This window comes from Phocoena phocoena, chromosome X (genome assembly GCF_963924675.1).
Source record: "Phocoena phocoena chromosome X, mPhoPho1.1, whole genome shotgun sequence".
In the NCBI taxonomy this organism is placed as follows: Eukaryota; Metazoa; Chordata; class Mammalia; order Artiodactyla; family Phocoenidae; genus Phocoena; species Phocoena phocoena.
This window is the reverse complement of record NC_089240.1, coordinates 95,211,402-95,283,490: the sequence shown is the minus strand read 5'-3', so window position 1 is coordinate 95,283,490 and position 72,089 is coordinate 95,211,402. Positions and strand designations below refer to the sequence as shown.

The 72,089-nt window shown below is 41.9% G+C and overlaps 1 protein-coding gene across 1 annotated transcript; it reads left to right on the top strand.

Moving 5' to 3' along the window:
- Positions 1–16,520: 16,520 nt before the first annotated feature.
- On the top strand, positions 16,521–60,221 carry LHFPL1 (LHFPL tetraspan subfamily member 1). Its single transcript, XM_065901233.1, has 3 exons — positions 16,521–16,971; positions 28,130–28,228; positions 60,040–60,221. Exons 1-3 carry the CDS (start codon positions 16,521–16,523, stop codon positions 60,219–60,221), a joined length of 732 nt encoding a protein of 243 aa, XP_065757305.1.
- The last annotated feature ends 11,868 nt before the right edge of the window (positions 60,222–72,089 follow it).

The following is a 72,089-nucleotide window of genomic DNA, read 5'->3' as shown; positions in this document are numbered from 1 at the left end:
TTTTACATTCACACCAGCTTATTGACCATTTACATATTTTCTTTGGAGAAATATTTACTCAAGTCCTTTGCCCATTTTAAAATTAGGTTGTTTGTCTTTTTGTTGTTGAGTTGTAAGTGTTCTTTATATATTCTGGATACTAGGCCCTTACCAGATATATGATTTGTAAACATTTCCCTCCATTTCATGGGTTGTCTTCTCACTTTCTTTTTCTTTCTTTCTTCTTTTTTTTTTTTTTGGCAGCACGGCATGGCTTGTGGAATCTTAGTTCCCTGACCAGATATCAAACCCAGGCCCCCTGCAGTGGAAGCACAGTGTCCTAACTACTGGACAGCCAGGGAATTCCCTCTTCTCACTAACTTGATAGTGTCCTTTGATGCACAAAAGTTTTTAATTCTGATGAAGTCCAGTTTATTTTTTCCTTTGTTGCTTGTGTTTTTGGCGTCATATCTAAGACACAGTGCATAATCCAAGGTCAAGAAGGTTTATGTTTAAGTATTCTTCTATGAATTTTATGTTCTTTGCCCTTATATTTAGATATTTAATCCATTTGGGGTTCATTTTTGTTTATGGTATGACGTGAAGTAGGGGTTCAACTTCTGTCTTTTGCATATGGACATCCAGTTGTCCTTAACCTGCTTTCAATTCCTTAAACACTCCGAGCATTTTTATGACTTAAAGCCTCATAATTTTCTGTGTCCTCTGCCTCTACTTTCCCTCTGGGGAAGATTTTTACCTTGGCTCTTTGCATGCCTGGCTCCTTCTGATCTTTCATGTCTTGACAAATACCAGCTCGGAGCCTCTCCCAACTACTTCATCTAAACTAAAGTTGCCCTTATTCCCACCCCAACACCCTTTCTTATGATCAAATTTTATTTTTGCTTTAGACCTTATCATTCTACTTCATTAATTGTTCACTTTTTAAAAAATATCTTCCTCACTAGAATGTGAGCTTGGTGAGAGCAAGGGCCTTCTCTGTCTGATACAATTTATCACTGTATTTCCAGTGCCTTATACATAACAAATGGTCAACAATTCATTGTGGAATGAACAGAATGGTTCCATCAGTAGTATAATACTGACAACAATGTCCTCCAAGTAATTTTGGAACTTAATAAATGATCTGTTTCCACTGTGGATGAGGCTGGTTTTTAATTTTCTAAAATCTTTCCCTAGATAGGAAAATTAAGTTCTGGGAAGGATGTAAGTGACTCCCCAAGATCAAACAGAGAGTCTTTTATTTGTGGAGTGATTCCCACAGCATTAATTTAGCTTGTGGAATCCCACAAGAGTAAAGGAAAAAGGCACAGGAGACTGTTCAAGGTCAAATCCAAGGTGCTTGAACCTGCTTTCAGCCTCCCTGCCATTCCTCGAAATTTCTCTAAACTCAAAAAAGAAAACCAGGTGGTACCAGAGTTGATGGCTCTTTGCCAAGCACAGCAAGCATCAGCTACTGAGTGGCCCCTTAAAACTCATTAAAAATGAAAGAGACTTGTTAAACAAGCTGGAAATACTGTCGCATTTGAGTGAGATTGGCTTCTCACAGCTCATCCCTGGTTACCTCCAGACAATGGTTGGTCGATAAAGCACTTAACACTGAAGGATTTTTAACCACTGTCTGCCTCAACCTCCATATCCCCACATCCTTCCTGAGCCAGTTCTTCCTGAGCCAGCTCTTGTTCTTGAGAGGTTGTGGTGTGTGGGAAACAGGATGGTAAGGGAAGGACTGAGCAATTTGTGTCTCCTTCAAAGGTCCTTGTCTCTTTACCCATCCTTTAAATGTGGGGATAACCTTTATCAGGGTTATTCACGTCCTTGGCCATAATGTTTGACAAACATCTTGGTCTTGTAATCCACTCTTAGGGCTTGTGTCTTCCACACTTGAACTCTGAGTCCAGAACTTCCCTCTGAGCACCAGACTCATATAACTATTTACTATGTACTAGGATGTTCCAGAGATGCTTCTAACCTAATAGCCAAGCTGAACTCAATTATTCCCTGCTCTTCACTGTCCATCACCAAAGAGAAGGGGTGTAGGGAGGTCACACTGCAATTTGCCTTTATTCTTATTTTAATAAAGGCTATCTGCATGTACCTGGTTTCTCAAAGTAGAAATGTAGGGTTCATGCCATATTTCTTCCTTTCCCTCATACCCGTTTTGGCCCCTCCCCTCTTTTCCCATGCAACCTGTCTCCTGTCTCCAAGTGTTTTCCTGAATATGTCATCTTAGAGTTCTGTGGCTTTGGGAAAATCGTTTAACATTTCTAAGCCCCAGTTTTCTGCCCTGAAAATGGAGATAATGTCTACTTCATAAGGCTGTTGTGAGGATCAACTTTACTATTCAAATTTAAGGGTCAGTTACTAAGTAAAAGGCAAGTCCTGCTTGCAAAGATACGGCAATGTTTGCTCCAAATGCCCAGCAAATATCCATGACGACAGCCTTGTGGGCAGTTCTAGATAGGAGTCATTTTAGAATCACAGATGTGCCTATGATGTCCCCAGAAAGCAGAATTACATCCCAGGAAGAGAATGAACAAAGTTTTTTTGGCTGCCAATTGTATTTACCCACAGCTGCCAAGAAAACATGGTATATACTGCAGGTCACTAGGCAAATGCTCAGATATGCCCTGGGGTGATTTTACCCCAGTACCCAAATACTTACCCAGAGAACAAAGCCAAGGTTCATAGAGAAGGGCCTTTCTTATTGTGTGGTCCTTCCTTCCTGCAGCTGTTGCTTCATGGGATTTTGTGGGCAAGTAGTCTGGCCCGTAGCACTGTCTCCACTGGCCAGCCACTAGCCCTATCAGATTACCCCTGTGGAAAAGGCTGTTGTGTATTTCCTGAGCTCTACATCTCATTTCCTGAGCATTTTTTGGTTATCCTATAACCCTCAGTTTTCCTTCAGCCTCTAAGCCAGCACTGAACTGGCAGGAGGTACACTTATCCTTTCAGCTCTTTTAATGTCCTTCTGTAGTGTGATTGCTCAGGTGTTTTGGGGCAGCCTGGCTGGCTACACCATTCAGCAGAGCCAGGAAAGGGTAGTAATGCTGTGATAACCAATTGAATGCCCAGAAACAAATCTTTGTGAGTGAGGTCCCCAAACTGACAAAACTCTGTGACTTGCTTCAGGAATCAGAGGCAAGGATAACAAGGATTACTTGGTTCTGGAATGCTGCTTCTTGTTTCACTGAAACTCATAACCCCGTTAGATTATCCTTTGGGAAATGAATCAGGGTGGTTTAGAAAATCAGTTATGCTACCAGAGACCACTCTCCCACATGGTTTAGCCAACTGTGAAGATAGGGGTCTTAGTGCTAGGAAGGTTTCAAAGGACACTGATGGCTTTGTGGTAAGAGAGGTGAGGTGGAGAAGGACAGAGGAAATACTGTTGAGAGACTTGGGAGGAGACTGTTCTTTCAGCTGTGTGGACCATCATTTAGGACACTGCCCTAGGAATAGAATTCTAGTCAAACTTTGATTAATTGGAGCGTGAGAAAGTGGACCTTCTGTTCCTAGGCAAATCAATCTCATAATTAGTCAGCAGTGGGGTACCTTGAATGCAGGGGCCAAAAGGGAAATGAAAAGTGAAGTTTGGCTGTTGTAAATGCAAGATGATCTCCGAGAGAAGATGAAAGCTTTTGAGGAAGACCTAGGGCCTGGAAATGGTAATATTACAAATTTTTATACTTTAAAAGAAGACAGTTTCCAAATATAAATCAGATAATCCTTTAAACCACACAGTGTCTTCCCATTGCTCTGAGCTGGGCAGATCAGAAAGGCGGTCAAGGGTCAAAGACTGGTGAGGATAATGACTTAGACTAGGTCAAGGCAGCTTAAGTGATAAAGTAGTAAATCTCAGGCCTAAGTAATAAACCTCAGTTTACTACTAACAAATCTGTGAACAATAGTACATCAGAAACCCTGAGATAAAAATAGGAGATGATGGTCACTGTTTCCTTGTAGCTGCTCCTGTTTTCATAGAAGTATGTATGAAGTTGTGTGGTCTTAGCCATGGTACTTAAAAAGAAATCCTATAAATCCCTGCATGATCTGCCCTCTGCTTACCTCTCCAGCCTTACCTGGTACCACTCCTGCTTGGTTCACCATGTTCCAGCCCTATTGGCCTTTCTGTTCCTTAACATGCCAAGATCCTCCCCTCCTCAGAGCCTTTGAATTTACAGTTTTCACCCAACTTCTTCCAGCTCTTCTCTTGCTTCTCATCCTTCAGCTTTTAAGCTCCAAGCCTCACCAGAGAAGCTTTCCCTAATTCCTCTATTTAAGGTAGGTCTCCCTCAACTTCATTACTCTATCAATATCACTATTTTTTAAATTACTCAATATTCATCACTGTCCATTATTATCATGTTTGTTTGTTCGTTTAATCTTTTGCATCTCTTTGAGTAGAATGTAAAAATCATAAGGGATCCTGTCTATCTTCTTAACTCTTGTGTTTCCAGCACCTAACACAGAGCCTGGCACATGTTAGCAATTAATAAGTAATTGTTGGCAGGTTGCCCTTCTCCAAGAGGGAAACAATCAGCATGGGAGATGGATCCTCCCCACCTAATATATAGGACTTTTGAAAATAAAAGTAAGACTCAAAAGAATTTCATTTAATATGTTGACAAATTTTCTCCTTTTTTTTTTTTTTTTTTTTTGCGGTACGCGGGTCTCTCACTGTTGCGGCCTCTCCCGTTGCGGAGCACAGGCTCCGGACGCGCAGGCTCAGCGGCCATGGCTCACGGGCCCAGCCGCTCCGCGGCACGTGGGATCCTCCCGGACCGGGGCACGAACCCGCGTCCCCTGCATCGGCAGGCAGACTCTCGACCACTGTGCCACCAGGGAAGCCCCATATTTTTTCTTTTTGAAAGCTGCTCATAGTGGCTAATAGAGTGTAATTTAGTTTAATTTACACTGTACAATTTGGACTAAAAATATGTTACATTTTAAAGTTTTTCTTTAAAAAGGGATTGTGATCTGTTTTTTTAATCTATTATAAATATAATAAGGGTACTATCTCAAAAGTTGTTAAAGCAGGCAACAAGACCTATGAACAATTTATCTTTGCTTTACTTCTTAATAATACACACATTGCACTCTAAAAGCTTTAAGTTGGGGGAGCAAAATATTTTTGAAATGTTTCAGTGCCAGCTAACATAGTGTATAGAGAGTGGGGAGAAGTCTGTGTGCAACACATAAACAACTATAATAGCTATAGTATTTTGGTTAGTACTGTTTATAGCTTATAAATCTACACAAACCAAGACTGAAGTAATTCCTTGAATCTGAGTTCCAGTAGTGTGCTGGAATTGGATTGTACCAGCTCACGAGAGTAGACTGTGTGTATGTCTTCCCAACTCCATTTTCATTGACTTCAAGTTGGTAGCTTGAAATTGGCCATGGTGGGAGTATTTACAACACAGCGATCAGCAAATGCCACCAATCAGGGCTCTCTTGCTCCCCTGCCATGTGAAGCCAGTTATTAAATATTTACCTGCATACCACATCACACTAATAAGGTCATCCTCTGAGCTGAATAAGGACATTCACCAAAAGAGTTGTCAGTTCTAAGTTTTATACAAAAAAGAAATATATAAGTTTCATCTCTAGGTTTTCAGTCTAGAACTGAAACTATAGTATAAGCAAGGTGTACATTCCATATTCAACCTGCATGGGTGACAGGTCATAGAGTCTATGTGGTTTTAAATTTGTAAGCACATAGTGCAAATTCTCCAAAGTTCAAGGGCAATGGGACTCTGGAAATAAATGGTCCCTTCCTGTAAGACTAGAACAAAACATAGAGCCATATTAATAAGAAAGTTTAAAAAAAAACAAAAACAAGTAGCCCCCAAAGAAGAAGCAGCTCTGACAAAAGAGGAATAAATAAGTTAAGTTATATGCTAATAAGTATGAGGTTTGTTTTTGGGGTGATGAGAATGTTCTGGAATTAGATAGTGGTGCTGGAGTGTACAACTTTGTGAATATACTAAGAAAACCATATTCTATACTTTAAAAGGGTGAACCTCATGGTATGTGACTTATATCTCAATAAAATGGTCAGTTAAAAAAACTTAAGGCATATTGGAGAAACACATAAACACAGGTTCAAAGGATAGTCAGTTAACAGAGAAATACATTTTCACAAGCTTACCGAATATTTGGCTTATACTGATCTCTAGTGCATTGTTAACTTCACAGATTCTAAAGGACTGGCAAGGGTTGACTGGCACCTTAACAAAGCTGAAAGCAAACAGCACTTTTCTTTATTTCACTTTCCCTTCCTCCTTTTTCAATGCCTTTCTCATAACAATTAACTTAATGTCTCTACTATAATCTATCGGTGTGGGTCTAAACCAGTGGTCAGCATTTTGTGTGTGTGTGTAAATAGCTAAAGAGTAAATATTTTAGGCTTTGTGGAGCATAAGATCTTTGTCACAACTATTCAACTTTGCAGTTGTAGCATGAAAACAGCCATAGATGATACATAAGTGAATAAGTTGTGACTCTATGCCAATAAAACTATAAAAACAGGCAGCCTATTGGATTTGGTGCATAGCACAGGCTCTGGCTTGCTGACCCCTTGTCTAGACTGCAAAATGTCGTGGGAGTGTTGATTTTGCTCGGGAAATTCTACTGTATAGAGCAGTGTTTTGCGAACTAGGAGTGGGGGGTAGTGATATGTATCAGAATCACCTATCACCATATCTTGTCTTTGCAGGATCTCTTATTCCATACTGATCAAAGGCAGAATGTAGGTATTCCCTGGGTCCTTGACCAATGCCTATTTTAGCATTATTAAAATATTATATATCATCCTATCCCCTAAATAAATAACAAGAAGTGTTCCCTTCTCAATCCTTCCCATATGATCTTCTGGAAGCAGGGCTGAAAAGCATTTTTAGATGAAGATATATCAAGAGCCACAAGATACCAGCAATTTTTTTTCTGAGACCACTATCAACTGTTAAATTAACAGAAAGCAAAACATTATCCAATAAATTTGATCATTATTTAGCATACATTTAAGTTTCCATAGTATTTACTTAAGGAAACTGGAGGCACAGGGAAAAGAGGATAAAAAGAGGTAAGTAAAAATGAGCTCTTAGAGTTGCAAATAGGGGTCAGTTACCCAAATGTCAGGTGTAGCCACTAAGCAAAAGGCAATATTTATCAGTGCATAGAGTGGAATCACTATCTTTCTGATGACAAAATTTTCATCCATGTTTCACACACAGTTATTATGTGTCTGTTAATACTGACTTATTTTTAATGAGAGAGGGTCTAGCATTTCTACTTTTTTTTTTTTTTCTTTTGCGGTACACGGGCCTCTCACTGTTGTGGTCTCTCCCGCTGCGGAACTCAGGTTCCGGACGCGCAGGCTCGGCGGCCATGGTTCACGGGCCCAGCCGCTCCGCGGCATGTGGGATTTTCGCGGACCGGGGCATGAACCCGTGTCCCCTGCATCGGCAGGCAGACTCTCAACCACTGCGCCACCAGGGAAGCCCGTAGCGTTTCTTTTTATATAGCCCTATATCTGAAGCCGTCGTTCTTAAGGGGACACGATCAGAGAGATTATAAAACTTATCTCGGGAGCTTATATTGCTGAAAGTCTGACATTCCACCTATGGGGTCATCTCTTCCTCCCCCAGAAACGGACATAGTAAGCCATTATTACAGATGGGAATGTGGTTTATCAGTGTGTTGGAGCAGAAAAACATGGTTAGAAACTACTGATGGAAAGTAGGCATAGAAGAATATAAGGCTTTATCACTGATAAAAGAGAGGATGCCCGCAGGAAAAAACTTCAGCAACTGTATTAAATTATCAGGGTACAATGAATGTGCTAAACTGCTGGTTCATTTACTCTCATATTTTGAATTGTTACCACTAAATGCTAGATAACAAACCTGATAACCTTCATTGCATTCTGAGAAGGCAAGTGGACCATTATGGAAGCGAAGATGTTTTGGATCAGTCTAGTATGCTCTATTAAGTTGTTAACTACCATTCCTTCTTCTAACTCATTTTGTTCAGCAAAGTTCCCTGTTCACAAGGCAACTCAGAGGCAAAATGAGACATATATGCAAAAAATTAATACAAGGTAGAAGGTAATAAGTTTACCAAAACAAATATGGAGTGCCAGGGACATTATAGGTGGGAGAGATGACATCAGGTTGGAGCAGAGTGTTAGGCAAAGCTCCACTAATCTCCAGTCTTCTCAGTTCTTTTCTCAAACACAAAAACAGTTATTGGTGCTTTGGGATAAGTTAGACACTGACTTTTGGTAGTACTGCTATTTTTTAAAAGGTATTGTTAAGCTTTTCCAATGTGTGATTTTAAGTTTCTGAAATGTAAACTTGTCATATCTTTGAGCCATAGGTTGCTCTGTGGGAGCACCTTTCCTATCACATAGTGGAAATCAGTTTGGGAAAAAGAGGTTATTCTGTCTTACTCCCTTCAGGCATGTGTGTCCTGAGTTGTTTCCAGCCACATTAGGTGCTACCTAATATACATGGTGAGATTATTTAGGGCTTTGAAAGTTAGGGAGACCCTAATATACATGGTGAGATTATTTAGGGCTTTGAAAGTTAGGGAGACCCTAATATACCTAATATACATGGTGAGATTATTTAGGGCTTTGGAAGTTAGGGAGAACCTCTATTCCTCAGCAGGCATTTGGGTAACAGGTGAGGAAGTGAGATAGATATGCAGTTCAAGTGTGGGCAGGCACACACACACACACTCACACACTCACACACAGCTAACTTGGCAGCTGTGAGGATGGAGGTGGAGGGCTCAGTGCCCGCTAAGCTACTTCAAGTACCTGCATGTCTGAGGCTGACTTTGAAGCCTCCAGCGTGTTTGGAGTTAATTCCCATTAGGTTGGACTCCGCCCCTCTCTCCCAAAGGTAAAGCAAGATTTTCAGGCATCACTGTAAAGAGCAGCTGGGATTCCCATCCCCTTCTGACAAGCTGTAAGGAGAAGTTGTTTCTCAGATTTGAGTCCGAAGAGAGGAAACAAGTCAATCAGCCTTCGTGGTCAGAAGGTAAATTTGCAACTTGGGCCAAATGCAATTGAAACAGCTGGATAAGAAACTGTTTGCTCTCCCCTTGCTCAACCCCCCCTTCTCCCCTTCCTTTCTCAGGCTTCCTGTCCTTTCATCTCACAGCTCAGAGAATCTGTTTTCTTCCCAAAGGCAGCCTGGTGCATTTTTACTTCCTCAAGTCTGTTGTTTGCACAGAGACTAAGAGGAATCAGGGCTGAATTCCTATTTCATGCTGACATGGTGTGAAGACCTAAGGGTTAAATGCTAGTTGGTTTCCCCAGGAGAGTTGGTAATTTGAGGAGAGGAAGTCCATGTCTCTGGGAGTGGAGGGAAGGATTTTGTTCTGACCTATCTATTGAAATAAAAGTGGATTGGGTTTGCTGATATGCTGGGTTGATCTCTTAGACTTGCCTAAATTGGGGTTATGGTACTAAAATGGGGTGCTGGGGTTAAACTGAAATGCAGATGTTAAACTGAGTTGGGCTGGAAATAAAAGATTGCATTAGCTCAGTAAATATTTGAGTTCCTACTGTGTGCCAAAGCATAATGATTTCCAGAAAAACCTGAAATAGTTTAACTGTAAATCCATTCTTGAAAGGAACACTGGGCCAAATAATTCTGTTTTGTGGTGGGAAACAGAAAACAGAAAGAAGTTTAGGGGTGAGGAGAAATCACTGAAAGACTGGTTAGCAGAGAAAGGGGAGAGGTATGATATTCTACTTCTTGGGTGACTTTGAGTCTTCTCTATCACTTATGGGAGAATGGAGTCTTCTCTGATAGGTGGGGGAATGAACACCTATCCTGGTGTTAGGTATACGTAGCACAGATGTTACTTCACTTGAACTTTATGTTCCATCATCTCCATTTTATAGATGAAACTAAAACTCAGAGGTTTTAATTGATCCTTTCAAGTTCATATAACCTGCAAGGGGCAGACCTTAGGACCCTATCCCAGATCTGGATTCTAAAATCTGGACTCTTGTCCATTAAAAGAGTATTTCTCAATCATTAATTTCCATCAGAATCAATTGAGGATTTTTGAAAAATGCAAATCCCATAAAATTTAATTCAGTGAATCCTAAAAGGATGTCACAGTCTGCATTTTGGACAAGCATCGAAGGTGATTCTGATGCAGAGGCGTTAGGGACCCCATTTTGAAAAACACCCTTCATATGCCAGGCTGCCTCTCATGTCTGCTGAAGTGAGAGGAGAAGCCTTCAGCCCACCTTCTTCCTACACTGGCCAGATTCACTGAATGGGGGAGGTTGGCTATCGTGGCATTTTATTCACTATTGAGGCCATGGGTAGAGGGACTCCTGGGCAACAATAGCAGGCCTGGGGCTATGAACCTAAGGGTGTGAGGAAATGCTTTACCAGTTAGTCCATTGTTGATAGGACTTAACAGTGTCTTGCCAGAGCAGGCTGGTTGGAGTAGTGAGATAGGACTCCTAGCCAATCAATTGCTCACTAAAGGTGGTGGCATCGTTCCAGACAGAATAAGAACTGGGGTGAAGATCTCTAATTGATATGCCACTTTCCAAAGCAGAAGACAAGACAGAGAGCTCAGTGAGCAGTATTTTTTTTTTAATTTACAAAGAAGGGAGAAGCTCATATGAAATTTAGGGAAATCATTCCAATTCCCACCTTTCTAACCTCAGACCCAGGAGAAGGGGAATAGCCCAGGACTTGACATGGAGGTTCTTTTTATGGGCTCTGTCTCTGCCTGGCCAACTTGATTATTTAGAATTGGCCTTCTAGGTTGTCGATGACTTGGTTGGTCCTGTCTCTGCACTCACTCCCTGGCTTCCTGCCTCCTCGTGCCTTACCTGCTTGTGGACATCTTCACCTCAGGATGGAGCAATGCAAATAAATAAATAAACCAACCCAACACAGCTAGTTTTGCTAGTCTTTCTACCCCAGACTAAAAGAGGATGGAAGGAGGGAGAAGGCTTAGAAAGACAATCAGCAAGCAAGACAGCTGAGGATTTGACAGACAAGACTTAGACTGAAAGCAAGGTCTTCTTAAGCATAGAGTAGAATGGTGGGTGCCAGGGGCTGGAGGGAGGGGGAACGAGGAGTTGTTTCTCAATAGGTTTACATTTCAATTATGCTACATGAATAACTTCTAGAGATCTTCTGTACAACTTTGCACCTATAGTTAACAATATGCACTTCAAAATTCATTATGAGGATAGATCTCATGTTAAGTGTTCTTAGCACACACACAAACCCACTAAACAATACGAGGAACTTTTTGACGTTTACGAATATATTTAGTACCTTGACTGTGATGATGGTGTTACAGATGTAGGCATATGTCCAAACTCAGAGAGATGTATACATTGAATATGTACAAGTTTTCATATATCAATTATACCTCAATAAAGCTTACAAAAAGTGAGGTCTTCTTCAAGTCACCGGGATGCAAATGGGAAACAAAGTTCTGGGAGTAGATAAATCATGAGATGATTTCAGGCACAGGAGAACCTGGAGACACTCCCATTGTGGAGATGTACAGAGGAGGAGAAACTTCTGGGGAACTCAGGTGGCAGAAAATAAAGAGAGAAATGTTTGGGAAGTGGTTGTAGATTCTTTTTGAGGCTGCGTCTGAATCAGAAAGATCTAGAATGGTCAGGTTGCTTATATATCCAATTTGATACAATGGCGAGACATTTCTCTGGAGTAGGACTCTATTTACCCACTGGAACCATATGCCTGTGCATATTGCTTATTTCCTAAAGTCTCAACACTGAGCATGATGTATCTGTAAAAGAGTTGGCAGGTAGGCTATGCGCACAGCCTAGGGGCGTGAGGAGAAAGTCCGTTCATATTCCTTTGCCAACAAAGCTGCTCTTCACAAAGCAGTCCAAAACCGGTAGTGTTGCAGTCACATTCTCTTCAGCAGGTGCAAGTCAGAGACTCCCTTTCTGACCACTTCATATGCTGGTCATTAACTCGTTGGCTTCTTTACCTGGACCCTGTTAGCCAAGATAGCACTGTCCTTAACCCAGAAATTGTATGACAAGCTTGAGAGGGAACAAAAGGATTTGAGTCTTTTTCTGTGGGGACTGGGGAGGAGGTAAGGTATTGGAATAATTTGGTTTGTTTTTCTCCACCAAGAAAAATATAAGAGCAATGTTTCCAGTTTCACTGATACTAACTAAGTAAGTGCCCACATATGAGTAGGTACGCATGGGAGTGAAAAGGTGAGAACAAATGATTACAGTCTTGGCAACGAGACACCACAGGGAGAGGTGGAGTGCTCATTTGGGGAGAAAAAGTCTAAAGGTAAGCTACCAGCAATCTGAATTAATCTGTGTTGATGAAGGGCTCTCGTCTGGAGGACAGTGGCCAAGCTGTTCTCTATTCCCTCTGAGGCCCCGACCAAAGGAATTGGCCTTAAGTTGCACCAGAAAATGGTTTAAAATGAGATGTAACAAATGATTTATTGACAGTGAGAATTATCAAGCTACTGAGAAAAATTGTAGAGTTCTCTTCTCTAGAGTTCTTTGAAAGCAATATAGATAACTGTTTGACGTGTATGGCTTAGGTGGGTTTCCTGCACCTTACAGGTTGAAATGACCTCTATCCATGAGTCTGTGTTAGAATGACCACTGTATCTTTACCACTAGTCTTTAGTAAAAACAACAAATTTAGAACAGACCTCATACTTCTACCCTGGTCATTATAACTTTCTAGCCACACTCACTGCATCTCATACAACTGCTCTCAGAAACAGGCATGTGACCCATTTAGGAGATAGAGCAACTAAGGGTGAGGGACCATGTAACCAAAGGGAGGGGGTCAATAGCAATCCTATCAATACCTGGTTACTGGACCACTTAGCAGGAACACCAGGGTGAGTTCTTGGTTTCTGAAATCCAGTGTGGCTCTGTGGCTAGGCATTCCAAGACAGGGAAACAAAGCGATTGCTACATGAAATACACAAGAGGAATAGATAGAGTGAAGTATAGCATTGTGTGTGACTTTTATTAATGTGAATGTAAAGAGACTTGGATAGCCCCTGGGAATGAACTTGGATTGCTTTGGAGGGCTGTCATGAAGGGAGGTTACTCCATTGCAGGTGGCGCAGTAACTCAAAGCATTTGCGTGAATGCACTTCCCTGTCTGTACATGTGAACATGTAGCAATGTACATGCAGACTCCACATGGCCCATTGCCTCCTTATCTGGCCACAGGCGAAGCTGGGCTGGGGCTTATTTTGTGAGCAGAAAATATTGAGCAACTGGATTCCTGACCTCTCTTGTCTACATGAAGTCAAGCCTATGATTCAGAAAGGTTTACCTTCAAAATATAGATTTCATCTCTCCATTATTTAATTCCATGGTCACTTTTAACCTTATATTGTTTAGGTCCTGGAGAGATAACATGAGAAAATTATCTGTGGCAGTGATTCTCAACCTGCTGTCCATGGATAGTGCTGACTCTCCACACTTCTAGTCCTAAAGAGAATGACTAACCCATCCAAGTTTGGGACTTTCCTAGTTTCATCCTTGACAGTCCCACATCCTTCAGTCCCAAGTGAACTAGCATGGTTGGACACCCTCATTCTAAATGAAATAAGGACAATGAGTTTTTCCTGAAGTTGAAAGTATTTAAATTCTGAAGGCCAATGAGTTTTTCTAAAGCTAAACCTATTTTATTTAAAAGGAATTTTGTAATCCTGCCTTCCTACCTCTTGGCTTCAAAATGCCATTTTTTAAAAATGAAATTATGGTAACAGTGGTTGGCAGTCTTGTAGTTTTTTAAACATCCTGCTTTGTCACAGATGGTGATAACCTTACGTCAGAAGCCCTCCTCCTATTTTAGTATAGTTGTAGGTACCACTCACTGATATGGTCCCTTTCTCTGCCTTAAGCTCTCTGCCCTTCTACTGGCTGTCATACTGGTACTTCTGATCTCAGGGTGATGACATTTGTGGGGGACATATGGGGTTCGTTCTGACTACAAACTTGAAACAGTGAATACCCGGGTCCTAACGGTTACATGCTGCTTAGAGAAAGTGGCCTTCCTCCTACCTTCCCTGTCCTTCCCCTTTAATTCTTTTGCCATCCTTAAACAGTTTTGGCATCATGGGTGGGAAACCACGGAGGCTTTTCAGTGAAACAGTTTTGGGGTGATGAGGAAGAATATGGGGGAAAATTGCAGATGAAGGAGAAGTGGGAAATTATGGCTCTGCCATCGAATCACTGTGTAACCTTGGGCAAGTCACTTAGCTTTCTGACCCTCAATTTGCTCATTTGTAAACTGGGGGTACTATTCATACCTTTCTTACCAACCTAAGAAGATTGTTGGGCAGGGCACATGAAATAATGGACTTGGAAGGGAATATGATGCTACAGCCAGCAGCTGTTTATCAGCTTGTTTCCTCTCATCCTCTGGCCTGGGCTTCTTCACGAAGAAGTAAGTTCATAAAAGAGGGCTGCTTGCATTTTCCATAATCTTACATGCTCTAATATAGCAAGCAGAGGCATTGCCTCATTGCGTCCAAGCGTACCTGCTTTCTAACAGCAATTACTCAAAACTAGTTCCACTTCTCCTCCTGTTGGCTTTCAATCCCTCATCACATCTTTCTCTCATTCCCTCCACTCCCAGGCATAAAACCTCATTCCCTGGGGCCCAGCTCAGGGCACTCTCTTCCCAAAGCCCTAACATTCCAAAGTAAGCACCTACAATTTACGACCTCTGCTCCCTTCCTGCACGAAACACATAGCACACAATACGTATGTATCAGGAGGGGAATTGTGGTGGAGTGAAAAAAGAGCATTATACGAAGAATCAAATAACTGGGCTCTAGTCCGGCCAGTGTACTTCACTAGTTCTTTACCCTTGAGTAAATCATTTCCTCTCCGTATTTCCATCTGTAAAGTGATAGGGCAGGGGGGGTGATTAGCACTGTGTAGTACAAAAGTACTGACCTAGGAATCTGCAGATTGGGTCTCTTATTCCAGTGTGGCTGCTTGCTAACTTACTCTGCGACTTGGGGAAAATTATTTCCCGCTTTACAAGGGTGTATTCCCCCGTGTGTAAAACAAGAAGGTTGAATTAGGTGATTCATTAAGATCCCTGCCAGCCTGGAAATTGGATGCTTCTATAAAATGGGTTTCATTAAACAAATATGGATTGCAGTGCCCGCTCTGTGCCAGGTACTGTTTGATGATGGTTATGACAGAGCTCATGGCTGGACAAGGTCCTTGAGACCCTGAGTACAACTGCTGCTTGCGCCTGACAATGTCCCAAACTGGCAATATAGCCAGTTCCTGTAATTCCCATGCATTCAGTCCCCCACCGCTGAACCCCTCTCCCACCACCTGTAACTTTACGCAGTGGTGATGAATCATGGAGAAGTGTCTGAAACAAACTCCACCGTCTGCTTGCTGGAGATGTTCACAGTGCTGTCAGCAAGCTTCAGTGTGGTCTCTGGCTGCCCTCGTTGAGAAACAGGCCAGAAAGCAATGGCAGATTAATGGAGTTGGGAGGGAAGTGGTGGATTTTTGACAGAGGGGTCTGTGAAAACCATCTGTGAGCTGGGCTGAGGAGATTAGATCTAAAAAGGCTCTCACTGTCTTGAATCTGAGATGACTTGTTCCAAAAGGCACCTTGAAATGCCCTTATAGCTATAGATCTCTGTTCCTGATGCCAGGCAGGGGGTACCTGATCCATTTCAGAGAGATGAGATGCTTTCTTAACTTTATTCGGCAAAGGACCAGGCAGGTTTTCTTAGTAGATAGCCTAGTGTTAGACAACCCTCACTGGTTGGAAAGGTGCCTCTCATTTTGATTTTGGGAAAAAGTGACTGGACAGTGCTCACTCAGTGATAAGCAAAGGGTATGAGGCTAGGCACCCCTTATTTTATTTACCCATTTTAACCTAGCTGATGTAGTACTGTGAAAGCCCACATTAATGCTCTCCTGGACATCCTACCAAGGTCAAATGGGCACATCCTCTAACTCCATAGTGAGCTCTCCTTCCCTCTTCTCCCTTGGAGTAGAGGCAGGCCCTGTGAGTTATCTTCCTTCTTTCTTAACTCTCTGAAAACAACTTGGTTCCTGGCCTTCTTGAGATATTGCCCCTTCCAGGCCTTCAGGTCAACAAGGCCATTCCACCAGAAGTTGGGGGCTCTCCAGAGAGCCTTGGTTTGATTCAGACTTCCCTCCTGTCACTTGTTCCATGCTGGATGTCAAGAGCTAAAAGCTGTCTGCTCGGGCTGCATTGGAGTGGGCAGAACAGTCACTAATTCAGTTCTACACTTATTCCATGGCAGCCTAGAGACCATAGAACTCTGAATCAGGCGGAAGGAAGGGAAGATGGGAAAAGTGCTGGAGAGCAGAATCCCATAGGGACCCAAATGGTCCTTGAGACAATAATCTTATCCAGAAGTAGGGGCCAAGAAGCACATGACTGAGCCCCAGGACTGGCCAGGCAGATGAAAACCAAGCCAATGGAGCCTACATGATAACTTTCTACATTTGGTGCTGTGACCCAACTCATCTCCCTATCCCTGCAGAGAAACCTGGGACCATGCGGAGCAGCCTGACCCTGGCGGGGACCCTCTGGGCCTTCCTGTCCCTTGTTACCGCTGTGGCCAGTTCTACCAGTTACTTCCTGCCTTACTGGCTCTTTGGATCCCAGCTGGGGAAGCCAGTGTCATTCAGCACATTCCGGAGGTGCAACTACCCTGTGAGGGGAGAGGGGCAGAGTCTGATCATGGTGGAAGAGTGTGGGCGCTATGCCAGCTTCAATGCCATCCCAAGCCTGGCCTGGCAGATGTGCACAGTAGTGACAGGTGCCGGCTGTGCTCTGCTGCTCCTGGTGGCACTGGCTGCTGTCCTAGGCTGCTGCATGGAGGAACTCATCTCCAGAATGATGGGACGTTACATGGGAGCCGCACAGTTCGTGGGAGGTAAGACGGTGTTCCTGGGATTGGGTAGGTTGGGGAGCTTTGCAGGGTTGTGGGTAGTGGGGATGTTGTTTCATGGGGAAATCCACTCTCAGCTTCTCCCCTTTGTCCATCTCTAGGGCTATGAATGGGGACTCGTTTGAAACACCTAGCCTGGGACTCCCCAAAGTGCAATCTACATCAGGGTTTTATTCTCAGCAAGATTGGCTAGTAGGCAGAGTTGATATCTGGTTTTTTTAGCCCTGATTTTCATCACCTTCTTCTCCTTGCAGAGTGCCCATTGAAGAATATTATCCAGGTCTGCTTTCCAGGGGCAGCAACTTATACTCTAGTATTACTGCTCCAAAATAAACTTGACCTCTAAGATCCCTGATCTCTGGTAGTTATCTCAGAGGACAGTGATCTGATAGACACATACACCCAGGTGTTAATTACTCATAAGAATTTAATGTACAGTCCTCACCAAAAAATACATCTCTAATAGTGAAATGCTAGGTACCAGGCAGACTTCAGGTGACTGCTTATTTGACAGCATCTAAGGCTAGCCCTGTCTAGTAGCCATTAACAGACTATCCAGGTTTCCTATGGCCCTGACGCACCCTACTTAGCTTTTCCCTCATTCAGCCTCCCCCTAAACTTAATGCAGGAGACCTGGATGCTGGCAGTGTGTGGATGGGCTAGGAAAGAGCAAAATGCAAAAATGGCAGACTGTAGGAAAGCAAGGGGAGCAGTTTAATCTGAACGGAGAAGAAAAAGCAAGTTTAAGACAGACAGGCAAATGTGTGTGTGAATATGTGAGCTATTTTTTACACCTAGTTGCGGCAGTGGAAAAAAGCGCTGGTAGAACCTATTGCTGAAGTTTATTGCTGTTGTTCCTAAAGTTGTAGAATCATTATTCATTATCACTGTCATCTCCTTAGCAGCACAGTGTGGGTGCCTGGAGCCAGGAAACTTGGATCCCACTTCTGGCTCTTTCACTAAGTTGCCCTGTGGCTGTAAGCAAATGACAGTGGCCTCTCTCTTGTTCACTTCCTTTCTTTCCTTAAATTTGTTCATTGGCAAGATAACCCAGATCCTAATTTTCTTTCTTCTCTCCAATGACTGCATTTATGTGGCCTTGGGGTGAGATATTAGTGATGAGCTAAGACAGGGCTTCTCAACAGGGGCTGATTTCTTACATACCTCATCCCCCACCAGGGGACATTTGGTAAGGTCTTTGACTTGTTTTTGGTTATCAAAAATTGGGGAGGGTGCTACTGACAATCAGTGGATAAAGGTGAGGAATGCTGTTAAATATCCCACAATGTACAAGAACAAGACAGCTGACCACTCCCCAAAACAAAGAAGTATCTGGTCCCAAATGTCAGTGGTGCCAAGGTTGAGAAACACTGAGCTAAGCTATCATGATTTCCTGGCCTTCTTAGGAAAAGCACCAGATTCTCTTTGCTGTGCCAGTTAAGGTGATGTTTTCTGTTTCCCTCTTTCCTTAGACTCATTGTGCAAAGTTTGTTTTGTTTTGTTTTTTACATCTTTATTGGAGTAAAATTGCTTTACAATGGTGTGTTAGTTGCTGCTTTATAACAAAGTGACTCAGTTATACATATACAGATGTTCCCATATCTCTTCCCTCTTGCATCTCCCTCCCTCCCACCCTCCCTATCCCACCCCTCTAGGTGGTCACAAAGCACTGAGCTAATCTCCCTGTACTATGCGGCTGCTTCCCACTAGCTATCTATTTTACGTTTGGTAGTGTATATATGTCCATGCCACTCTCTCGCTTTGTCATGGCTTACCCTTCCCCCTCCCCATATCCTCAAGTCCATTCTCTAGTAGGTCTGTGTCTTTATTCCCATCTTACCCCTAGGTTATTCATGACAATTTTTTTTCTTAGATTCCATATATATGTGTTAGCATATGGTATTTGTCTTTCTTTTTCTGACTTACTTCACTCTGTATGACAGACTCTAGGTCCATCCACCTCACTACAAATAACTCAATTTCGTTTCTTTTTATGGCTGAATAATACTCCATTGTATATATGTGCCACATGTTCTTTATCCATTCATCCGATGATGGACACTTAGGTTGCTTCCAGCTCCTGGCTATTGTAAATAGAGCTGCAATGAACATTTTGGTAGATGACTTTTCTTTGAATTATGGTTTTCTCAGGATATATGCCCAGTAGTGGGATTGCTGGCTCGTATGGTAGTTCTATTTTTAGTTTTTTAAGGAACCTCCATAGTGGCTGTACCAATTCACATTCCCACCAGCAGTACAAGAGTGTTCCCTTTTCTCCACACCCTCTCCAGCATTTATTTTGTCTATATTTTTTGATGATGGCCATTCTGACCGGTGTGAGATGATATCTCACTGTAGCTTTGATTTGCATTTCTCTAATGATTAATGACGTTGACCATTTTTTCATGTGTTTGTTGGCAATCTGCATATCTTCTTTGGAGAAGTGTCTATTTAGGTCTTCTGCCCATTTTTGGATTGGGTTGTTTGTTTTTTTGTTATTGAGCCACATGAGCTGCTTGTAAATTTTGGAGATTAATCCTTTGTCAGTTGTTTCATTTGCAAATATTTTCTCCCATTCTGAGGGTTGTCTTTTGGTCTTGTGTATGGTTTCCTTTGCAGTGCAAAAGCTTTTAAGTTTCATTAGGTCCCATTTGTTTATTTTTGGTTTTATTTCCATTTCTCTAGGAGGTGGGTCAAAATGGATCTTGCTGTGATTTATGTCATAGAGTCTTCTGCTTCTGTTTTCCTATAAGAGTTTGATAGTTTCTGGCCTTACATTTAGGTCTTTAATCCATTTTGAGCTTATTTTTGTGTATGGTGTTAGGGAGTGATCTAATCTCATACTTTTACATGTACCTGTCCAGTTTTCCCAGCACCACTTATGGAAGAGTCTGTCCTTTCTCCACTGTACATTCCTGCCTCCTTTATCAAAGATAAGGTGACCGTATGTGCATGGGTTTATCTCTGGGCTTTCTATCCTGTTCCATTGATCTATCTTTCTGTTTTTGTGCCAGTACCATACTGTCTTGATTACTGTAGCTTTGTAGTATAGTCCGAAGTCAGGGAGCCTGATTCCTCCAGCTCCATTTTTTGTTCTCAAGATTGCTTTGGCTATTCGGGGTCTTTTGTGTTTCCATACAAATTGTGAAATTTTTTGTTCTAGTTCTGTGGAAAATGCCAGTAGTAGTTTGATAGGATTGCATTGAATCTGTAGATTGCTTTGGGTAGTAGAGTCATTTTTACAATGTTGATTCTTCCAATCCAAGAACATGGTATATCTCTCCATCTATTTGTATCATCTTTAATTTTTTTCATCAGTGTCTTATAATTTTCTGCATACAGGTCTTTTGTCTCCCTAGGTAGGTATATTCCTAGATAGTTTATTCTTTTTGTTGCAGTGGTAAATGGGAGTGTTTTCTTAATTTCACTTTCAGATTTTTCATCATTAGTGTATAGGAATGCCAGAGATTTCTGTGCATTAATTTTGTATCGTGCTATTTTACCAAATTCATTGATGAGCTCTAGTAGTTTTCTGGTAACATTGTTAGGATTCTCTATGTATAGTATCATGTCATCTCCAAACAGTGACAGCTTTACTTCTTCTTTTCTGATTGGGATTCCTTTTATTTCCTTTTCTTCTCTGATTGCTGTGGCTAAAACTTCCAAAACTATGTTGAATAACAGTGGTGAGAGTGGGCAACCTTGTCTTGTTCCTGATCTTAGTGGAAATGCTTTCAGTTTTTCACCATTGAGGACGATGTTGGCTGTGGGTTTGTCATATATGGCCTTTATTATGTTGAGGAAAGCTCCCTCTATGCCTACTTTCTGCAGGGTTTTTTATCATAAATGGGTGTTGAATTTTGTCAAAAGCTTTCTCTGCATCTATTGAGATGATCATATGGTTTTTCTCCTATTTGAATTCACATTCTAACCTCCCTTATCTCTGAATTTTCCCACTCTTTAGCTACTAATGATTTTCTGGCCACATTGGAAAGTCATTGGATTAATTTCTCTCTTCCGCTTCAAAACCATGGTACAGAACCAGTTATTAAGGCTGGTTTAAGCCTATGACTTTATCTCCCTTTGGGGGCTCCACAGGTATTACAAATGAACCTTAAGTCGGCTCACCTTTCACCTGCATTCTTGGGCTTACTATGGCTAGCTCGGTACTTCTATGGGCACATTATTTCAGGAAGTGACACTTAGCTGGCAGGTGAAAGGGGTGCTCCTTACAACTCATATTTATAGCCCCAGAGCCCAGTTCAGTGCCTGGCACAGAGCAGGTATTCAGTAATGGTAGAAAGAATGAACGTGTGGTTAAGGCAATGTTAGTGTATTTTGGGATAAGTTGGGCATGCGAAAGCTGGGTTCATTCACATCCTTTGCTTTTTTTCCAGGCTTCCATTCAAAGGTATTAGCACCCTGAGTTCTCTTCTCTTCTGACTTGAGAGTGATAACTTAGCTTCACTTGCTTTTCTAAGAATTTCCAGCAGAGGGTGAACAGGGACTAACTGTTAGGAATCAGAACGTCAGTAGCAATAGCCTCCATCTGACTCCAAGCATTAACCCTGGCTCCTACACCCACCTTGCCTCCTATCTTAGGCTTGAGTGAGACTTTCACAAAATGTTTATGGTTCTCCATATAATACATTTTGGTTGATCTCACTTTCTAGGTCCAGAAACTCAAAGGAAATTGTTGAAGGGAGATGTGGGTAGGTAATGGAGATTTAGACACTCATGGACTGAGTGGGGGAGAGCTTTAATTGAGCAGCAGATATAATACAGGGGCAATAGAAACATCAGTATCATGTTAATCTCATATGATTCTGCTATTTTATATTCCCCATCAACCATTGCTCATAGGAACATAGTCACAGTGTTTACACTTAGATGGGGGTCATTAAAGTTCAAGAATAAAATGCCATTTGACAGTACTCATGGAAAGAATCAAGATCCAAGGTGTGCTACAAGGGTTATCCCTGGGGATATTGGACAGATTGCTAAATTTATACAGCTTCCCTCCCTGTAATACCAGCCAACTAAGTGTCATTCTCATTTCCTTTTTAGAAACTGGTGCCTGTCAAAGTTGCATCAGATGTGAAGGAATGGTGAAGGCTGCTTGAATGTATCATATTTTCTAGGCACCCCTTGGCATACAATCATTATCCAAGGTTCTTCAGAGATCTTGGTGTCTCACTCCTCAGAGATGGGCTTTGCTTGTGGCAGAAAGCCAAGCCTGAACAGCATTTTGAGCTCCATGGATAAAAGACATAAGAGAAAGAGCTGTGAGGGTTAAGTTTAAGCTTGTTGTTCAGCAGAGGGAAATTGATTTTGTTGCTCCAGGCCTGGCTGCTTCTCGGCAGCTAGTGCATTAACCAAAATACATCGGGGGAGGAGCCATTTTTTTTCAGGTCTGGTTTATCTCTGCCAGACCCCAAACCACTGAAGAGATGGAGGATCCATTAAGAACTACTCCCTCCCCCTGCCTGACTTTTGTTCCCCTGTTTGGCGGCTGCCCACAGAGATGAGTGGTGGGAAGTGGGAGAGACAGGAAGAAATAAAGAGCTGCTGGCCTGAGTCATACTCAGCAAGGTGACCTGATGGGACCCTTGGGTCCCATTTGCTCCACCTGCAGCTGATCCAGCTGGACAAGTGTAGGGTCCAGAGAGCCTTCCACTGGGACCTTCATGCCCTCCTCTAACCGGTGAAGGAAACATCTGGCCAGGAGATTATTTCAACCCTGGGGATGCTGAGGTTTCTAACCAGCTGGCCCCCAGTCCCTGAGAACAAGGTCATTATTTACATTCCCCTGTGTATACATATGCAAGAGGCTTGTGAATTATCCTCTACCTTCAGTGAGAGCTAACCAAAGAAGAAATAAGTGAGAAGTAAATATAAGGAACTCTTGGCAAGAAAAAGTGTAAGATCTTGGATCAGGTTCCTCGAGGGAGGCCAAGAATCTTTCTAGATCAGGGAATGTATCAGAATCACATGGAGTGCTTAAAAAATGTGGACCCAACTCTCCAGTCCTCTTTCCCATACTGATACACACAGCAACAGGTGGAAGGCTGCATGTTTTGGAAGATCTCTCCAGTGACTCTGATGTGTTCCCTTTCCCCAACCCAAGTGAGAACTACCACTCTGGACTTTTTTTTTTTGGTTAAGCAGATGGAATTCAACACACCCAGACAGGCACTAATAATTTTCTCCATGGAAGGTCCTAATGCTACATGCTTCAAGCTGAATGAAAGTTGCCACTGGAGACGGATCACTGAGAACTTGATTCAAGGAAAGAGTGCTGTTTTCTAAAAACCATTATCTTCTCTGGAAACCAAGCATTTCCTGGAAAGTCTTCCAAAGTTTCATCAGGCATAATTTAACTTATCCTTACCATGCTGAACAAGGATTATAAAAGTGGCTTTCTGTTTCGGAAATGGTATTTAAAGAAGTTAACCTACTAACAAAAACTCATGTAGCAAATTTGAAGCAGAACAGAGACTGTGGTCCAGGGTTTCTGATTCTCAGCCCTGGGCTTTATGCACTGATGTCATTGATTTTTCTTTTTCCTTTTGGAGAAGAAATTCTATCACAATGTTTTTCAGAGTGGTCCATGAAGCCCTTGTATAAGAAATTTCCTGGGGTGCTTGTTAAGTACAGATACCTTAGTGCCTTTCTAAGCCTACCCAATCAGAACTGATGCCTGGCACTCTGCATTTTACACGGCCTCTCATGCTGATTTATTTTTGAAAGCATAGTATGAAATATTTCAGATATGTGTACTATACAGTTTAAGAGATAGAATATTACCAATGTTGTTGAAATCTCCTTCATACCCTGATAGTATTCCCTTGTTCCCACAGCAAAGTTAACTACTGTCTTGAATTTGTTATTTATCATTTCCCAACATGATTCCAGTACACACTAACATTTGAAAACCTCTGCTCAGTTTTGTTCATAGTGTTGCTTTTTTCTGAAATTCTGTTTTCTTCCATCTCTGCCTGTAAATCTCTCTCTCTCAAAGGCCAGGTCAAATGCAGCCTCTCTGTGAAGCCTCTCCTGATGTACTTTAGAAATCTCTAGCAGAGGTGAACTGTTTTATAACTCTGAGAGAGAATATGCAGTGAAATGAATAGCAGAGTTGAGTGGGAGTGTTCCCTGGGAAGGGAAAGCTGAGATATAGCTGGACGGCAGACATAAATTTTCCACTATGTTTGAGTTGAAGTTGCTATAAGAGCAATAAATTGAACAAATTAATAACAAATTAACCCATACTAGACTTCTGCTCAGGGTAGTAAATTCAAACTACCAGATAGCCATACTTGGACAGATATTTGGGAGTGGGTTATGAAGTGTAACAAGATGGCTGCCCACCCAACAGTTGCACTTGTGAATGGGAGGTTGTGGTGGACAAAGGAGGTTGATAACACCCAGCTGAGGAGACTTTCCCTGCCCGGAGACAAAAACTAGGCATCTACCTAATTGAGAATGTGGGAGATGGTTATACAGCTGTTGCGATACGGGGAAGTAGTAATTCTGGCAGCAGGGGAAGATTGAGGGCAGCTGGGATGTAGCAGCAGGGAGGGTTCTGAGGTCTGTCCGAGATTGTGCGCCCAAAGGTTTGTACTGGCGTTGAGGTTGCCACAAGGGCTGAACCCGAGCAAAGTGTCTAACTCTAGGCCTCTGTTTGGTCAGAGCAATGAATGAAAACTATAGCAACCGTGTTTCGGGAGGACACTTGGTACGTTTTGTGATAGGGGATTCTTGTGGAAGGAGCAGTTGAGGAAGGGAAGGAAGATGGCAGCCCACTGGTCACCTGCACATGTTCAGTGGTGGAGTAAGGGTGGTAACACACTCTAAAGGGCTTTCCCTTTCTAGAGGCAGGTTCAGTTGGGACAGACTTCTCCAAGGGGCATATGTGTCTGGAGGGGCAGTAAAACCTGTAGTTAGGAATGGCATGTAGAAAAGTAGGAGCCAGGGCTACAGCTCATACATGGCGGGGCTGGGATTTAAACTAATTTTCTCTGCCACCAGAGCTCCTGCTTTTAATATTTTTAGTGGTGTTTTTCTTAAGTGTTGGTACCAGAACCTGATGCATCAGTATCACTAGGGTGCTTTTGAAAGGCATATTCCTGGGCTACAATTACTGAATCAGATATCTGTGGGTGAAGTTCAAGAATCTACATTTTAAATAAGGCCCCAGTCTTCCAGAAGGTGGCAGAGCCTGTCAATGGAAAATGACTTCTATGTTGCTATTTGAAGCCCATCTTCATATCCCAAATTCATTAGAACTGTTGGGGACAAATATAATTGAGGATAAATTATGCTGTGACTTCATTTTAAAATAACACATCTTCTAGGACATCTTTCTCCATCTATGATCAAATGTAATGAATCTTCTGTCAGTTACAGGTCCAATGTCTCCATGAAGTATGTTTACAACCTACTGTGCTCACCTGTCTAAAAGGCAGGAGGGAGGATAGGGGATGGGAGGTGTGGTAGGGCAGGTTGGGCAGAGCACGGAGCCACATGCGCTGGGGCAAAACACATACCTGGGCAGAGATTCCTGGTCTCTGGCCTGGTGCCTGTGAAAAATTGCAAGGTAACAACTCCAAGCAGGCAGCTTTTAAGTCAAGCGCTGTCTTTAGGGGGGGCTGAAAAAGGTGAAAGCTTCCTCCTGCCGTGTCAGGAAAGGCACTTAGCCAGAACAAGCTCCTGCTTGAGAAGTCAGAGCTCATGCCAGTCCCAGGGACCTGAATGTGGAGGTTGGAATACAGAACTGCTGTTCTTTTATAAACTTGTGTTCTTTTCTTCCTAGTCTGTGTGGGAAAGCTCACCTTTTATTAACTCTTCTCTCAAAGGGTACACACTGAAAGCAGGAAAAGGCTGAGGTTTTGTTTCCAATTTTGTCCTTAACCCATTGTACATACTCTGGGCTTACATACTCTGGCTCATACCTCCTCATACCCTATGATTTCAGTTTATCTGTGGTGAGAAAAAATAGGAGTGTTGCTCCATTGCCACTGGATAAATTCCAGAGCCTAGAAGAGTCTTTTGAGTTACCAGTTTCATTTCCTTTCAGACTATCAGACAGATAAGAGTGTCTTCTAATTTTAAGCATTCCACTGAAGGGAATTTCTAACCTTAATTAGTCATTCTTTTAGTTTCTAAACCCTCTCTCACCGTCAGAAAGTTCTGTTTTCCTATTTAAACTTTTCTTGATTTTTCTTTAGGTCCCTGTCTTTTTCTCTGGCCTCACTGAGTATTGAGAACAGCTGGTTGCCATGTTGCTGACGAGCTTAGCCAGTACTTTGAGATCTTCCAAAAGGCTGCAGCTGAAGGCAAAGAGGGCTTATTAGCTTCTCAGAGTGTATATGGAGTCTTCCTCGGTGAGGAAAGAGAAACGAAGGTGAGGCTGGCAGTCCCTGGAGCAGCTTGCTTTTCACAGTCTGAAACCTTTCTGTAACCTCTAAATATGCCACCCAGTCATCATTAATCAAATACCTGCTTTGTGGAGGCTCTGTGTTATGTGTTAGGTTCTGCATCCACAGATGCAGGGCAGGTGACCTTCCTATGAACTTTGGTGTAGTACTCAAGTATAGCGTTCTTGTAGTTAGGCTCTCTTGGCTGTAAGCAGCAGAGACTTGCTTGAGTTCTCCAATGGAAAGGGGACTTATTATAACACAAGAAAAATGGAACTGGAAAGCCATTGGGAAGGACTAGATTCTCTAGCTCTTTCAGGAGCAGTATGGAGTTTTCCCTCATGATGTATCTGCTTCCTGCCTCTCTATTCTCTTATTTTACCAATCAGTTTCCTCAGCTTACCCAGAATTGATGTCTATTCATAAGTTTGGACTGAACTTGGCTTTAGCTTGACACACGCTTGATTTTACCTCCTGGTGTTTTTTCCTAACTTCTGCTCCATCTGCTAACTAGCTCAGCTTCTCTATGTTTCTTTTCTTTTTAAAAAATATTTATTATTTATTTGGTTGCACTGGGTCTTAGTTGCGGCAGGCTGACTCCTTAGTTGTGGCGTGCTGATCCTCAGTTGTGGCATGCATGTGGGATATAGTTCCCTGATCAGGGATCGAACCTGGGCCCCCTGCATTGGGAGTGTGGAGTCTTAACCACTGCACCACCAGGGAAGTCCAGCATCTGTGTTTCTTGATTAAAATTTCCAGAAACAAAAATCTGGCCCAGCTCTTCTCTTCAGAGCACGATATGATGTCATCCATTACTGGCCAGCCAATGAATTTGGTTGCTTTTGTGTCAGATGCCAATGCTTAGTTCAATCCATGGTCGCCAAAGGCAACGGAGAGGTGATCATAGGTTATAAAATGTAAACCTAGGCAGTAAACAAGAGCTGTGGATGAGGCAGTTGTCCTTACAAGACAGTGTCAGCAAGCAGACCCAGATTTGTATCTCTGGTCAGAAGAGTAAGGTTATCACTAAGATCACATAGATTTTCCCTGTAGCAACCAAATGACCTAAACAAAATGGAGGTGAAGGCAAGGGGCACAGTGGAAGGTTTTGGAAGCCAAAGAAAGTAGGAATGCTTAGCATGAAGCTGGAATGGTTTCTCAGAAGAAGGAAGTGTTTCTGGAAGAGGGAGTCTGGTGCCCTGCTCACCAGGAGAAGCCTAGATAACGTGGATGCTTTCTGTAGATCCCAGTCTGGCAGCTGAATTCAAGCTACAGAAGTCATGACCTACCTTCGACTAGTAAGGACTGACTTGACTCTTAGAAAAGGATGAATTGTAGGAAAGAGTAGCAGCCCCTACCTTTTTATTCTTTGTAAGTCAGACCAAGATAGAAGAGGAGTCTGGTTGGAGAGGCCAATTCAGCTTTGAAAGTCATTGGCAAAAACATTTTGGCTGTGAAAAGCATACTGGCCTGTCTCAATCCCCAATACTGTCCTTTCTTTGTGAGTTGTCCCCTCTACTATCTACTGCAACTCACCACCTATGGCACAGCAAAGAAATCCTGTTGAGTTGGTAGTGTCATAGACATTTAGGGTAAAAGGGGAAAGGTAAGATCTGAGTGGAGGAGGGAGAATTTGAGCTGAGCTAATTCAGAGGGAATGTTGGGATGATAGAAGACCTGTTGTATTTTTTCTACCTGTGTGTATGCTTTTATTTTTTTTCCAGGACTGCTGATAAGCTCAGGCTGTGCATTATACCCCTTGGGATGGAATAGCCCAGAGATAATGCAAACATGTGGGAATGTCTCCAATCAATTTCAGTTAGGTAAGGTGAACTGTGCAGGATGGTGGTGATGGCTCATGGGAATCTGTTTTTCAAAGCGCTCTTGGAGGTGCCTGTGCTTGCTTGTGGTGCTTGCCTGAGTCTCTCACTATGTTAGCTTGTGGGAAGTGGTGGATTAGTCAGACTTATGTGGCCTTGCTAATTTACAAGGGTTGAACATAAATTCTACTTCTTTAACCATATCTCTCCACACCCTTTATGTAATTTTACCCAGAGTCCTGCGACCGATTTGGGACAACCCTATCTACAGAGGGATTCCAAATGCTTGGAGACTGCTAATCCGTCATTCTCTGAATAAATACTAGTCCCTGTTGTATATCCTTCTAGGCACTATTTTCCAAATACAAATCAATAGTATCTCTTCTCGCTCCCCACTGAGGTTATAACAAGAGATAATTTGCTTTACATCATGCATTAGGAACCTAGGTTAAACACTGGGAACTGTTACTGGCATTTTTACATTGTTACTGGCATGTTAATGACAAGAGGTGTTAAATATTAAAATGGGTGACAGAAGTAGCTCTGGGCTCTTCTGTGGTTACCAACTTCACTGAGAATGGCTTAAGTTCATTATTGTGAATTGGGAATAGACTGGACTCTCCCTGGAAGATTTCAAAATATTTGTCCAACCTACCATGACGGAAGAGAATAGGAGGAGAAATGTCCAGGTCTCCTTGAGTATTCTCAGTTGTAGGAGAGGATTTTGGAACAATGAGGCCACCCATCCCCTATAGCTTATGCTCCAATACTTTCCTTTTTTCTCTGTGGCCTTAGATTGTTTTTTGAGTCTCACCTGACTCATTTTTGGAGGAAGGAGGTGTTTACTCTACAAACATAACATAACGGAAGGGCTATATAGAAGACATGACAAATGTAGACCCCGGCATGTTCAGTGTTCCTGGCTCAGGGCAGGGCTGACTGGTAAATATAATAATTCTGCCATAGGTGAAGGAATGAATAAATACTTGGCAGGTGCTGGGTTGTTAGTCCTATAATTCTACTTTTCTAAAATAACAGCTTTATTGATATACAATTCACATGTCATAAAATTTGCCCTTTTAAAGTGTACAATTAGTGGGTTTTAGTATATTCACAAGGTTGTGCAATCATAACCACTATCCAATTACAGAATATTTTCATCACCCCAAAATGAAACCTCTTACCCATTAGCAGCCACTCCTCATTCCTCCCTGTACCCAGCCCCCAGAAACCACCATCAATTTAGATTTGCCTGTTCTGGACATTTCAGATAAATGCAATCATGTTATAATATGTGGCTTTTTGTGTCTGCCTCCTTTTACTTAGCATGATGTTTTCAAAGTTCATCCATGTTGTAGCATGTATCAGTACTTCTGCCTTTCATGGCTGAATAATTCTCCATTGTATAGATATAACATATTTTATCCACTCATCAGTTGATGGATACTTGGGTTTTTCTACTTTGGGGATATTATGAATAATACTGCTATAAAAATGTGTGTATACATTTTTGTATGAAAATATATTTTTATTTCCCTTGGGTATGTATCTAGGTAGGTGTGGAATTGCTGGGACAAATGGTGACTCTATATTTAAGACTTCTGAGGATACTTCAGGCTGTTTTCCAAAGTGAAAACATCACTTTGGAAACTGCATCATTTTACATTTCCATCAGCAATGTGTAAGGGTTCCCATTTTCCAAAATCTTCACCAATACTTATTTTACATTTATTAAATTATAGCCATCCCTATGTGTGTGAAATGATATCTCATTGTGATTTTAATTTGTGTTTCCCTGATGATCGATTTTGTTGAGCATCTTTTCATTTACTTATTGGCCATTTCTATATATTCTTTGAAGAAATATCTATTCAAATCTTTCGCTGATTTTTAACTGGGCTATTTGCCCTTTTTTGTTGAGTTGTCAGAGTTCTTAATGTATTCTGGACACTAGACCCCTTTCAGTTATATGATTTGCAAGTACTTTTTCTCATTCTGTGGGTTGTATTTTCACTTTCTTGATGACATCTTTTGAAATACAAAATTATTTAATTTTGATGAAATCCACTTTTATCTACTTTTTCTCTTGTTGCTTGTGCTTTTGGTATCACATCTAGGAATACAGTATTGTCAAATCTAAAGTCATGAAGACTGTTTTGGCTACTCTGGGTCTCTTGCATTTACATGTGGATTTTAGGTTCAGCTTGTCAATTTCTGCAAAAAATCAGTTGGGATTTTGATAGAGGTTGGATCAGTTTGGAGTGTATTGCCTCTTTAGCAATACTAAGTTTTCCAGCTCATTGAACACAAGATGATGTTCCAGTGAGTTAGGTTATCTTTAACCTCGTTTGATGATATTTTGTAGTTTTCATTATATAAGCCTTGCAATTTGTTGGGTGACATATATCCCTAAGTATTTTATTGTTTTGATTATATTGTAAATGGAATTGCTTTCTTAATTTTATTTTTGAATCACTCATTGTTAGTGTATAGAAATACAAATAATTTTTCTGTATTGACCTTATATCCTGCAAACTTGCTGAACTCCTTTACTAATTCTAATGAACTTTTAGTAGATTACTTAGGATTTATTATATACAAGATCACATGATCTGAGAAGAGAAATAGTTTTACATCTTCCTTTCCAATCTTTTCCTTGTGTAATATCCCTGGCTAGAACCTCTAAGACAATGTTGAATAGAACTCGTCAGAGTTTTCTATTCAACATCCTTGTCTTATCCCTGATCTTAGGGGTAAAGCATTCAGTTTTTCACCACTAAGTAAGAAGTTGGCTAGGCTATTTTCATAGATGGCTTTTATTAGGTTTGAGAAAGTTCCTTTCTATCTATTCCTAGTGTAAGTGTATTCATCATGAAAAGGTGCTGGATTTTGTCAAATGCTTTTCCTACACCTGCTGAGATGATGATATGTATTTTATTGATTTTCATATGTTAAACCAACCTTGAATTTTTGGGATAAATCACAGTTGGTCGTGGTGTATAATCCATTTTATATGTTGCTGGATTCGGTTTGCCATATTTTGTTGAAGATTTTTGCATCTATATTTATTAGGAATATTAGTCTGTAGATTTCTTTCTTGTGATGTGTTGATTGGATTTTGGTATGAGGATAATATTTTTCTAATAAAATGAATGGCTACTTTTATTAATGTAAAATGCCAGAGTGAAAAACTGGAGATGTCATTTGCATGTAGTCGTATGGCAGTTTTCTGCACCAATCACCACCTCCAAGGACCTAGTTCCCAAATGGGCAATTTTGTGTTTGGCTGCCTCTGTCCCAAGTTGATGGGCTTCGATTGTGTTTACCACAGGATCATTACTTTTCTCTTCCTTCATTTACTCAGGTTTTTTTTTTCCTTTGGTTACTGTTTCCCTCTCCACTGCATTCTTCTCCTTTATTTACCCTTCTCTCCTACACCATATATTTGCCTAAGGGCTCTAGCTTCCCTCTCCTTAGTGCACTGGACACTGTGTTGTTCTGTGAATCTGTAGAGGTGAAGGAATTGAAGAATCCTGCTTGAGTGAAGCCCTCCTAGTTCCTTTTTTGAATCACTGTCACATCCTTCCAACTCCCTGTGTCACTTATTCCTCTGAAGCCCACATTTGCTGCCCATATTCTCCAATTGCATGCCTGTATATTAGCACCTTTCTGGTTAGTACTGAAAAAAATGAGATAACCTGTGCCATTCCTGACCCATTTCTAGTCAGCTGCCCAAACATACAGGACAATGACAATTCTGTTAACAGTTGTTCCCTTGCAGTATAGAGGTGCTAGGAGCAGCAGTAAAACTTGTAGTAGAATTAAAAAGAAATCTTTCATGATGTGATGGGAATGCCAAGCTTTTGAATACCAAGATTTGGGAATGCCAATGCTAGAGGTATAGCCTTTCTCCTTAGACCTTTCTTTAATACCCTGGAGATTCTGGCAGTGTGGAAGCATCCTCACACACCTTAGATATTAAGAGGATATATGAATGAAATAGGAGAAAAGTACCGAGTGTCCAGTGTATAGGCCTTTGTTCCCTTTTCCTTGAGAGGCAGCATGGTATACTGAAAGATCATAGAGTTTGGAGTCAAAGATCTCGGTTGGTATCCAGGCTCTGCCATCTTTGTAGTTGTATGGGGTAAAGATATCTATGTCTCAGTTTCCTTCTCTGTAAAATGGGGGATGCTAATAATACCCATATCAGTTCTGTTGTTACGGTGAAATAAGAAAAAGTATATTGAAGTATCTAACACAGGGTTTGACTTAAAATACATGATGGGCTTCCTTAATAGACAGCAGAGTAGAATGTGCTGGGGGGTAGACTGTCAAATGATGGCATTACTTTGATTCTGCTGTAGGCTCTGTACCCTCCTATATGCTCTGTATTTTGGGAAGGGAGAGACACAGAGCCAAGAAAGACATGGACCCTACCTGAGCTTCTTACCCTGAGTGGCTTGAGAGAGGTGAAGGGGATAGGGAGGACAATAGAAGCAGGCATTGCCAGTCAGGGAAGTTGATTCTTAGAGTAAGTAGATTTCTCACTCTGATACTTTGAATGGCATCCTGCAGCCTCCAGTATGAAAGGGTAACCCTCATGTCTTCAACTCCTCTTTCCCTAGGTTTCCCAGTCAAGTTATCCTAAAGCATCCACAGTTATGATTTTTAGTCCTAGCCTGAATTATCAAAGATATGACTTGTATTAAGACAGCAATCTTGATATCTGTATTGCATTAGAGATAGCCACAAATGCTTTGGTACTCTTCTCATATAGAGGCCAAGTCAATCTCTACTCTCTATCCTCCGAATCTGGGCTGGCCTACCTACAACTGCTTTAATCAATACAGTATGGCAGAAGTAACATCAAGTTTATTCTAGGCCTAACATCTAAAGAACCTGTAGTTTCCATGTTGGTTTCTTGGAGCTCTGAGCCATCATATAAAAAAAATCTGACTACTCTGCTGGAGACCACATGGAAAGTCCTGGAGATAATTGGAGACAGAGAGGCCCAGTTGAGTCCAAACTTCCAGCCAAGGCACCAGGCATATGAGTGAAGCAGTCCTGGACCCTCCACACTAGCCATATGAATACCACTGAATGACCCTTTTTTTTTTTTTTTTTTTTTTTTTTTGCGGTACGCGGGCCTCTCACTGTTGCGGCCCCTCCCGCCGCAGAGCACAGGCTCCGGACGCGCAGGCTCAGCGGCCATGGCTCAAGGGCCCAGCCGCTCCGCGGCATGTGGGATCCTCCCAGACCGGGGCACGAACCCGTGTCCCCTGCATCGGCAGGTGGACTCAACCCCTGCGCCACCAGGGAAGCCCAATGACCCTTTTTGATGCCAATTGCACTAGAAGTATTGCTCAGCTGAGCCCTGACCAAATTGTGACTGACAGATTTATGAAATATAATAAAATGATTGTTGTTTTAAGCTGCTATGTTCTGGGAGTGGTTTGTTATACAATAATAGACAACCAGAAAAGTGCCAATTCATATACATACAAATTTAAGATTATTATTTTTAATCAAAAGTAATTTATGTATGTGACAAAATAAAACAGTACACAAAGGTTGAACATGCAAAGTAAGTCTTTTTCCTGACACCAATACCATTCCCCAAAGAGACCATTACATTCCTTTTGTATCTCTCCAGAATTTTTCATAAATGTAAAAATGTGTTTCTATGCATATCTTTATTTTGTCCAACCAAAATCATATTATGTATCTATCTAACTATCTAGCTATCCATACTGTTCTGCACTTTGCATTTTCCACTAACCAATATCTCTTGAAGAGCTATTAACATTTATAGATCTCCAGCCTATGTTTTAAACACACCCTAATTTTTCCATTGTAGGAATAGCATAAATTCCACGAGGGCAGGGATATTTGTCTGTGAGATTAGGTAACTTGCCTAAGGTCACTCAGCTGGTAGAGTGGCAGAGCTGGGATTCAAATTCTAGAAACCTGGTCTAGGTAACACCATCCAATAGAAGTTTCTGCAGTGATGGAAATATTCTGTGTCTTGCTGTCCAATGTGTTAGCCACAAGCCACATGTTGTTGGTGAGTGGTTGAAATGTTAGGTTTGTGGGACTGAATTTTTAATTTTATTTTATTAATCTAAATTTTAATAAATATTAATGTATTTAGTTTTATGAATGTAATTTATTTTATTGTATTAATTTAAATGTCATAGTCACAATGTGACCAGTGGCTACCATTTTGGACAGCAGGGCTTGAGACTCTGTGCTCTTAGCCTCTATGCTCCTCTGTAGAGAAGAAAGAGCCTATTGAGGAGACTCAGAAGGAGTAGCCAGAGGGATGTAAAGAAAATGAAGAGTGTGGTGTCACAAAAGCCAAGAGAAAGAGAGTATGTCAAAAAAAAAAAAAGGGGGCATGGTCAATTGTGTTTAATGTTGCTGCAAGTTGCTGGTTGGGGATAGAGAAGTGGCCATTGGAGTCAGCCAGACGAAGGGACCCAGAGGAGCAGTTTTGGATTTATAGATATTAGAGGTATTGTGAGATGAGGAAATGAATGCAGTACGTGCCGACAATTCTTTCAAAAAGTTTTGCTATGAAGGAGAGCAGAGAAACTGTGTAGTAACTGAAGGAGAATGTGGGATGAAGAGAGGCTTTTACTAAGATGACCAAATAGTTGAATGATGATGGTAATGATCCTATAGTGGAGAGAGATTGATGCAGAATAGCAAGGTCCTTGACAAAGTGAAGGTGTAATGAGCAGGACCCGTGAACAGAGATTTCAGTTGATTTCAACTGATTTCCTATACACATGTTTCAGCTTCACTGTGATTTTCAAAATTCTCTTAGATCTATAAAACTATTAGAGCATTCCTTCATATCCAAAGGCCTATAAGCATCGGACACACAAATGAGCCCTATTGAGAATTTAGAGAAGCTAAATACTTCTAATGGCACATAGCTGTTTTCAAGCAAGCTTATAAAACCATTGTGTTATCAGGAGCACATAATTCTAAGTTAAGGTCTCTACTTTATCAATGGATCACATTAGTAACATGTTCTCATGAATATGATCTAATCTGATCCTTGAAAGTACATGCATAGCAGATGGTAGTATGCCCATTTTATAATGAGGAAACCCTGAAATATGGAGAGGTACAGCGATTTGTGTAAGGTCACACAGCAATTAAAGGCAGAACTGTGAGTAGAGCCTTATCTCCTAATTCACTGTCCTATGTGTGCTACAATGACTTTTTTCCTCTCTATTGGTGAGGGTGTATCTTGAGTCATTTGAGAATTTTTTTCCTTAAGATATGCTTTAGCTCTATTGTTTTCAGAAACAAATGTCTGAAACATCATGGAAAGTACCCAGTGTTGCATCCTGTCTTCCCCTACCCTCACCACCTGCGCTCAGCCTGAGTTCCCCGTCAATCTTTTAGTATAATCAGAGTACAAATAAATAAGGCAGTGGCTGGACGTGATGGGATTCTCAAAGAGTTCCTCGGTGGAATGAATATGTGTGGGAAATTTTAAAGTGCCTCTAGATTTGACTTGCACTAATAAAGGAACCTAAATTGCCCAGCAAAACTTGATCATAGAAGAAAGATATAAAGATGTGTAGAAAAGTTTTTGTGTTCCACGTTCTAAGATCATATGCAGTCTACCTAGGGCCTCTCTCTGGTCTTCTGGGATATCTACTCCTTATGTGTGTCTTATCTCAGTCTCTCTTCCTGAGATAAGGAGACTGTGTGTGTTTTTTGGGGGGAGTGTCAGATAAATGATCTGAAGGGGGTGGGGAAGATACAGATCTCAAAACAAAAACTTACAGTTACAAAAGGAATCTCAAACCCCTTGCCCTCCAAAAGTTTGAACTCTTTCTTTCCAATGCCTCTCCTGTTTCTAGGATCTCGTATCCTGTCTCTCAGTCCATCTTCCAGGTTCCCTGCCATCCCAGTCCTCCCCCAGTGCCTGCTCTACATCCTGCCCACCCCCAGAAATTCACTCACCTGGCTCTTACCCACAAGATTCATCAGTTAAGTTTAGGTAATTGACTCTTTCTTCTTTTTCTTCATTTAAAGAAGAAATTATCTTGTATGGAACCACAAAAGGCCCCAAATAACCAAAGTAATCTTGAGAATGAAGAACAAAGCCAGAGGCATCACACTTCCTGATTTCAAACCATATTACAAAGTTATAGTAGTCAAAACAGTATAGTATTGGGCTTAAAAACAGACACATAGATCAGTGGAAGAGAATACAGAGCTCAGAAATAAACCCACACAAATATGGTCAATTAATCTATGACAAAGGAAACAAGAATATACAATGGGAAAATGATAGTCTATTCAATAAATGGTATTGGGGAAAATTGATGGCCACATGCAAAAGAATGAAACTGGACCACTATCTTATACCATACACAAAAATTAAAATGGGTTAAAGACTTTAACATAAAACCTGAAACCATAAAACTCCTAGCAGAAAACATAGGCAGTAAGCTCCCTGACATGAATCTTGGCAATGATTTTTTTGGATTTTACACAAAAAACAAAGGCAACATAAGCAAAAATAAACAAGTGGAACTACATCAAACTAAACAGCTTTTGCATAGCAAAGGAAACCATCAACAAAATGAAAAGCCAACCTACCAAATGAAAGAAAATATATGCAAATCATATATCTGATAAGGTGCTAATATCCCAAATATATACAGAAGTCATATAAATCCATAGCAAAAAATCAAACAATCTGATTTTAAAATGGTGACAGGATCCAAATAGACATTTTTTCCAAAAAAAGGCATACAGATGACAGGTGTCCAACAGGTACATGAAAAGGTGCTCAACATCACTAAGTATCAAAGAAATGCAAATGAAAACCATAGTGACATATCACCTCACACCTGTCAGAATGGCTATCATCAAAAAGACTACAAACGATAAATGCTGGAGAGGGTGTGGAGAAAAGGGAACGCTCTTGCACTGTTGGTGGGAATGTAAATTGATACAGCCACTATGGAGAACAATATGGAGGTTCCTTAAAAAACTAAAAATAGAACTACCATACGACCCAGCAATCCCACTACTGGGCATATACTCTGAGAAAACCATAATTCAAAAAGAGTCATGTACCAAAATGTTCATTGCAGCTCTATTTACAATAGCCAGGACATGGAAGCAACCTAAGTGTCCATCGACAGATGAATGGATAAAGAAGATGTGGCACATATATACAATGGAATATTACTCAGCCATAAAAAGAAATGAAATTGAATTATTTGTAGTGAGGTGGATGGACCTAGAGTCTGTCATACAGAGTGAAGTAAGTCAGAAAGAGAAAAACAAATACTGTATGCTAACACATATATATGGAATATAAAAAAAAAAAAGGTCATGAAGAACCTAGGGGCAATACGGGAATAAAGACACAGACCTACTAGAGAATGGACTTGAGGATACAGGGAGGGGGAAGGGTAAGCTGGGACAAAGTGAGAGAGTGGCATGGACATATATACACTACCAAACGTAAAATAGATAGCTAGTGGGAAGCAGCCACATGGCACAGGGAGATCAGCTCGGTGCTTTGTGACCAGCTAGAGGGGTGTGATAGGGAGAGTGGGAGGGAGAGAGATGCAATAGGGAAGAGATATGGGGACATATGTATATGTATAACTGATTCACTTTGTTATAAAGCAGAAACTAACACACCATTGTAAAGCAATTATACTCCAATAAAGACGTTTAAATATATATATATATATATATATATATATATATATATATATATATATATATATATATGTAAGGAATAAGAAGTGTTGGCAAGGATGTGGAGAAAAGAGAACACCTGTGCATTGCTGGTGGGAATGTAAATTGGTGCAGCCACTATGGAAAACAGTATGGAGGTTCCTCAAAAAATTAAAAATAGAACTACCAGATGATCTAGCAATTCCACTTCTGGGTATTTATCCAAAGAAAACAAAAGCACTAACTCGAAAAGATATATGCACCCCTATATTCATTGCAGAATTATTTTCAGTAGCCAAGACATAGAAACAACCTATATGTCCATTGATGAATGAATGGATAAAGAAACTGTGGATATATAGACAATGGAACATTATTCATCCACAGAAAACAAGGAAATATTGCCATTTACAACAACATGGATGGACCTTGAGGGCATTATGCTAAGTGAAATAAGTCGGACAAAGACAAATACTGTATGATCTGAAAAAAACAAGCAACAACAAAAGAAAAAAACAAAACAAACTCACAGATACAGAGAATAGGTTGGTGGTTGCCAGAGGCAGAGAGTGGGGATTAAGTGAAATGGGTAAAAGGAGTCAAAAGTCACAAACTTCTGGTTATAAAATATATAAGTACTGGGGATGTAATGTACAGCATGGTGACTATAGTTAATAATACTCTATTGTATATTTGAAAGTTGCTAAAAGAGTAGGTCTTAAAAGTTCTCATCGTAAGAAAAAGATGTATAACTATGTGTGTTGATGGATATTAACTAGACTTATTGTCGTGATCATTTCACAATATGTGCATATAGTGAATCATTACATATTGTACACCTGAAATTAATATAATGTCATATGTCAATTATATCTCAATAAAAATAAGAAATTAACAAATATTTTAAAGAGAAAAAATAAACAATAATCATGAACTTGAACTGAAATCTACAATGGAAGGGACCTTATAGATTAATCAGTGGTCTCATTTATAGCTACTGAGACCCAATAAGCACAGTGACTATCTCAATTCCCCACTAGGGACTTGGGGCTAGCTCACTGACTCTCACGCACACTGAGATGTTGCTCAATGGCAATCCAATATCTGTTTGTTGAATGAATCACCTATTCAGTAACAAGTGGAAAGTCAGACAAAGGCTCCCAGCAATAGCCAAGTGCCAACTTTCCCACACTTTAATTTGATTAAGTAAATGAAAGATTTAAGCTGAGAAAGTTGTTTTGTTGATGGTTGTTAATTGAACTCTAGACATCAAATGAAGATTTCATGGACTTGATCCCACACAAATGAATCTATCTCGGTTCAACATTAAATTGATGCATTTAACTCCACATTCTAGTTACTTCACCAAGCCTTTAATTGGCCTCACCAAGAATGGGAGCCAGGGAAGAACCCATGGGAGGATTGCCTAGTGGTAAGAGTGGGCTTTATCATAGCTACACCCTTAGTTCTGTGACCTTGGGCAAGTTTTTCAGCATTTGGAGCTTATTGCTACTTCCTGGGGTTGTTGTGTGGATCAAATGACATCACACACGCAAAACCCCTAGTCCAGGGTTTGGTATATAGTAACCAGTCAACATTTTTTTTTTTTTTTGCGGTACGCGGGCCTCCCACCGTTGTGGCCTCTCCCGTTGCGGAGCACAGGCTCCGGACACGCAGGCCCAGCGGCCATGGCTCACGGGCCCAGCCGCTCCGCGGCATGTGGGATCCTCCCAGACCGGGGCATGAACCCGTGTGCCCTGCATCGGCAGGCGGACTCTCAACCACTGCGCCACCAGGGAAGCCCGTCCAGTCAACATTTGTTGTCTGGTATTATCATCATTATAATTATACCGATTGTCGAAATGAAAAGGTCCCCAGTACTTTAGTTTTCAGAAAAAAGCAAGGAACCACTTGTACATAACATGATGAATAACAACACAGGCTAATAGTAGAAAAACCTGGGTTCAAATGTGAGCCCAGCCACTTCCTATTTGTGCATCTTTGGGCACACTACTCAACCTCTCTGCATTTCCATTAATGGGGTGGATAAAAATATTTTTCTCCCTAAGGTTATTGAGAAGATTAAGTGAAGTAAAACACACCTAAAAATATTTAGCACACTAGGTTGCACTAAATGTAACCTGTTGTTAATAGGTACTCAGCCCAGTTCTCAAGAGCCTCTTTGGAGAGGATGCCCCAGGCTTGACTTCTGGGAGGGAGGGAGGGAGGGACCCACTCAACTTGACAAAGGCCCACAACAGAGGCTACCTAAAGGCCTTGTGTATGTGCCCTGTGTTTCCTCTCTCAGAGGCCCATTTCCTTTTTTCTCCCATCATTTCCTTTCATTCTTGCCAGTTCAAAGCCTTTTATGGTGACTCGGGGTTTGGCCTTTATGGGTTCAGTTTACAGGCGTTTCCTGTTACCTTTCCTCTCTGTCAGTTTCCTTCTTCGTGGACGTTTTCTTGTGCTCACCAGAGCATAATAAAACAGCTTAATACATTCTCATGTCCACAGAGGAGCAGTAGAGTGTGGTAGAAACAGCCCTCGCCTGGGTATCAGAACAGCTGGGGTTTAATTTTCCTAAGCTTGCTTGGGCATGTCACTTTCCCACTCTGAGCCTTGGTTCCCCTGTTTTTACATAGAGAGCATTGGACTAGACTGATGAACAGCTAGAGGCCACAGATACCTACCTAACTCCCTGTCGTGACCTACCTACCTTTGTGGTGAGGCCCTTGATCTAATTTCATATTTATTTTGTTCTTAAAAACCAGAAGGATAGTGAAGAAATAAACCAGTTTTCTTAAGGCAACCCTCCTAGAGGATAGGAGCCTTTTAGTATCACTCACCCATGCGGTGGGGCTAGGGATTAGCCAAAGGGCTTGCCAGAAGCAACTCATTCATTGGGCAACATCAGCTAGAATGCCCTGGGCAGCCAATCCTTCTGGAAAACTTACGGCTCAGGTGTTGCTTAAGGTTTTTCAGTTGCCCTCCTAGCCTAAAGAGAGAGAAGTCTCCACCCAGAGGAGAAGCTGGGCTAAGCTGGAGGAGGGAATCAGTGGGTGAGGGAGCAACTTAATTCAACTACAGATCCCCGGTGCCTGGCACACTTTTGGCACTCTCTAAATGTTGCATTGAGTGGAATGAACAAATTGTAGGGTGGCTCTGTTGCCATCTTACTGTGTGACCATAGCCAAGTCATTTCAGTTCTTTATTTTTTGTGTGTTTTAATTGAAATACATTTGGTATATAACATTGTATAAATATAAGCTGTACAACATGTTGGTTTGATACATTTATATATTGTAATATGATCATTAGCACCTATATTACATTATGTAATTATAATTTCTTTGTAGTGGTTGGAATAATTATGTTCTAGTCTCTTAGCAAGTTTGGTGATTATCATACAATATTGTTTTCTATATTTACTGTAATGTGCATTAGATCTCTAGGGCTTATCTAGTACTTGTTGCAATGTTTGTATCCTTAAACATCTATTCTCTCACCCTGCAGCCCCTGATAACCACCATTTTATTCTCTGTTTTTTACGAGTTTGGCTTTTTTAGATTCTACATACAGATTTCAGCTCTTTCGACCTATTTCCCCATGACTAAAGTGAGGATGATTTTATCTACCTTCAGAGATTGTTTTGGCCCTGAAATGACAAAGTTTACATGAACGTGCTTGATGAAAAAAATGCCCAACAGGTGTAAGGGGTAAAAACTGAGAAAGCTGATCTTCCATTAACTTCCTCCTCCCTATCATTTCAGTAGCTAAAATTCAGTGCTAGTTTTCTCACTGACCATCTCCTGTTAAAAAGAGAGAAGAACTCAGGGCTTCCCTGGTGGCACAGTGGTTGAAGAGTCCGTCTACCGATACACGGGACACGGGTTCGTGCCCCGGTCCGCGAAGGTCCCATACGCGGCGAAGCAGCTGGGCCCGTGAGCCATGGCCGCTGAAAAAAAAAGATAAGAACTTAAAGTAATGAGACTGTATACATCACATGGAATGCTAAACTATCTTTATTCTGAATAGAAAAAATAATGGTGTTTATAAACATTTCAGTCTTTCCTGAAATTCCCCATATGAGAGGAGGGTGCATACCCCTGGAGTAGTGGATCCCTAAGGTGACTTCCAGCTTTGTGACTCCAGAGGGAGGCAAGGCTCTAAAAAGGCCTCAAGGGCAGGTCCTCAGCTTTACTTGGCCTTATTTCCCCACCCAGTGTCCCGCAGAGGGTCTAGTGGGCTCACTGACTGAAACAGTGAAGGCAGAATTGTGAACCAGTTGTCTATACATCAGACCACCACGCGATGGCAGTAAAGTCAGGCGGATTCATTCTGTTCTGTTTCTCGGTCCTGCCTGGTCCTCAGGTCAAAGAACGTGATTCGTGCTTAATTTCCTTGCTTCCATTTCCTCCACACAATTTCCTTCTATAAACTTCAGCATCAGCTTTCTTTGTTCCCCTCACCTTTAGTGAGTGAGTGTCTTTCCCTGTCTATTCTGGGATGATACTATCTCCTAAGCCTCTGTTTTTTTTTTTTGTGGTACGCGGGCCTCTCACTGTTGTGCCTCTTCCCGGACTGGGGCACGAACCCGTGTCCCCTGCATCGGCAGGCAGACTCTCAACCACTGCGCCACCAGGGAAGCCCTAAGCCTCTGTTTTAAAATCAGAAATCATTTTTTAATTGGAGGTGTTAATACCGCAGCAACCATTTCACAGGGCTCTTGTGAGGATAAAATGAAATGATATATACCTAAAACATTTAGTACAGGGTCTGTACTCAATAAATGTTAACAATAACTGCTATTATAATTACTGTTATTATTTTTATAGTTTAGACTGACCCAGAAGTTTCTTTTTTTAAGTAAAACGAAATGGGTTTCAAAGTCAGGAGCCAGAAAGAAAACCAGGGACAACTCCTTCATCACATCCTAGGAGCAATTCTCTGGCTAAATTAATGTTACAGGGGTGAAAATATATGTCTCTGTGTTGTTTCATATGACTTTTTCAAACCATCTTCACCAAGCCCCATCCAGGTGAATTGAGAATTGCGTCAGACGTATCTTTCAAGCACTGCATCGAGCTAGGTAGGTCCCAATAAATGTTGATTCCCTTCTACTTTTCATCTAAAAGCTAGACCAGTTTGGGCTCATGATACGGTCCGATTCAGGTGGCTCCCCACTGTGCTCTGCATCAAAATCATTTGGGCCCTCTCCTCAGAGCTAGTGATTCTGTAGATATGGAGTAGGGCCTAGGAATCCAAATTGTAAAGTTCTCCCCAGACATTTTTGGGAACTGGTGGACTAGTTGAAAAGTGTTTAGCTGAGAGAAAAAGGAGCTGAGAAGTACTGATCATTCTAGGTGCCATGCTAAGTGCTTTATATGTGTCATCTCATTTGATCTTCACAGCTACCCTGAGAGGTAGGTGGTGTCACTTCTATTTTACCCATGGGGGACCTGAAACTCAGAAAGGTTAAATGACTTGCCTAGAGGTTTAGTCTATAAATGACAGGGCATGGTTTCAGGTGCAGTTCCTTGTAAACCTCATCCCAGGCCCTTCTCCCTGCACCACATGACTTACCGAGCACACATGTGCCTGGTCCTGTCTCTACCCTCTGACTAAGTGGGAACCTTGGTCAAACACTTCATCTGGCTGCTCATTTGCTTCCTTATAACAGTATTTCTGTCTCTGGCTGGGAGTTGATAAATGAATAATATAAATGAAAAAGGACTAAATGAAATAATGGATGGAAAAATTACCTTGTAAAATGGTAAAGTGCTATACACATATTGTATTATTTGTGGCATTGGTTATTGCTCAGGGAACTTGGGTCCCAGGAAAGTCTCTATGGTCTAAATACATCTGTTGACCAATGGAGCATGGATAGAAACAGCTGATGTTCAATGCTGGCATTGCTGATACGGGGTAAAGTCAATGGCTGGAATGAGGGTGCATTCATTCCCGAGTTCTGAGGTAGTTTAGCTTGCCAGGTCTGGCCTTTTAACTCTCGTAAGTTTTTGAATAGCATGTCAAAAATAGATAACAGTCACTCAATAAGCATATTCTGGACACTTACTATATACAAGATGCTGAATGGACAACTGTACATAATTCATAGAATTCAAGAATACAGTCTTCAAGGAGCTTGTAGTTTAGTTGAGGAGGCATGATATATATATATACATATACATACATATATATATGTGTATATATATATATATATAAAACAACGGACATCTAACAAATACAACCAGAATAATGTCAATCCCAAACCATAATGATGTCAGTCATCAGAAGGAATAAATACTGCTAGCAAAGGCATACAATGAGAACTCTATAATCTGTCTTCTTTCCCTTAGTATCAGTTATCTGGATAACAAAAAACAGTTCCTGACTCTCTCTCTCTCTCTGTTCCTCAAGTTACTGCACACTGCTGCCTTGCTCTGTGGCCTAAGTGGCTTTTCAAAAGGGCAAATCTGATGTCACTCTCATTTTTTAGCAATGGTTCCCCATTGCCTTTAGGATAAAGTCCAGACTCCTTAGCATGGTCTATGGGGACCCTGGCCATCATTTCCATCACCACTCAAGCTGCTTTTGCCCAGTCACCCTGAAAATACCATGTTCCTTCAAACTTTTGCAACCTTTCATGTGTTCTTCCCTTGTTAGAAATACCTTTTTCCCCTTCCTCACCTACCTAACTTTTTACTTTTTCTTGAAAACTCCCTGCTCGCTTGAAACTGGATTTGATGCCCCTCATCTGTATCCTTATATCACTCTATGCTATAACACTGTCACACTAATACTCTGTTTAGTTGTTCCACGTCTGTCTCTGGTGCCCTTTCACTCATCTGGTTTGTTGATCTTACATATCTGAGAACAACATGTTTAAAGTATTTAACACAGTGCCTGGCACATAGATGCGTTTGACCAATATTGGCTATTTCTATTCCAGTTACAGACTTAATTAGCTGACAAAATTCAAGTGGATGCAAGAAGAGGTCTATTGAGCAGATGTTAGAGAAGAGGGGCCAGTTTTTTAGAGGTCAAGTATCCTAGAAAGCTCATGCTGAGTCAGAGAGGTCCAATACTTGATTAGATATTTTTTTTTAAACCTGTCTCTTTGGGGAGAGTATGTGTTAGTCTGTTTGGGCTCCTATAGAGACACCAAAGACTGGGTAGCTTATAAACAACAGAATGTTTATCTCACAGTTCTGGATGCTGGGCAGTCCGAGATCAATGTGTCAGCAGATTCAGTGTCTGGTGAGGAAATGCTTCCTGATTTCATACAGGGCCATCTTCTGTGTGTCTTCACACGGCAGAAGGGGGCAAGGGAGCTGTCTGAGGTCTCTTTTATAAGGGAACTAATCCCATTCATTAAGGCTCTGCCCTCATGACCTAATCACCTCCCAAAGCCTCCACCTCCAAATACTATCACACTGGGCATTAGCATTTAACATATGAATTGGGGGGAACACGGACTTTTAGTCTATGGCAGTTCCTAAAGATCTTCTGAGAAGCTGCTCCAAGTGTAGTTGATGGGCAGTATGAAGGACAACACAGAGTGACATGGAGGTTTTTTTCAGGGGCAAGTAGGAGTCAATCTTGGAAAAGATCCAGTAGCATAATTTAAATTGGCCTGAGACATAATTCCTCCCCCTCACCCCCAGTGGAATAAAAAGATGAGCAGAGTAGCTAAACCTCAGGCTAGTTATGCAAGAAATGATATAAGTAGGAAAGGCAGGCTGGCAAAGTATGAAGTTAAGTCAGAAACAAATGCTCAGTAGTGGTGAGGAAGATTTCAGTAAAAGGATTCAATTTGTTTAGCAGAAGTTTGTGTAAGAGAGAGAACAAAATCAATCAAATCAGGGCATCTCTCTCTGTCACCATGAGGATTTGACACTTTACTGAGCGAGTGCTACCCTGACTTTCTAGCAAGTGCCCTGGCCTACCCTTACCCTTTAGAGCATTGGATTTGACCAAGACAGAGTTGGCGACTCACAATGTCCTGCCTCCCTAGCAGACCTGACTGAGCCAGCCAGATAGTGGCTACTAGCAATAATATGGTTACCTGAACTACTGAAGTTTTCAGAGGAGTTTGTTTGTTTGTTTGTTTGGTTTGTGGTTTGTTTGTTTCCTTCTTCTCTGGCAAGGGAGCCTGAAAGGCTCCTGGAATCTTGAGTAGGTTCTGTGCCTCCAATCTGGGCTCTTCCTGACACTCATATCCAGCCTAGAGAGTGAGAAGAGAGCCCATTCTCATGGCTTTGGCTATCTTTTTACTGGGGTCTGTGGTGGGTGTGGAGGGAAGGGTATTTGGCAATTACCTTTGAATTCATTGGCTTTGCTTTATCATTAACAATTATTCATCTGTACTGAATCTAGCAGAGAAAGTTCTCTGCTCATTTAGCTTGGCCTTGGCTTGGCTGTATTGAAAACGTTTTTGTGCTGCTACCTATGTAGACCTTAAAGTCAGCAGGATTTCTCGGAACAGATGGGACCACCAGCCTCTTCCAAAACCCGGCTGTCTGCTTAGCACTAAATTCAGGTCCCTGTGGCAAAAAATATGTTGAATAAGCAAATAGCAACCTGCCCTCTTCCTCACCACGCCCCCCCCTCCCCGCACCAACCATGCACACCAAACAGCAAGCGGTGGTGGGTTGGAGCTCTGGTTTCATAAGCTTAGATGGTGCCACAGTAATGGGAGCAGCACCTGGTTTTTCTGAGCTGGATCTGCTTTGGAAAAAATAGGACTCTCATTAGGAAGAGGTCTGTTGAAGAGCTCAATCTGTTTAATCTCTTCACTCCTCAGTGTGCCTCGTGTTCTCGAGTGTTCTAATCTTCTAATATTATCTCCACAAACTCCCCCTGCCTTTATTCTCATCCTCTTCCACCTACTGCATTGACCCTCCTTTAGTCTCTTTCTCTCCTTTGATCTCTCTCTAGTCCTTCCCCTCTCGATCTACTCTGTAGAATTCCAAAGGAACCTTGGGTGTCTCTCTGTAGCTGAGTATCTTGCCCTCAGGGCCAGTGCAGTCAGCCTGATTTGATATGATGAAGGCTGTGAAGGCCCCCCAGGTGGCTCCCAGACAGACATCTGGCATATCTCATATCTATCCTGTCCCTCTGCTCTGGGTGCTGAGGTTGAGGGCAATATGCTGGTTCCCACTGCAGGTCCTCCTCTGTCCATGTAGTCACTCCTTCCCTTATCTTGCTTCTCTAAGGCTAGAGTAGTGTCTCTCAAATTCCCCGATTATTGGAGTATCTTAGATGAAAAAAACAGATGTTAATATGGTACTCTCTGCATTCTACCTCAACCACCTCCCAACATCCTGACTCCATGAGCTCCTAGAATTTGTATCTCATCTTTGTATAGGAATTCAGTCTTCTCTCTACACCCTTGAGCTGTTTACCTCCTTAAAACAGCTTTAGTCCTTCTTGCCCTACCCTAAGGCTTGCTTCTATCAGCCTCTCCCCTACCACACTAATATCTTTGGCTTTTACCACTGATCCCAAGTCACAAGTAAGCCTTTTTCTGGAGTATTAGCTCTCAGAACTTGACTTTTGGCCACTCTTGCATCAAATTAAAACTTCATGTATCTGAAAATTCCATTACATTTCATCTAGCCATAGTCAGCTTTCAAGGTGCTAGTGGTTGTTATTATTCTTTCTATATCCCTGCTTCTCTGTCTCCTCCTCCAACCTTTCAGGAGCCTGGAATTCCATCAGATGATTCTCTAAAATGTAAGACTTGAGAAACCCCAAAGACAGACTTACCTCACTCTTGTTTTTAATTAAGACTTTAATAAAACTGTTTAAGGTTCACAGCAAAATTGAGGGGAAAGTACAGAGATTTCCCATATGCCCCCTGCTCCCACATATGCACAATCTCTCACATTATTGACATCCCCCACCAGAAGGGTACAACTGATGAAGCTACACTGACACATCATAATCATTCAAAGTCAATAGTTTACATTATGGCTCATTCTTGGTGTTGTACATTCTATAGGTTTGGGCAAATGTATAATGACGTGCATCCATCATTACAGTATTTATCATACAGAGTATTTTCACTGCTCTAAGAATCCTCTGTGCTCTGCCTATTCATTCCTCCCTACATACCTCCAACCACTGATCCTTTCACTCTCTCCGTAGTTTTTCCTTTTCCAGAATGTCATATAGTTGGAGTTGTACAGTATGTAGTCTTTTGGGAATGGCTTCTTTCACTTAGTAACATGCATTTAAGGTCCCCCCATGTCTTTTCATGGCTTGAGAGCTCATTTCAGCACTGAATAATATTCCATTGTCTGGATGTACCACTGTTTATGTATCCATTTACCTAATGAAGGACATCTTGGTTGCTTCCAAGTTTTGGCAATGATGGATAAAGTTGCTGTAAACATCTGTGTGCAGGTTTTTGTGTGGGCATAAGTTTTCAACTCATTTGGGTAAATACCAAGTAGCATGATTGCTGGATCATATGGTATGAATATGTTTAGTTTCGTAAGAAACAGTCAAACTGTCTTCCAAAATGGGCGCACTCTCGTTTTATGCCTTTCCCCTCTTCCTCCAAGGAGGACTCTTTTCTTTGGATTACTTCTCTGGCATTTATGGCTTCTGAGCTAGAACTATGACCATGCCTCCTGCAGAGAAATATTCTCTGTCAGACTCATTCTTACTCTAATTCCCAACTCTGACACCCACACCAATGTTGGACCCCACAAAAAGCATTGGCTTGTGGCTAACCCTTCCCACTAATGAACCATTGACAGCTGGCCAGACACCAAGTCCCTGAAGAGCATAGGACTGGGGCTCTAGGGGGAGGGTCAGTTTAAGTAGCAGACAGTGATAATTTGTTCTCTAAACAGCAGAGATATAATAAGATAACTTAATGCTAAATCAAAGGAAATAGAGTCAAACTCCAAGCCAATTTGATTTGCAACTTGGAATAAAAGCAACGTGTCTTGATTTAAATGTCAGGCCCACTGCTGAGTGATGATTTAATAACTTTTATGAGGGATCTTGTCACAGCAAATTCAACACTGGAATAGAATGACTCACAGATAGGGTGTTAGAAATGATACAGAAGAGCACAAAAAGGAACAGGCTTATCTCAGGGCTTATCCAAAAGCTTTGCGTAAAGCTAATCTGCAGTTAGGACCTTTTCTCTCCCCCTATCCTACCACCCAGTCTTTCTCTTCACAGACACCTATGCATGTATGTAGACACAATCCCCAGGTGTGATGTCAGCTCACTGAAGTATTTTCTGGGGACACAGGTCCTTGAACAATTCTAGCATGGAATTGCATTCAGTGCATTCTATCTAAAAGGCAAGGCAGCAGTGAGCCTGGCTATTTCTGAAGAGGATCTCAAAACCTCATCTGGTCCTATTGCTCTATCTTTACACAGGTACTTAATTATTTTCTCTCATTTTAAGGGCAAGAGAGCTGAGATCCAGTAGGGTTAAGAGATTTCTTCAAAGAAAGAAATGTCATATATCTCTTGACTCCCAGGGAATTTGTAGGTCCTTCTCAATACCTTGTGAGATCTCTCTCCTTGACCTTCTCCAGCCTCCCTGGGCTAGCACACTAGAATGCTCAAGGCTGACCAGGCCCCACTTTCACCCAGCTTCCCAGGTCAGTAAGGAAACATGCACAGCTGTTCTTAAGGGAGAAGGATCCATTCTGCTCTGGTAATCTTTCAGTCACTAAGATTCGTTTTGGAGGTAATTCAAAGTATAAACATGTGGTGTTTGCCTAAATGATGGTTGATAAACCTTGAAAATATTAACATTTTTGGCCAGATCATTTTTTGTTGTGGGAGGCTGCTTTGTGTATTGTTGGATGTGTCAACAGCATCCCTGGCCTCTGGGTAACGGGTCCCCACCGGTAGCATAAAACTACCTCCAATCCCTTTTACACAGGGCTTTTAGGTTAATCTTCCCAAACTGTACGTCCAACTCAGTGGTTCTTAACGGAAAGCAATCCACCCCCTACCCTGACCCCGCACCTCCACCCCCAGGGACATCTGTTTGGCAATGTCTGTCAATATTTTTGGTTTCCACAGTTCAGTGGTGGAGGGGTAATTTGCAGACATCTAGTAGGTGGAGGTCAGGGTGTTACAATGCACAAAACAACACTCCTCCCCCCATTACAACAAAGAATTTTTTGGCCTAAAATGTCAATAGTGCCAAGGTTGAGAAACCTTGCTGTATCATATCATTCTCTGATCAGAAACTTTCCATTGTTCTCCACTCCTTGTGGGAAAGATGACAGATTTCATGGTCCTTCCTGGTCTAGATTCAACTTATTATTTGCCATCTACAGCTTCTTTTCTGAAACATGTGATCTGCTTTCTCGCTTATATAACTTTGCTCACACCAACCTCTCCCCCTGCACAGAATGCCCACGTCCCACTATTAAAGTCTGGTTGAAATGCTATCTCCTCTATAAAGTCCTATCTGAGCCTGAATCCTCTTAGCTACAAATAATTCTTTCCCTGGATGTTACTGGACTATTTTACTCAGATGTCTCTTAAAGCATTTATCACATTCATAGTAGAATGGAAAATTTGAATTAAAAGTTGCTTTTAGAAATCTCTCCAGTAAAATTCCCTTCGCTTTAAGAAAAGGAAATTGAGACCAAGAAAGGTGGAGTGATTAGTTGAAGGTATCATACTGTCTCATAAAACTTGGACCATAGTAATTTGTATCCTTGACTCCACTCTCCTGGCATGGTTGAAACGGATGACCATGGACTTAGTCTTGGCATTCAAATCTCAACTCTGACATTCGTAAGTTGGTAAAGTAATTTGCCTTTCTGAGATTCGGTTTCCTCAGCTCTGAATGGAAATAATCATGGCTGTTGTGAGAATCAAATGAGATGGTGTATTCAAAATGTATGGCACATAGTAGGTACTTGATAAATATTTGTCAGATGAATAGAAGGATCAACTGTACTTCAAGGAATAGAATTTAGGGATCGGTGATGGTCCATGGGACTTCACTAAAAGGTGATTGGAGGTAAAGTGTGGTAGTTCATTGCCACTACTCCCTACATTTGCATCCTTCCATAGAAAACACGAGTTCCTCTGTAAGCCATCAGACCAGTGTCCAAGCTTTCTGTGGAGTAGGTGAGTAATGACAGCAGCTCTCAACTTGGAAATGTAGTCCTTAAAAGGTTTGCTTTTCTTTTCCCTTTTGCAATGCTAGTCATGTAACGTCTCTGTTCCCTCAAGCAGATAACAGGTGGGGTTGTAGGAAGAGAACTGGATAGAAGATATATTTCCTCTGTTTCTCTTTGGTTTCCTGTGTGGCAGCAGCCTTGGCCTTAGATGCTGTTTAGTGGCCTAATAGGCATCTCTGTGAGAGGAAACGCTGCACTTGGGGTGGCAAAGGGGGCACTTTGGTGTTGGTTCCTAGCCCAGTGATACCTGGTTCTGACTTGACTTCAATAAGGTTTATTAAGGCCTTTCTAGCTAGCTCTTCACTCTTGAGCTGCCCACTGTGTCAGCTTTCTTCCTGCTTAGGGCTTTGGAGTAATGGCATGCTATGCATTTATTCCTTTCATTTACAGAAACAAGTCTTTCCCTGGTCCCAGGGTGCATGTACCTAATAGAAAAAGCCCTGCTACTCCAGTGGGGGGATGGACTGACAGGCAACTGAAGAAACAGAATGAGACTTCTGATGCCTCTCTAGACTAGACTGGGAGCACGCCGGAGAGGAGGAAGCTTCCCAACAGTGGGCCCACCCCAAGAGCTAGCACCTGTCTACTCTGCTATGTGAGCACAGGAGAATCTTGTTGGAGGAGGCTAGGAGAGAAGCTCAGGTGAGCCTATTGCAAATTGATTTAGGAGCTCCTTCTTTAGAGCTTACAGGTTAAGTGTCCTATAAGAGGAAAATGGCTTTTGGGAGTATAAGGAAAAGAGTAGAGGGCAGAGAACCAGGTTGAAAGTAAAGATACTTGGTCTGGATCCCTGCCTCTAACCTCTGCTTCTGAGAGGGTTCCTAGGGCTTTTGATTGAGCCTCACATTCTTGTCTGTGAAGTGGGTGCAATACAGCCTGTAGCCTTCCTTCCAAGGATGGTAAAAGTTGAAAGTTTGCCCATCTCTAGGATTTTCACTCTGTGATACACAAAGCATTATATAAAACCTCCTACTTTTACTGAGTGAGTGAGTCAGTGTCTAAAAGGAGGTATGACAAGGTTGGGGGGGGGGGATCCAGATCTATTGGCTGCCTGCTTCAACATCTTATTTTTCAGTTCACTCTTCCCAGAGTTCCACTATTATTATTCACGTTGAGGTTACTTTGTAGATAGTTGGATTCCTTTCTTTAAGAAGGCTTCTCTTTCGGATTTACCCCCTCTCTCTGAAGATTGCATTGTTTCAATAGCTACTGTTGTTGCTCTCACCATGAGTTTGGGTGGGGCTATGGGACTTCAGGAAATCATATGACTGCCTAAGTCTATTGGTAAAGTACCATCTCCTCTGAAGAATTAAGATTTGACACTTGCCATGGGAGCGTATAAGGAATTCATTAATTCATTCAGGTACAGAAGGAAAGGTACACTGTACTAATGAGGGCTTTTGATGGAATTTGACTTAGGGATGTCAAGCAAGGCTTCACTGAGGAACTAATGATTGAGTTGAGCTCTGAAGAATGGTTGACCATTCACTAGGCAAAGAGAGTGGTGGGAAGTGTATGTGTACATGTGTACATGCACTAAGCATTTTAGGCAAAGGGAACAGAATGTGCATAGGCCTTATAGCACATTCCAGAAACAAATAGAATAGCTGATTTTATAATTTTAATTCAAAATTTAAGTCATAAGTTTGGGTGTTAAGGGTTAAAAATGCAAGTGTATCCATCTTTTTTTTTTTAAACATCTTTATTGGAGTATAATTGCTTTACAATGGTGTGTTAGTTTCTGCTTCACAACAAAATGAATCAGTTATATATATACATATGTTCCCATATCTCTTCCCGCTTGCGTCTCCCTCCCTCCCACCCTCCCTATCCCACCCCTCCAGGCGGTCACAAAGCACCAAGCTGATCTCCCTGTGCTATGCAGCTGCTTCCCACTAGCTATCTACCTTACATTTGGTAGTGTATATATGTCCGTGCCTCTCTCTCGCTTTGTCACAGCTTACCCTTCCCCCTCCCCATATCTTCAAGTCCATTCTCTAGTAGGTCTGTGTCTTTATTCCTGTTTTACCCCTAGGTTCTCTCTTTGAAGTATTGTTAGGCTAAATCATACTGAGCACCCAGTGTTGACAGAGCATGCGAGCGTTTTCAAGAAAGAAACAAATACATTCACTCTGTTGAGCCAACAATCTGGAAGGGGGTAAAGAGGAGGTGAAAAATGCATGATATAAAAATCTTCCTTCCAACATTTTGCCTAACAAGTACACCTACATAAGGGGTATATAGATGAATTCCTGGAGGGCTACTTGGTTGAGGTGACTCGAGCCCACTGGGGTTAGTCAGGGAAGACTTCCTGGAGGTGCTGAGTCCTGAAGAGTATTCTGAGGAAGATATGAATTGGTGAATAGGAGGAAAGAAGACGTTTATGTCAGGAGAGACAGCATGAGTGATGACTTGGTGGTAGAAAGATTATTTCTGAGGTAGGAAATTTGGGATAAATTAGCCTGGCCCTAATGAAAAAGCAAAAGCAGCCTGACTTGGGGGCATCTTAGACTCTTTATATAACATGGCAACCAGGAAAATTAGGTTCCCTGGGAACCATGTGAAGAGAAATAATTGGTTATTGAAAAATAAATTGTCATGAGGGGAGATCAATCAAGATGGTGGAGTGAGAGGACATGAGGCTCACCTCCCCCCATACAAACATCAAAAATGCATCCATATGGGGAAAAATTCTCACTGAAAATCATCTGGAAACTGGCAGAAGGACTCCTGCACAACCAAGTCTGTACAAGAGATACGCATGTAATTGGGTAGGAAGGGAAGAAAAGTGATCGGGTCAGGACCTACGTCCCTGGGAAGGGACTCAGAGGAAAAGGGAGAATGCAAAGATGGAGACCCAACTTGAGGACTGACCAGTGAGAGACACAGATTGTGTGCCCCAGTCCCGGGGTCTTATGCATAGGAGACAAGCCACCTTGGCTGGTTGGAAAACCAAAGGGACTAGCAGGAGGGCTAGTGGGAAGCCTGGACTCTGTTCTTGAGGAGCATGTGCTTGTGTATGCATGCTTGCTTGCCCCCTAAGCAGGGCAGAGAGAGGTCTGCTCTGGTGGCTGCCGAGTTTCCCACAACTGCCCCACTGCTTCCCAGCCCAAGCTAAGCAAACACTCCAGCCCCACCCACTCCACATCATAGTGCAGCACTGGATCTGGGGCAGCCACAACCGAAGAGAAGAATTGACCATGGGATACAGAGGTGATCAGGTCTCAGGGCAGAAACTCGGTGGAACAGCAGTGGCTACCGTTGGCGCTTACTCAAGCAGTGCATCAGAAGCAGCCTAGATCTCTGATGGTGGCCATTCCACTATAGCTCACCCCCAAGTATACACTGACAGTTCACATGGGCCCTGCCTGTCTTGTGGTGTGGCTCCAAAACAAGGTATGGGTGGCAGCTATGAGAGACAAAGGGGACTTGCACCTGAGGCTGTGTCTGAGGAGAGAGAGGAAACAATTGCAGGCGCCTGTACAGGCAGCACATCGGAGACAGCTTGGATCTCTGTCTGTGGCTGACTTGAGCAGAGAGCCTGCACAGGGCCCTTTTGCTTCAGCACTCCCCATCTCTGGGGCAAGGATCCTAGTTTGGGGAGAGGGGGAAAGACACACATAAAGGCAACAGAGCCAGCTTGGGCTCAAACTTCAGGGCTTCTGCTCCAGCAACATGGGATCAGATCCCACCCTTGATAGGGTGGTGACAGCCACTGAGCAGAGGGGAAGTCCCACCTCACACTGGCTCCAGCCCTAGCCCCTCCATCTCCAGCCCAAACACATGGAGATGAAGCAACATGCTACTAAAAAACAATGGGTTGGGACTTCCCTGGTGGTCCAGTGGTTAAGACTCTGAACTCCCTTTGGAGCGGGCACAGGTTTGATCTGTGGTCAGGGAACTAAGATCCCGCATGCCACACAGCTCAGCAAAAAAAAAAAAAAAAAAAAAAAAAAAAAAAAAAAAGGGTCAATGAAGAAATCAAAGAGTAAATCAGAAAATACCTTGAGACAAATGAAAGTGGAAACACAACACTCCAAAATCTATGAGATGCAGCAAAAGCAGTTCTAAGAGGGAAGTTTATAGCAACAAAGGCCTTCCTCAAGAAAAAAGAGAAATCTCAATTAAACAACCTAACCTACCACCTAAAGGAATTAGAAAAAGAACAAACAAACAAAAAAAAAAGCCCAAAGTCAGCAGAGGAAGGAAATAATAAAGATCAGAGAGGAAATAATTAAATAAAGATTAAAAAATAGAAAAGATCAATGAAACCCGGATCTATTTTTTGAAAAGATAAACAAAACTGATAAAATTTGTTCACCAAGAATAAAAGAGAGAAGGCCCAGGTAAACAAAATGAAAGAGGAGAAATAACAACTGATACCACAGAGATACAAAAAATAATGAGAATATCATGAATAGTTATATGCCAACAAATTAGACAGCCTAGAAGAAAGAAAATTTCTAGAAACATACAACCTGCCAAGACTGAATCAAGAAAAAACAGATAATTTGAACAGACTGATCACTAGTAGTCAAATTGAATTTGTAATTTAAAAACTCCCTGCAAACAAAAGTCCAGGACTTGATGGCTTCACATAGGAATTCTATTGTATCAAACATATAAAGAAAAATGATACCTATCCTTCTCAAGCTATTCATAAAATTGAAGAGGAGAGAACACTCCCTGATTCGTTCTTTGAAGCCACCATTACCCTGATACCAAAAGCAAACAAAGATACTAAAAAAAAAAGAAAATTATAGGCCAATATCTTTATGAACATAGATGCAAAAATCCTCAACAAAATATCAGCAAACCAAATTCAACAATATATAAAAAGTATCATACACTGTGATCAAGTGGGATTTATTCCAGGGATGCAAGAACGCTACAATATTCACAAATCATTCAATGTGATACATGAATTAATAAAAGAAAGGATAAATATCACATGATCACCTCAAAAGATGCAGAAGAAACGTTTGACAAAATTCAATATCCATTCATGATAAAAATTCTCATCAAAGTGGGTATAGAGTGAACGTATCTCAGTATAATAAAGATCATTTACAGCAAACACACAACTAACATCATACTCAACAGTGAAAAGCTGAAATCCTTTCCTTTAAATTCAGGAACAAGCCAAGGATGCCCACTCTTGTCACTTCTATTTAACATAGTATTGGAAGTCCCAGCCACAGCAATCAGACAAGAAAAAGAAATTAAAAGCATCCAAATTGGAACGAAGAAGTAAAACTGTCACTACTTACAGATGACATGATACAACGTAGAGATAACCCTAAAGTCTCCACCAGAAAACAATTAGAACTAATAAGTGAATTCTATAAAGTTGCAGGATATGAGATTAATATACAGAAATCTGTTGCTTTTCTATACATTGTTAAAGAACTATCAGAAAAAGAAAGTAAAAAAAATCAGTTTTAGAATTGCATCAAAAAGAATAAAATACTTAGGAATAGACTTAACCAAAGAGGTTAAAGACCTATACTCTGAAAGCTATAAAACATTGATGAAGGAAATAGAAGATGAAACAAAGAAATGGAAACCTATTTCATGCTCTTGAATTAGAAGAATTAATATTGCTAAAATGGCCATACCACAGAAAGAAAGAAATCTACAGATTTAATGCAATCCCTATTAAAATACCCATGATGTTTTTCACCGAGCTAGAACACATAAACCTAAAATTCATATGGAACTACAAAAGACTCCAAATTGCCAAAGCAATCTTCAGAAAAAAGAACAAACCTGGAGGTATAACCCCCCCAGATTTCAGGCTATACTATAAAGCTACAATAATCAAAACAGCATGGTACTGGCACAAAAACAGACACATAGATTAATGGAAGAGAATAGAGTGCCCAGAAATAAACCCACACACTTATGGTCAATTAATTTATGACAAAGGAGGCAAGAATATACAACAGTCTCTTTAATAAGTGGTGCTGGCCTCTATTTACAATAGCCAGGACATGGAAGCAACCTAAGTGTCCATCAACAGATGAGTGGATAAAGAAGATGTGGCACATATATACAATGTAATATTACTCAGCCATAAAAAGAAACGAAATTGAGTCATTTGTAGTGAGGTGGATGGACCTAGAGTCTGTCATACAGAGTGAAGTAAGTCAGAAAGAGAAAAACAAATACCGTATGCTAACACATATATATGGAATCTAAGAAAAAAAAAAAGGTCATGAAGAACCTAGGGGCAATACGGGAATAAAGCCACAGACCTACTAGAGAATGGAGTTGAGGATACAGGGAGGGGGAAGGGTAAGCTGGGACAAAGTGAGAGAGTGGCATGGACATACATACACTACCAAATGTAAAATAGATAGCTGGTGGGAAGCAGCCACATAGCACAGGGAGATCAGCTCGGTGCTTTGTGACCACCTAGCGGGGTGGGATAGGGAGGGTAGGAGGGAGGGAGATGAAAGAGGGAAGAGATATGGGGACATATGTACATGTATAACTGAGTCACTTTGTTATAAAGCAGAAACTAACACACCATTGTAAAGCAATTATACTCCAATAAAGATGTTAAAAAAAAAAACTAATCTACCCAGTAACTTATAACAAATGTCTTGTGATCTTGTTTTGAGAATAAAGAGATGTAAACTGTTAAAAAAAGAAACTGGTGCTGGGAAAACTGGATTGCTACATGTAAAACAGTAAGATTTCCTCATACCATATACAAAAATAAACTCAAGATGGGATAAAGATCTAAATGTAAGACCTGAAACCATAAAATTCCTAGGAGAGAACATAGGTAAAACACTCTTTGACATAAATTGTAGCAATGTCTTTTTTGTATCTGTCTCCCAAGGCAAAAGAAATAAAAGTAAAACTAAGCAAATGGGACCTAATTAAATTTAAAAGCTTTTGCCCAGCAAAGGAAACTATCAACAACATAAAAAGACAACCTATGAAATGGAGGAAAATATTTGCAAATGATATGGCCTGCAAGTGGTTAATATCCAAAATATACAAATAGCTCATATAACTTACTATCATAAAAAGGAACAACCCAGTCAAAATTGTACAGAAGATCTGAATAGACATTCTCCCAAAGAAGACATACAGATGGCCAACAGGCACATGAAAATATGCTCAATATTGCTAATTATCAGAGAAATTCAAGTCAAACAAACAATGAGACATCACCTCACACCTGTCAGAATGGCTATCATCAAAAAGTCTACAAATAACAAATGTTAGTGAGGATATAGAGAAAAAGGAACACTTGTACTCTGTTGGTGGGAATATAAATTGCTGTAGACACTATGGAAAACAGTTTGGAGAGTCCTCAAAAAACTACTATATGACCCAGAAATTCCACTCCTGGGTATATATCAGGAAAAAACAAAAACACTAGTTCAAAAAGATACATGCACCCCAATGTTCACAGCAGCACTATTTATACTCCATCATAAAAAAGAATGAAATTCTGCCATTTGAAGATACATGGATGGACCTAGAGAATATTATGCTTAGTGGTTTGTCAGACAGAGAAAGACAAATACTGTATGGTATCACTTATATGTGGAATCTAAAATAATAATACAAATGAACGTACAGGCAAAACAGAAACAGACTCACAGATATGGAATACCAACTTCGTTACCAGTGGGGAGAGGAAAGGGGGGAGAGACAAGACAGGGGTATGGGATTAAGAGATACACACTACTGTGTATAAAATAGAGAAGCAACAGGATATATTCTATAGCACAGGGGATTATAGCCATTATCTTTTAATAACTTTTAATGGAGTATAATCTGTAAAAATGCTGAGTCACTATGCTGTACACCTGAAACTAATATAATCTTGGAAATCAACTATACTTCAATTAAAAAAAGTAAATTGTCATGAAGATCAGTCTTGACCTCCCCCACCTGACTGACTATAGTCAGGACTCACTTTCCGCAAGACTGTGAGGTAGGTGAAAGTCACTGCCCACCTTTTTTTCTCAGAATTCCTTTGCAATTTTGTATCACTGGACATCTACTCCAATTTCTGGAGTCCTATTTGCTTAAGCACTTGATTTTAGCAGTTATTTATTACTCTGATCCCTTGTAATATAATAGCTTTCTTTCTTTGGGCATTGACCTTTTCTGACGGATCTCTGAAAAAACTCAAACACTTCAAAGGAAAGAATCTACCTCTGGTAGAATGAATGATAAGTTGTGGGGTGGATATTTTTGAGCAGGTGACCTTTCCCATTATCCTTCAAACGAAACTACCCCGTAGAAGCTTGGCCTTGATTCCCATGCATGTTTCCTCCCTGGATGTTGAAAAATTAGGTTAAGATAGAGACACGTGGTACGGAGCAAGGGATTTGATTTTGCCTGCAAATTTCCTGATGATACAGGATATAGTTCTTTGAAGACAGTCCATGAACTGTAATATATCAGTGTGGTTCAAACTGTGGAGCTTCAGCGTCAAGATGAGCCAGGGTTTTTATCCCGACCCTACCACTTTCTGTGTGATTTTTCACAATTAACTTAACCTGTGCCTTGGTTGCCTCATCTTGTATAAAACAGGGATAATAAGAGTAGCTAACTCATATAGTTACTATAATGATCAATGAAATATATGTCTAAAGAGCTTAGCATAGTTCTTGACACTTGATCAAGTTGTTCTTGTCATCACTGTCACTAGCATTACCACCACTGCCACCGCCAACATTACGCCCAGGTGCCTACTGTAACAGAATAAAATTTTATAACCTCTTGCTAAAGCTAATACCAGCCATCAGCAAGGGAGGAAAGAGTAAGCCCACTCGCATTCACTGTTTCCTACTCTCACTTTAACCCTAACGTCTCAAAGAGAATGTATGAGAAGACACTCTAACCCTCATGTCTCTGTCCCTGTTTCCACAGGTACCTGTCAGCTTGGCTGGGCATACTACTGTGCTGGAGGTGGCGCAGCTGCAGCCATGTTGATCTGCACCTGGCTCTCTTGCTTTGCTGGAAGACACCCCAAGCCTGTCATGTTGGTGGAGAACATCATGAGGAACACCAATTCTTATGCCATGGAGCTTGACCACTGCCTCAAACCTTGAGCTTTAGCAGAAGATTGGAGAGGGTGGGAAAGAGGAGGGAAGGGAGCCTTGAAAAGAGGTACTAAGACTAGGCCAGTTCCTACCCACTTGCCAGTAGTGTAACCCAGTGTTTGCATGCTTTTTAACTCCCCAGTCATTCATTTTCGCTTTCCCTTAAACCAGTGGGTCAGTGGCTATTTACAAAATTCATCAAGAACAATAATTCTCAGACTTCCCTGGCGGTCCAGTGGTTAAGACTTCGTGCTTCCAATGCAGGGGGCGCAGGTTCGATGCCTGGTCGGGGAACTAAGATCCTACGGTGTGGCCAAAAAAAAAGAACAATGGCCAAAAAAAAAGAACAATAATTCTCTCTAATGTTTACCTAGCTGGTGAGTGCCCACTAGCCCCCAACTCCCAAAGTGCTCCTTCATACAAAATGATAAGAAAGATCCTCAGTTGAAAGGTAACTGCACAGTCAAGCAGCTCTTCAGAGCTCTACAGCTCCTATCACTTACCCCAAAGCTTAAAGTTTGGGTAAAAACACTTGTGCATGAAGGGGCCATGAGATGGACAGGGATGGTTCCTACCACTCCATTCCTTTGGTCATCCCCTGATACTTATTGCCATCTCCAAACATCTATGGAGTGCCACTGCCCCAATTTTTGTGACTTTCTCAGGACTATACCTTGACTCGTCCTCTTTTTTCCTGTTTTTCTTCCTTGCCGGTTGTGAGCAAGCTTATGGGGAGGGTGACTCCCAATGGGGAAAACACTAATCAAGGATGCTTGCATATAGTCTAAGACCCCTTCCTCATAATGCTTTAGAATATTCATAAAAGTTCATTTTGTGTTCTGGCTGGGTGACTGGCATCAAAATACTGGCAAGTATTCCCTAGTCCCTTACAGATACAGAAATGGTGTTCATCAAATGTTCTGAGCAGAGACTAGCATTTGTTGTGTGCTCAATAAACACAAATTCAGAATGATGATGACAAGGATGTTTCTGCTGGTTCCTTACCGAAATTCCTATTAGAGTTCATTTTTATTGACAAGGAAATCCACAGTGGCCTTTTGCCCCTATAGTCATTCCTAGCATGATACACATTTCTCCACTTGTTTCAAAGACTATTCATCAAGTGCTTTCCCTTCCACCTGGGGTGAATTAGACGTAAAAGAACAGAGTCCTGATGTCACCTAAGGCTGATGTATTTTTAGGCTTGGCCTCCATCCCATCTGTGCTCAAGGCTGATGGATGGTGTAGAAGAACTTGGTGTCTCTCAGGGACAGAATTTGTCTCCCCCACTCCTCCCTAATTAATTCAGGCTAGCTCTATTGCTCCATAACTATAGCTTTAGGGACTAGGGAAGGCCTGTGTCACAAAAGGCCAGCTCATCTCTTTCTATTCTTAATCACTCCAGAGTGGTTTCGGTACAGCCCGGTACAGCCCTACCTGGAAGGAGAGAAATGGCAAAAAATGTTCTCATTAGTTATATGCCATCCCAAGAAGGGTCAGGGTCCATATATCGGCCTTATGCAGGTAAGTGAATTCAAGCATACACTCCATTCATGAGCTCATTCATTCATTTAATCACTCATTCAGGACACACTTTTTGAACATCCTACTGTATGCCACATTCTGTGCTAAGTACTGGGGGAAAAAAAGATACAGTTTCTCACCCTAAAAGTGACAGGGTATTGACAGACATGTAGATAAATAATTGCCAAACAGTGTGTTACATGCTACCAAGTGAAGGGCTGGGGGCTAAAGGATCACATAGAGGGGCTATTAAACCAACTTGGGGTGAAGGGGTTCATGGGAAAGATTTCTAGAAAAGACGATGCCTAAGATGAGTCTGAGAGATGAATAGGGGGAGTTAGTCAGCAAAGGCTAAGTGTGTACCATACAAGGGAACGTGGAAAGCAGGGCATGGAGACATGAGAAAACATGACCCCATCACAAGAATGATGAACAGAGGTGTGAAAAGGGAGGAGGCAGAAGCTGAAGCTGAAAAGGGAAATACCAATGGGATCTTCTACACTAGGGTAAGGAGTTTGGATTTTATCCTAAAGGAGGGCCATTGAAAGGGAAGTGATGTGAACATATTTGTGTTTTTCAAAGATCAGTTTGACTAATGTGAGGAGAATGGAAGAAAATAGGGAGAGACTATAGATATTTCAATAATCTAGGTATAAGAAAATCAAGTCCTGAATTAAGATAGTGACTGTGGAGCTGGAGCAAATGGATGAATTTGAAAGAAGATATTTAGAATATTTTGTTACATACCAGAATTAAAATATCTTATTAATAATTTTATACTGAGTAAATGTTGAAATGATAATATTTTAGAGCATATTAAAATTTCAAAAAGATATCTAGGAAGTAGATCCCATGGTACTTGATGTCTAATGGATATGGTAGGTGAGGACAAGTGAAAATTTTGGCATGATCGCTCTGAGATGTGGGCTATCACCGAGATGGGGAATACCGTAGGAATAACAGATAGTAAGGAACTGATGATCGGATTCATGTCAAGTATTATCTTCCCCATGGAACTGGATTAAGTGTTTAAGGTAAAGCAAGTTGAACATATCTCACTGGGAGGAAAGCAATGTAATTAGGTTTGCAGCATCCCCTCTCCCCAAGACAGATGACTAAGAACAGGTAGAACAAAAATGGAACTGGCTCAAACTTCATTTTTATTGTGTAGGCTCAATAATGCAACCTTAATTTAGGAGAGCTCAATGTATGGAGAATATGTCAGGTGTTTGAGGAAATGCAGATCAGTCTCTTTCGAAAAGGCAATCGGATCAGGTGATCTTTCTTCTCAGGGTAGGAAACCTTCTGGAATTCTGCAGGATAGGATTTGTGAAAGTGATATAAGCGTTTAAGTCAGGGTATTGGCAGGAAAGAGATGGTATACTCAAGGAGTTTTCCTAGCTGAGCTTAATGAAGGGGCTAGTTATGGTGGTGTGGGTAAAATTCAGGGAATCTACAGTGATGGTGAGGCATACAGAGGCGATGCATGGCGGGGAGCTGTTATCACCCCAAAGACTGAAGGGACAAGGGGAAGTAACTGTGTTATTGGAACCCAACAAGAACTGTAGCCATGCAAGAAGGGCTGCCTGATAGGAGCTGTGTCTTTAGGTAGCACAGTGTGAACTCTGCCCAAATGTAACACGGCTAGGAGGCAGACAGGAGCACAAAATCTTTATCTCCCTCTCTTCCCGCTCTCTGATCTCCTCCCAATGCTCACCATTAGCCAGAACCAGCCAGATGCCAGCTGGCAAAAAAGGCTGTTGCTACAGTCCATTGAGGTCAGCCTCCTTTGTCACAGAGCATGGAGTAGAAGGGCAGAGAATGGACCTTGCGGGTGTGAGCGGCGAATGGAAAATAACAGCTCAGTGAGTTTTCTCAGCTCCCGTTGCTACCATTCCCTTACACATTGCTTCCCGGGAAGTCAATGCTTTGCTGCCCTCCATGGCCCAGATACCTGAACACACTGTAAAGTAGTTATACCCTAGAGAGGAGACTGAGCAGGAAGGGGTTAATTCAAAAGAACCATTTTAAATGACTGTCACCTTGTATAAGGTATTAGTTGGCATGTTTCCTCTCCTCTTCCAGGGAAAGGGGAGAGGATTTAAAAGGGATTTTTTTTCCTGTGAAGAAACCAGGCCTGCAGGGGCTTATATTCAAAGAGGGATCCAGCCCCTTGTTCAATTTGAATTTAAATTCCTCCCTGCCTGTGTCTGGTTTCTTTCCTGCCAAGCATTGTTTTTGCATAGATGTCTGACTAGCCTATTTTTTTTCCCCTGTGGCCTAGAGCAGACTCTTGGAAGCTAAGCCTGCCTCCTCTGGCTGCTGTTATGCAGAGAGGAAGGAGAGCCCATGGGTCGGGGGAGGACTGAAGGAGCAAAGTGAGGATCTCAGAGACGGTGGTCTGTCCCATGCCAGGCTGGCTGGCCTGCTCCCCGCCTGTGCACACAGATCGGGTGCTTAACCATGGGTCCTTTCTGACTCTTGGAACCACTTAGATCTTGTGTGTAGAAGGGCGAGAGGTGGGAGACTATTCACCCAGGCTAGCTCAAAGCCAACTGATTATTTCTTAAGAGTCTATTTAGCGGGATATTCCTTCAGGAAAGGATGTCAGACGGACAGCACTCACCCATTTGGCATGTCTCTCTGTCTGTAGGGTTACAATTTCTCCACCTTGGGTGGCCCTTGGTATACTGCAAGTGTCAAGTCATCCAGGTCTGTCTTGAGTGATGCCTTCTCCCTAATGTCACCTCTCATTATCCCTGTTCCCAGAGCAGTAGCTGCCGCCATTGATTTTCACATGCTGATGACTTCCAGGCAGTGGGTTCCCGCCTTGCAAGGACGTGTGCCCTGAACCAACGTGGACAGGCTCTGGCCTCTGAGCTTCTGCAAGAGTCGGTGGTAATATGCGGTTTAGGTTAGATGAGGGGAAACCCTAGGAGGATGAGGGGATGAAGAAGCTGCCGGCAAGCAGAGGCTTTATAAATTGTCCAACAAGTTGGACTAAGAGGGAGGTCTGGCCCCTTCATAATGTGCTAAGGACACTGTCTTCAATCTGGCATTCACTCTTGGTAGAAATACTAATGTGGAGAAGCTTCAGGATTGTATTTAGTCCCAAGGCAGTCTGTCGGTGAGAAAAAAAAATGGAAGTTTCAAGAAAACTAATACCGAATGCATTTTGTAAAAGATGGCAAGCAACACACTTTGTGGCTTGAGGGGAAAGTTCTGCTGTTTCTAGAACTCACCATCAATCTCTAACCAGACCTAGTAAAGCTTTCTTAGCAGACAGAAGGCAGCACCCTTACAAGGAGTCATCTCCGCTCTGTGTCCCTGGTTTAAAAGCATTTTCTGATCTGGAGGGGGGCTGCAGTTGAAGGATATTTATTACTGGCCTCTCTTTCAGATATAGAGAGATGTATTTTCAGCTTCAATTTTCATTTCGTCTACTTATGAGATTAGACTCTCCCAGTGCTGATGTCTTCTCTAAAGGCATTGAACCCCCACTGAGTCTTCAAAGCTAACAGCAAATAAACAGTTGCTATGTGTGCACACAAATGATTTAGATTTTCATTATACAGGGCTGCTGATATGTCAGGAGGCAGAAGTAGGGGGAGACAAAATGCTTGGTTTTGACTGCAGCACTCTATCCTGGTTCTTCCTCCCTCTCCAGAAAGGAGGCTCCAGAGAACAGTACTTGGGAGAGGAGGGCATCAAGGCCACCTGGCATCCATGAGGGCAGCCCATGATGTTGGCTCCTTTTCATATAGTGCCTCTACTTCCTGACGAGGTGGTGGCAACTACAGAAAGGAAACAAAGCTGGTAGAAAGATCAAGGGGAATAAAGAGGGGTAGATGAAGAGGTAAACATGGTAATCATTCCAGAGACACATTGCCTCCCTCCACTGTGGCCTATTAGAATCCCATTTGGGGAAACTTGGCAATTTTTTTCCGAGATATCTCTTCGTATATCGAGCTAAAATACTGCCCCCCCTTCCCCGCCCCAGACAACATGGTAAAGCGAAAACAGTTCAGGTTTGGTTTTGGAGTCAGACAGATCAAAGTTTGAATCCCAGCCCAGACATTTCCAAGCTATGTGTCCTTGGGCAAGTTACTTCTCTGAGTTTACAAAACTTTCTAAGACAGCATCTCCTATCTGCTGTTGACCTTCGCACATCCCAGGATCTATAGAAGGCATGTACCATCCAGTGGCCCAATACCTTTCATTTCGCACTGATTATTCTAACACAGTAATTTTGAATCCTGGTTCACATTAGATTGCTCCGAGAAGATTTTTTTTTAAAGTTTGATGCTTATGTCCCACCCCAGTCCAACTGAGTCAGACTCTGGGGGCTGCTAGACCACAGTATCCCATCTTCATTGTTGACATCATCTGCTGATCCCCTTGTCATCTCTCATTCACTGAAGACTTCAGCACCTGGCTCATTTTCTTTTTTTTTTTTTCATTCCTATTTCTGTCATCCTTTTGGAAACTTTAACATCCACATGGACCACTCTGCCAACTTCTTGGACTCTCAGTTCTTTGACTTCCTTACCTCCGATGATATTTTTCTTCCATTCAAGCTCTGCTGCTCCCACTTTTGACATTGGCAATAAGTGCACCATCACCAAAATCCAGATTTCCAGCCTCCCATTCCTGACCATACTTCTTATTCTTTCAGCTCATGTTTTTTAATATCCCCACTCTATCAACTCTTTGATCCCATCCTACTTACCCAATCCAAAGTCCATAGTTCATCAATGTAATCACCTCTTGAATAAATGTACCACTCTTTTGCCCCCTGCTCACCCTGTAATATATTTGTCTGACAAAACCTTTTTTTTTTTTTTTTTTGGTGGTACGTGGGCCTCTCCCTTTGTGGAGCACAGCCTCCGGACGCGTAGGCACAGCGACCATGGCTCACGGGCACAGCTGCTCCGCGGCATGTGGGATCTTCCTGAACCGGGGCACGAACCCACGTCCCCTGCATTGGCAGGCGGACTCTCAACCACTATGCCACCAGGGAAGCCCTGTCTGACAAAATCTTAATTAATCCTTGTTAAATTGAATAATCTGCCTGGTCCCAACTGTTGACAAAGGAAAACAATAACTGTTCTTGCATTTTCTCTGTCTATACCCACTCCCTTGATGAGTTCATGCAATTTCATGGCTTTAAATATTATCTATACCCTTGCTACTCAAAGTGTGAGCTATAGTCCAAAAACATGGGAGTGCATTAGAGATTTAGAATATTGGGCCCTACCCCAGGCGTACTGAATCATAATCTGCCTTTTAGCAAAATCCCCAGGTGATTCATATTCATTAAAGTTTGAGAAGCACTGATCTATGCCAGTGTTTCTGAATGGTGATTGCAAATTGGAATTAGCTAGAGAGTTAAAACTGCTAACGCCTATGCCCACTTTCAGAGGTTCTAATTTAATTGGTTTAGGGTAAGGCCTGGACATATATAAATTTTATAGGTCACTATGTGATTTTGATGTGCAGCTGTGATTGAGAACCACTGACTTAAATATTGATGACTCCCAAAGTAATAACTCTAGGCCAGTGCTGGCTTACTAGTGGGCAGAGTCAGTGTTCAGAAGACTCTGGGGCTGTTGCCCACCCGCTGGTGGGTGAAGCCAGGTCCTGGGGTTAGTGCTGGACTACTGGCAGGCAGAATTGGGTCCTAAAGCCTGGTTGCAGGGCCTGGGGTAACCAGAGTAGGTGTCAGATCACTGGTGGTGGGGAGGGGGAACTTCTTGACACAACTGGGCATGGGGTCTGGAGTGTCCCGAAGCTTGTATTGGCCTGCTAGTTGGCCTGCTAGTTGGCCAAAATGAAAGGTATCCGGGCCCAGCTGGTCTAAGGGCAGGGTCTGGCTTACTGATAAGCAGGATGGGTCCACAGGCTGTAGGACTGTGGTTTTCTTGCATCTGGTGTCTGCCCCCTAGTGGGTGAGGCTGGTCCAGAGGCTAGAACAAACTTCCTGGAGGGCGGGGCCGGGGCCCAGGGGATTCTGGCCTGGTGGGTGGAGCTGGGTCCTGGGCCCTCTGGTGGGCAGGGCCATGTCCAGAGTTGGCAGCTGTGGGCTCAGGAGGTCTGGGTAGCTTGTCTGCTGCTGGTTGGGGATGTGTCCCTGCCCAGCTAGTTAGTTGGCCTGAGGCATCACGGAACTGGTGCCTGCAGGCTGTTGGGCCAGGGTAGGGCTTGGTCCTGGGGCTAATAAGCTAGAGGGAGGAGCGCCAGTATCCCCGTGGTAGAAGGAGCTCCCGAAAATGTTTGCCGCCAGTGTCTACGTTCCCAGCGTGAGCTGCAGTTGCCTTCTACCTCTCCGGGAGACCCTCCAAGACCAGCAGGTAGGTCTGACCCAGGTTCCTATCCAATTCCTGCTTTTGCCCTGGGTCCTGGAACATGTGAGTTTTTGTGTGCTCCATTTAAGAGTAAAGTCTCTATTTCCCCCAGTCTAATGCCACATTTCTGTCTCAGCTTCCTTGCTCCCTGCGCCCAAATGCAAAGCTATTTTTGGCTGAACTTTATACACTTCATCTCTCTTTTCTAGGTCAGACACGCTCTCATCATTTATACAAAATTCTGACTCAGTAGCATTCTAGGATTCTGAACCAAACTCTAAACTCTTTGGAATACAACCTAGGAAAAAGGACCTATCTCATTGTTATGCAAGCTTTCCTTTCTCTGACAGTATGCTTCCCCACAGATCTCTAAGCTCTTTCACAGTTTTGCTCTCTCAGCCAGGACGAGCACATCTCCACACCATACTTTTAGGTCTGAGTCAGCAGTAGTGTAGAACATTAACTCATTAACAACAAAATTGTCTTTCCTAACTCTAAACTCTTGCCAGACTAAGGTTGTTTTCAATTAGCACATTTAGAAAGAGGGTTTTTTCCCCCTTTTTTTGCATAGCCATTCCTTTTACAGGGTAGTTGGGAAGCTCAAAAGAATCCATGTAAATATCCATGGTATATATGCATAAGTATAAAGAATAACTCAGATATAGGTTGAAGGTATATATGAGGGCCATCCTCAGTAATTGATCTTTCCCTGGTTGCTTTTAGGCTAGAATCTTCTCACACCTTAAGTTTCAAGGACTATTATCATTTGCAGGGCTGGCATACTACGATTCAAACATAATCATTTCTATTGGGTTAGGTTCTGAAGAATAATGCACGTCCCTTTTCTTCTGGAAATCACAGCAATGCATGGGCAGTAGCCCTCTGTTCAACCTGATTCCCAGCTGCACGTAACTTTAACATATCCTGCTTTCACGTCTTCACTTGTGCACAGTTTTCTCTTTGAACTTGTATTTTAGACTATCAAATGTGACAATAGCCGGAAACCTATTTTATTTCTAAATAATAGAAAAATCATGAGCATTTAGATAAATGGAAGTACTTTCAAAATCAGCAGCTCAAAGAGATTTGGGGTTTCAGGGAACTTGTGAAATGTAAATGGTCACCACCCACTGCTACACACCATTGAGCACTTCTGTAAAACCAACAACAACAAAACAGTTTCCATTCTTCTGACCAACCATGAGGGAGAATTTGCTCTCAAGGCAGTGCTCTACCATAACTGTAAATTCACCCTCTTGTGGTCTAAAGTCAAGGACTGCACTAGTATCTGAAGTGATGGGAACAGTAGGATCTATTTCCAAAATCATACCAAAAAGAAAGGAGAGGTTGGGGAAAATTCTGACTATTGCTAGATCCTGGAAATGTATTGATTTATGGACTCACAGGTCTGCAAAACTGTGAATGGTGAAGAGGGAAGGGAAAAGAGTGTATGTGGGTGCACACACGTATACAAGTGTCCTTTTATTACTTGTGGTAGGAAGAATTCTAAAACTACATCCAGCTTGAGCTTCTAGTATAATGAGATATCACTCCTGTGATTATATTATTATATGGCACAGCTGACCTTCAGTTAGGGCAATTAGCCGAGTGAGCCTCACCTACTCACATGAGCCCATAAAAGCAGAAAACTTTTTTCAGCTGGTGGCAGAAAGGAAAGGCAGAAGGGGAAGTTAGAGATATTCGAAGCATGAGAAGGATGTGAAATGCTGTTGCCAGTTTGAATATGGAAGGGGCCTCTGGGAGCAGAGAGTGGCCCCCTGGCTGACAGTCAGCACAGAGACAGGGACCTCAGTCCTGCAACTGCAAGGAACTCAACTCTGGAAGAGAGCCCGGGGCTTCCAGATGAGAATGCAGCTCAGCTGACAGCGTATAAGACCCTGAGCAGAGGTTCCCGTCACACCATGCTGCACTTCTGACCTGCAGAATTGTGAACGAATAAATTGGTATTATTTTAAGCCACAAAGTAATGGTAATTTGTTAGGCAGCAATAAAAACTAATATATTAATGAATTAATTTTGTCCCAGGATCATGGAGCTCCTGAAGGCATAGATCATGTCATCTCCGCGGAAAAGGCCCACTGTCCCTAATGCAAAGCCTCGTGTCCAGTAAGTACTCCAGACCTGTTAACTGGTGACAGATCAGCTCACTGGGCCAGGTGCAAATTGCTCAATGTGCTCACCAGACTTGGAGTGTCACTGAGCCTCTTCTCTGGTTCAGTGCTACTATTAAACTACTGGCTGGAAGACAAGGGCCAGACAGCCAAGGTTCAGCTTTGGTTCTCTCTTCCCCTACAGCAGATAGGAAGGGTCCCTCAGGCACACACGAGTTTAATGGCAACATTGTGTGGTCTTAAATAAGCCAGGCTGGGCTCCCTCTGGGATCTGGGCTGTGATATCAGAGATAAAAATAAACCACTAGGCACTTGCTGCCCTCATTCTTGGGTTGATGAGAAGTCAGATGATGAAGTTACACTTTTAACATGATCATAAGAATGGAAAAGGGCTCACTCCTCTTTCAGGTCTCATTAGGATCTTTGTCCAGACAAAGGCTCTATTTACAGGTGCTTTGTAAAATGTAGCTCCCTTCCTGTTCTCAGCAGGCAGGGCAGCATGGCGCTGTAATGTTGGCTTGGCTTTCCCTTCTACCTCCATTCCTTCCCTTTCTTACTCCTTCCTTCCCTTCCTTCCTCCTTCCTTCCCTTCCCCTGCCCCCTATTCCTAATTTCATTTTTTGTTATTTAGCTGTTTGGTTTGGGAGGGTAAGAGCCCCAGAGCTGCAGCAGCAGCAAAAAAAAAAAAAAAAACCTCAGCCTCTCAGAGTGAGATAAATGCCCTTTATTCTTATTTGAGTTTCTCACTGCCTAGAGTGTAAGGGCAGAAAATAGAACTGTCTAACAGAAGCAGAGAGCAAGACCTTTTCCATGGTGTTTGGAAAAGACTAAAAAAGGGAGCAGAAAGGAGGATGAGGTGACCCTGTTCCTGTCCCTCGGCAGTCACTTAGTCAACATTTCTGGAGTGCTGTGACATTTACTGTCATTTCATGTAATGTCATTAAACAGGGCATAACGTGGTTTTAGTACATGTGCCCTCTGTGTGCCCAGATATTTGCTACCTGGGCTCCAAAAGAAACAGGACATTTGGGCTATGCCCTTAAGGAGCTAATAGGGTTTCTGGGGAGCACAGAACCCATATATGAAAAATACATGCAGAAGACATAGCTCCAGGACCAGACAGAAGAACTGGGGACAGTGTGTTTTGGGGCTGGAGAAGAGTGGAAGGAATGTGACTTGTGGAAGCAGCAGTGATGGTTATAGAGGTGTGGAGGAAGGTTCTTTGTGGCATGGGGTTAGGAAGGAAGATTGAAATGCAGTTGCATAGATGCAGGGTGAGTGGGGATAAATATTCTTTGTACCCAGTTGTCACAGAGTTTTCATGTTGTTTTGGACTGACCTTGTGTCCCCCCCAAATTCATATGTTTAAGCCCTAACTCCCAATGTGACTCTATCTGGAGATAGGGCCTTTAGAGAGGTAATTAAGGATAAATGAGATCGTGGGGTAGGGCCCTAATCCAATAGGACTAGCGTCCTTACAAAAAAAAGGAAGAGACACCAGGAGGCACGTGCATAAAAGAATAGACCATGTAAGCAGAGCAAGAAGGTGGTCATCTGCAAGCTAAGGAAAGGGGCCTCAGGAGAAATCAATCCTGCTGACACCTTAATCTTGGACTTCTAACCTCCATAACTGTGAGAAAATAAATTTCTATTGTTTAAGCCACCCAGTCTGTGGTATTTTGTTATGGTAGCCTGAGCTGATTAATACTCATGTCAAGGAAGATTGCTTGCAAGCCCTGGTTCTCAGTGCTGAATGATGGCTGCTCTAAGTCACTTATTCTCATGGTCAAAGGTTTAAGTGGGTCAACAGTGATAGGTACGTAAGAACTTGAGAATACAGGCAGGTTCTGGCACGGCTCTTAGCTAGGTGACCTTTT

Coding starts and splice junctions, on each gene's coding strand:
- LHFPL1 (XM_065901233.1), top strand. CDS start 16,521: ATGATAACTTTCTACATTTGGTGCTGTGACCCAACTCATCTCCCTATC. Junction 16,972..28,129: donor AGCCGCACAGTTCGTGGGAG/GTAAGACGGTGT, acceptor TTTTTTTTCCAG/GACTGCTGATAAGCTCAGGC. Junction 28,229..60,039: donor CTCCAATCAATTTCAGTTAG/GTAAGGTGAACT, acceptor CTGTTTCCACAG/GTACCTGTCAGCTTGGCTGG.